Source organism: Suncus etruscus, chromosome 17 (genome assembly GCF_024139225.1).
Source record: "Suncus etruscus isolate mSunEtr1 chromosome 17, mSunEtr1.pri.cur, whole genome shotgun sequence".
In the NCBI taxonomy this organism is placed as follows: domain Eukaryota; kingdom Metazoa; phylum Chordata; class Mammalia; order Eulipotyphla; family Soricidae; genus Suncus; species Suncus etruscus.
The window spans coordinates 71,072,866-71,144,954 of NC_064864.1; positions in this window are offsets into that span (position 1 = coordinate 71,072,866).

Genomic DNA, 72,089 nt, shown 5'->3' on the forward strand with positions numbered 1-72,089 from the left:
CAAAGAGTCAAGTGAAATGAGGTCTAGAAAGGTTAGTCTGGATCTAGAAAGATTTGACTCTTCTGGTCTGGTGCTCAGAGCTCAGTCAATGCGTGAATGAAATTTTCTGGCTCTCAGCAAAGTCCACACATATCGCTTGCTTCCTAAATGAGGGTCCTTATCCCCTCTGCCCAAAGGGGGTGTCAATAGCTGTTTATGTAGAGATGTCAATCTTAAATATCCTCTGGCTGAAGTGGAACTTTCATAGCAACTTCCTAGTCCACTTGAATAAGACTTGGAGTTCGGCCATTTTAGGCTGTTCTCTCAATGGGTCTACTTGTGGCACCTCAAGGGTGACAACGGAGTCCTGGGTCTACTGGTTCAGGCCATAAGAGTTGACCAGATAAGCAGGTACAAAGCCTGCTTGGGAACTTAAGAGCTTTCATTACCATCCCAGCTTAATAAAGTATCTTCATAAATGAGCCAATGGCTCCAAGTTCAAGTTGCTTAGAAAGGAAGCAATGGCTTAGGCTGCTGGCCAAGTGGTTCAAGACAAGCCCAGACTGGTTGCCAGCTTCCCCAACTATCAAAATCAAACCCAAACAAAAGAAGAAGCTCCCTCCAGAACCTGCCAGCCTGAAGTGGGCGAGAGTCTTCCTCTGAGCATACAGCCAGACCAGGAGTCCATGTGTCAAGCCAAGTGTGCTCACTGGCTTCGCTGTCCGTGCTGATTCTTCCAACGCATGCTACTTCCTCTCCTGCTGCCAGCTGCTCCCAGGGCTCCCCAGCCTGTATTCCACCGCCAAGAGTCCACAGTCAACCTCGCCATGGCGCCTGCCACTGGAAAGCAATTAGTGAGGCCCCCCAAAAAAGCCAATCACAGTGCCTACTTCAAGGGGCTGGATGTTGGGCATGGGTTGCCCCCCACACTCTGTCATGCCTGCTGCCTCTTCTGCAGCCATGAGGGCACAGATTGGGCACTATACGCAGAGCTCTCTGGCCAGGATTTCTGCAGAGACACTGGGCATGCCCCATGTCACCAGATTGTGCACTTGCAAAGGAAGCTCTGAAGGTAAATGAATTTGCACCAGGCAATCCATCAAATAGCTTGGAAAGCTCAGTGAGTTCCTTGCTCACTGAATCCTATCTTTCCTCTCTGACCATTCGCATTGGAGGCCTTCCAAGCTTTCCTCAAGAGCACTTAAAGCCACTGCACCAGGCTCCCAGACATTCAGGGCTCTCCCCAGAAAAAGAAACCAGGCTCTCGAGAGAAGTGGCCAATTCTGAGACCAGCACAAAGACAGAGGATCCAGAAGAAATGTGGGGCCAGGAAGTGAGAAAGCATGTAGGGAATGACTGACCCATGTCAAGGAGTTAGGAACATGTGGAATGTGCCCACTGGCCACATCTGGGCAAGTTGTGCCTTAGGATGACGACAAGGATGCAGTGTTTATATTTTCACAAGTTTATGATGGACTTTGAGAAGGATTTGGGGTCCTGGGATATACCTGTCTGCTTGGGCCAGCAGAGGGGGAATGGCCAATGCTGGATGCTGAAGTGGGCAGAGGTAGACCAGATGTCTCTGCTCAGTATGCTGCCATCCTTTCTAGCTGTGGCTGGGGGCAGAGTGGGGAAACTTTGAAGAGATCTGTAGTAGATCCCTTTCCAAATGGTTTCCTTGAGTGCTAGCTTCCACAAATAATCTACCTCTTGGCTCTGGGTTTAATTGGCTGCAGAGTGGAGATTGTGAAAATTGGGGATGACAGCAAGTGGCTGCTGAGTGTCCCTCAGAGTAGGAGGGTTTGGAAAGTTCATGAACAGAGAAAAGGAAATGTCATGAAGTTTCAAGCAGTGAGATGCCTTCCCCCACTTCTTAGCCTATGGGTTCCTTACCCTGGGTCTCCCTACACCCATGTAAGTCACGAAGGGCCATGGTGGTTCCCAGCTCACAGTTTGTTCCATTAGGGACCTCTGTGGGGAAAATGACATGTTTGTGATTACTCTGGGGGGTAGGAGCTAATAAGGGGAATCATGATGGGGAGAGAGAGACTCCACCAACTCTAGAATGTGTGCCCTAACTCAGCACATCCTCTGATTACTGTGGAAAGCAGAGCCCCAGGCCCACAGGGCTCCAAGAAAACATTCAAGAGATCCAAAGCCAGAGATGGTCATTCCTGAAGGAAAGGCCCAGCCAAGCCTCCGTGTCAATTCCACATCCACAGAACCAGCCACTTCAGGCCTGGACACACAGCCAATCACTGCCACATCAGGACAACAGTTTGAACTGAAGGATACCAGAATGTTCCAGTTTCTTGCTGAAGGCACAGTGTGAGAGCCCGCGGCCAGCTGGCATGCCTGGGTCTGCTCTGTATGTGGACATCAGGCTGGAAAAGTCTTAGCAGAAAGGATGAGCCACCTTTTTGAATCTTGGAATCTGCTTCTAAGATGACACTCAAGAGCTCTCTCTCTCTCTCTCTCTCTCTCTCTCTCTCTCTCTCTCTCTCTCTCTCTCTCTCTCTCTCTCTCTCTCTCTCTCTCTAGTTCCTGTTGTTATTTGAGATGAGACCGACACATGAAACCCAGAGATAAAACTCAGTAAAAACAACTTCTTTGTGGCATATTGGATTTTTCAAACTGCTAATCCCCGGGTCAAGAGTGGCACAGGGAGGCCAATGGCCTTGCATGCAGTCAACTCAAGTTTGAATCCCGGCATCCCATAGGGTCCCCCAAGTACCACCAGTAATGATTGCTGACAGAGCCAGGGGTAAGCCCTGAGCACTGCTGGATATGGGACAAAACCTAAATAAATACATAATACTTTAAAAAAATTACAAATCTACCAACCGCCATTATTGAAAAAAATTGCAGATCTAAGTCCAATTGTTGACAGTGATGGGGGTGATGGCGGCTGACGTGCTCTCGACAACACACTGTGTATTGTACTCGATCCCCAGTCGGGTGGGTCCTGCTCTAAGATGCTGCCCTGGGCCCCACCAGGATCAACTTCAGAACCTTCCAGAAATGAGCCCTGATTTCATGGTACTGTCAGCCGTGCCTGCCTTCCAGTTCTTCCAAACCAGCTGGAGAAATATGGGTTACTTGTAACCCAAAGCTTAAACCATATTATAACCATTGACCACAGTTTGGTCATATCATCTGTCCCCTCCTCCTTCCTGTCTTCCCAAGTCATCTGTTAGGTTGTCATTGGGATTCCCAGGGGAGACAGGCCCTGCTTCCCTCCGATTCTTTATCTTCCCACTAACCCTGAGCACTACAACACCTATCTCCAGCCTGCGCTCCCTTATCTCTCTCCCTGACAATCTCCCACTCGTAGTATTTCACCCCCTCAGCCCACTCAGGCTGACCCAAACGCACTCAGGACCGACGGTCCTGAAACTTTCCGAGGCTGCTAGAATTGTTTATCCTCTCCCTCTGTCTGCCTATACATTAAGAGCTGCTACTTCTTTTCTTTGCAGACTTTGGAAGCCTTGATCAACGTAGCTTGATCAGATGAAGCTTTTTCTGCTCTACTTAGAAATCCAGGTGCCCTGGAGAGATAGCACAGCGGCGTTTGCCTTGCAAGCAGCCAGTCCAGGACCAAAGGTGGTTGGTTCGAATCCCAGTGTCCCATATGGTTCCACGTGCCTGCCAGGAGCTATTTCTGAGCAGACAGCCAGGAGTATCCCCTGAGCACCGCCGGGTGTGGCCCAAAAACTAAAAAACAAACAAACAAACAAACAAAAAAAGAAATCCAGGTGCTAGGGAGGAGGTGAAGAACGCCCACACCCACCCCCCAATCCCAGCATACACTGAGTCCTGCCCACAAGCCAAGAGGCAGAAGCAGGTAAGTAAAAGGTAAATTGGACTGTATTCAAAAGGAGATGCAGGAATAAAGTAAGAGAGGAAAGAAAAGCCTGAAGTTATCATGGAGTAGGCTGCTTTGTAGGGGTTGATTCTTAATAAAATTACAACCCTTCAGTGGTAGGATTGGAAAAGGCTTCCAGACACCCCAGAGAGGGCCAGAATCTTTCACATGCCTGGAAAGGCCCGTCGTCCTGGTCTAGTCCGAGAGTTCTCCAAAATCACCAGGGAAATCAACGACTTCATACCTTGACAAGGAGATTCTAAAATACACAAAGATACACGAAGGTCACAACTGAAAATTAGCATGAATGACAGGCTCCGTGGCAGCACCTGTACAAAATCGGCATAAAATGTGAAGAGTTGAAGCAGTTAAGAAAAAGAAAGAGCAAAGGGCAGAGCCGGGAGTGAGGCCTAAACAAAGAGTTGGGTGTCATCCCTGAGCATAATCCAGGAGTGAGGCCTGAGCACAGAGCCAGGAGTGAGCCTTGAGCAGAGCCAGGAGTGAGCCCTGAGCACAGAACCAGGAGTGATCCCTGAGCACAGAGCCTGAAGTAAGCCCTGAGCACAGTCAGGGGTAATCCCTGAACTCTGCCAGAGTACATACTGGGATGGTGCTATGACAGTACAGAGGCCCTTAGGGGGCTCCTCCAATCACCACCCCTCCATCCTAATCCTCTAGCCTTGGTTTCATCTCTTAGTCAAAGATGCATAAGAAAAAAAGTCCTGGCAGTTTCCAAAATCCAGGGGGACACTATTGTTCTCGGATTCTGACAAAGAACATTCTCTGGAGGGGCCAGACCAGCTCCTGAAGCAGAACCCCAGAATCGCCGGAGTAAGGAAGGGCTGAAAATAGGAGGAGGATGGGCGGAGACACGCTGGATGGAAGAAAGGAGCAGGGACTGTGAGACAAAGGGCCTGACACAGAAAGGATCCCAAATGCAGCAAGAGGTTCCAAACTATGTCATCAACAGGACAACTAGAAATGGGGACCCTTGAAAGGGCATCAGATTGGAGCATTCCCTTTGGCATAGAAGACCCAGACAAAGAAATTCAAACGCCAGTGAAAAGAAACATTAGAAAGCAAACATATTCTCTGCACAAAAAGGAAAACAAGGGGCCGGGCGGTGGCGCTAAAGGTAAGGTGCCTGCCTTGCCTGCACTAGCCTCGGACGGACCGAGGTTCGATCCCCCGGCGTCCCATATGGTCCCCCAAGCCAGGAGCGACTTCTGAGCGCATAGCCAGGAGTAACCCCTGAGCGTCACCGGGTGTGGCCCAAAAACCAAAAAAAAAAAAAAAAAAAAAAAAAAAAAAAAAAAAAAAAAAAAAAAAGGAAAACAAAAAAAAATAGGCTGGCAGAGTAAAAGGCATCGACTGCCCCCCACCCCATCCCCCAGAACAGAAGCAATTATCCAACATCTTCCTCTCCGCACGCAAAGCAGCCACCAGCACGACCTGCATTTGCTGATGGAGAAAGTTCACAGCTTTTCGTGTGAAGACCAGGGGTGAAAGATGTATTTATATATTCTCTGGCAAGTGATGAAACATTGCCAGGGAGTGTAAGAAAGCTGCCCTCCTGCTGGCGAGCTAGCCCAGAGTTTATCTGCACAAGAGAATAATGAAAGATGACCTTGAACCCGGGCCTGGAACACGAAAGGTCAGACCAGGAGCACTGCCAGGAGTGGGCTTGGGGGAAAGAGTCAAAACATGAGTGGGCACGTGCACGTCTATCTATGAAGTGATTCCAAGAGCAATTCACAGCCTGATAATGTAGTGATCAAGCACATTTGAAATGCAACGTGTGGAAGTGTTTAGTTTAGAAATGCGAAAAAATAGGAGCAAATACTTGGAGCATTTGTCACACGAGAGACCACGACTTAAAGTCCATAAAAGTGAGCTGATGATTTCAAACTCCAGCTCTTTCTTAAGATTTCAAAATCTACCTGGAGGCAGCTGCAATGTGGTTGTAGGGGCTGGAGCGATAACATAGAGGGGAGAGTGTTTGCCTTGGACATGGCCAACGAGTTTGATCTCTGGCATCCCATAGGGCTCTCCCACCCGGAGTCTGCCAGGAGTGATTCCTGGTGCAGAACCAGGAGGCATCCCTGAGCACTGCCAGGTGTGGCCCCCAACTAAACAAAAAATAAAAGAAATATGGATGCAACTATGAGGTGAGTAGGTGAATCTGTTTTGTTTCCTTCATAACGGATGGGTGGATACATGCAGTCAGTGTTACGCTCACATGGAAGATGATATTTGTAGACCGTGAGGTTGGAAAATTTGCCCAACAAAGCCACAAATCCAGCCACAAAGAAGAGAAGGGGAATAATTGCACCAGTACATATTTGCTAGTCATCTTCCCTATAATAAGCAAAAGAGATGAACCAGAGGCTTAACTCTCAAACCACTTATCTGAGTGATGGTAGTGACCTTCCCAGTGTCCTGAGCACTGCTAAGTCATAGGCAGAGGAGCAAAGAGCCTGCTGAGAAATGGGCTTACCATGAGTAGAGGAGAAACATGTGTGAGCCAGAACCTAGGCCAATTGCAGGCAATTGAAGCAATGAAGATGGGCTTCAGTTCGCATCTCCCCACTGAGTACACCAGGGAGGACAGAACATGAGCAGGGCCAGGCTCTGGGTTAAGGGCATCCTGCCAGCCCACTGAAGGAAGGAGTGCCACAAACTTGGTGGCAGAAACAAGTTGGCAGTATCCACAAAATGTTGGTGCTTTCTCTAAACAGCTGTTTTTACCTAAAAATAAATATTCCAGACTGTTTTATTTCCACCACCTATGTATTTGTGCAGATTTGTGTTTAAAAACAAAACAAAAAAAAGTAATTTATCCTGCAGCAAAACATAAGCTACTAAAGGAGTATTTGGAAAAAGCAGTTCTGTGTTGCTTATTAACCTGGTCCCTATTACCGGAGGCATGGTGAGCTTGCAAGCATTAGGTTACAGCAGAATCACATTTTCAACTACAAAACAAAATCAATATGAATGAAGCTGTATCAGTTTGAGGAGGCACCTAATGATAATAACTTGGATGCTCCACATTAAATGAACAATATATACTTGTTTGGGTGACCAAATAGGAATTATTCAAGGCAAGCAAGATGGTTTGATTCCTGAAAAACCTGATAATTGATCAAGTTGTTAGACCAACAATAAAGCATTTAGTTCACTAAGTAGCTATAAAATGCTAAGGAAAAGAAAACTCAAACTAATGATGCTTAAACATGGGCATTACTTATGGAGAAATGGGACATGTATACCTGGAGCACCAAGATCATTTCTATCTCTTCTTTCCTCCTATAAAGTGCTACCTTTCAGACTTGGAATGTTATGGACGAGTTTGGATGAGTTGAAAACATGTAAAATTAAAATAATGGGAGTATTCTCGGTACCTGTGTCCAATAATACTCCGTGTGATGAATATTATTATATTCAATGTCATTGTTTATAAGTTTTCCATTGTATAAAGAGAAAACGTACCTCTTCTCGTTTGATGGGTTATGTTTCCTTTTCTGTTTTTGGCTATATTGAGTAGATTAGTAGTGAGTACTTTATGAATATAGCTTTTGAGGTACATTTCTATTAAAGATATATTTCTACTGGTAGTGGAGTATCTGAGTCCCCAAATATATGATTTCTGATCCCAAGACAGATTTTGTGTTTAATAGACTTTGCCAAGTATTTTTTTCTAAGTAGCTGTATTGTAGACATGTACTGGAAAATATAAGTTTTAATCGAACCATATTTTTATCTATAGTTGGTACTGAGCATCTTTGTACTTTTTATAATTTTAGCAGTTTCATTAGAAATATTGCTCTGTGGTTTTTCTGCCTGATGATTCATGAAGGTGAGTTTCTTTTCTTATGCTACTGAGCATTTGTTAATAACCAAGTTTTAGTCTTGTGCCCAATTTTTTGTTCCATTGCATTTTTCTTCTTTATTTGTGAAAGTACTTCATGCATTATGGATAAAAGTATTTTAGATTTTTAGAAAAGCAAAGAAAAAAACAAAAATAAATACATTTCCATGACATAATAAATATATACATTAACATCCTTTGCTATAAACTAGAACTTAAATTTATTTCTAGTCAATTCAATAACTCTAGAGAAAATAGAAATAAATTTTTAGGTCGTGGCATGAAAATATAATTATTCCTAGAGTTTTTTAAAAAAAATAATATACTTCATATCTATTACACTAGAAAGATAAAAAAAAAGATAGTGAGAGAATTGAAAGAAATTTTGAAAGCTAATATATTTTCCTACCTGGAGGGAGTAAAAGTTATAATAAATATAAGTTTATTTATCATAGAAATTTAAAATGTAGGATCCCAAAGAATTATTTTAACAAATCATCCATTTAAAATCACCCACCCAAAAAATCTATTAAGGGTTAAACAATATTAAATGTATACATATTCAGAACCTTGTGCATGAATTAAAAAAATAGTCAGAAGTATGAGAATGTGTCCAATCTTCCCCAAGTAATTCATCAAATTTATTTGATCTTATTTGTAGTCCAAATGGAATTTCCATGCAAGAGCGGAGGAAGTCCTGGGAAATATTTGGGATGGAATGAGTGGGATTAATAAAAAGAATTATGAAACTATAACAGTAGAAGAGTGGGGCACTGATAGAAAGAAGACCAGGCCCGTGGGTGAATATTCAAACCTCAGCCTGGTAAGGAAGTGATTAGAATAAAAGCAGGATATGGTCCAATCCAATATATGTATATATGAGTTAAGCTCAAATGACCCATTAGGAGAGCAGCAATGGAATTTCTCCCTCAGAAAACATTAATATTAATTCCCAACGGATTTTTTAAAAGTAAAATATAAAGAAAAAAGAAAGAAAGAAATCAACCACAAAAGCAGCAGAAACTGTGTTGAGCATCTAAAGTTGTGAGGGAAGAAGGCAAGTGTTTATGAACATGGGAGCGAAGGGACACCGTAAAATAGTGATCACTTTAAACACGACAGATAAACAGAGTCATAAACCAGGAGCCAGCGCCCGCAAGATATATGGTGAGAAAACGTTGATCATCTATAAAAGTCTCTTCCACGTAAATAATAAAAACTAAATACCCGCTAAACAAAGGGGACCAGGGTCAGGATGGAGTCATTCTCAGGCCCCATAGACAGTCGCAGAGATTGGGGACTTGGGCCATTTCACAGTTCAGGATCCCAGAAATGCCTTTTGCCTCCTAGAAACAACCAGAAATTCCCACCCTCTCAGAAACAGCCATTCTAAGACCATTTCTGAGACCCTAAAGTGCCTGTGGGTGAAACAGCCACACACCATTTCTGAGACACTGAAATGCAAAAATGAACGAGTCCAGAACATTCCGCAGCAGGCTGGATAGGGCCGCAGGCACCCCCAGACATGCCTTTGGAGACATATCTGCTCTACCATCTTCCTGGATGCAATTTTATGAAATATTTTAAATTGGGCACAACCTTTGGCCAGGGAATTCTGCCTCTCAGAACCCTTCCTAAGGGAGCAGGAAGGCCAGGCAAGTAATTATGTGTCTTGTTGGCCACCACCACGATGTTTATCACAGCAAAAAACGTGCAGAGGGTTCGGCTGCCCGAAGGGGGCTGTGAGATGAATTTTGTCTCTCTCCGACACACCTGCCTCTCTTCTGTTCCAACATTCAGGTGGAAATAGAGAATATTTGCTTTCAGAGGAAATGGCTGCTTGATTATCAAGTGGGGCGTGGTTTGGGCAAAAGAGCAAATGCCTGGAGGGCAGAGGCCTGCTTGGCACCAGAGCACAGATGAGAATTCGAGGCAGACACACAGGGGTCTGTGTGTCCAGTCCTTGGGCTGGCAGAGCTTGGGGTGGCCTCAAGGCTGAAAGTGAGCAGGATTGAGTGGATCTACTTCTGCAGGAAGCCCAGGAAACATCTCATTTTTTTAATTGTCTCTGTTTTGTGTTGCTGTTGTTGTTGTTGCTTCTGGTTGGGGGGGGGCAGAGTTGGGTCCCAGCCAGAGGTACTCAGAGTTTACCTCTGGCTTTGTGCCTCTGTCGGGCTCAAGAGACCAGATGGAGCAATGGGGACCAGGCCTGAACTGTAGGCATGCAAGGCAAGCACCCTGTCTTGTGACTATTTCATTTTTGCCCCATAGAAATAAATTCCACGACACATGCAAATACATATTCCTGCCTGAAGAGAATCAGGAAACAGGAGTATCTGAAATGCACCAGTGTGGGCCATGTCTGTGATCAGGGAGAAGGAGTGATGCACAACTGTAGCCTTGAAGGCTCCCAGCAGGTTTTCTCTACTCCCAGCATGCAGAAAATGCTGGACCTGCACCTACATGTCACTTCTCTTCTCTGCACGACCTAGTACTCGGGCTTGTGTCTTCCAGGGGAACATAGTTGGAAGAGCTGAGTTTCCAGCCTCATGGCCTCACTGTGTGTGATTGCAGGGCCCCTCACCTCTCATCTCTGGGGCCCAGCAGCCTATGGTATATACAGGGCAAGGGCAGCCAAGCTGCTTTCCATGTGATGGGGCCAGGACTGAGTAGGGGGCAGAGGACACCAGTTTCACAGCTGTCATCCCTGCTGGGATCACAGCCCACCCCTGGAGCCTGCCTGGACTCCATATTCGGGGCACACTGTCAGTGGGACCCTGGACCACACGCCAAGGGCCCTGAGCTCTTGCCAGGACATAGCAGGGTTGGAGAGACCAGATCGAGTGTAAATAAATCCCAGATCATTTGACTCTAAACGAAGGCCACTGAGTTATAGCCCCTGTGGAACTTTTCAGAATCTGGTTTGCTCATTTCCTGCAGTTTCACAATAGGACACCCCCCCCCCTTGTACCCCCAGACCTGACAGACAGTAAGAAAGTAAAAAAAAAAAAAGCCATCTCCCATGGATCATTTTTTTATCTGATAGAATTTCAGGGGGAAAAATCAAATTAAAACATTCATCCAATTATCACAATACATGGGTGGAAATGATAGAACGTTTTTGGATTTTTCTTGGCTTCTGCCTCCCTTCGGGATTCAATTCATCATCTTTGCCAACGTCAAATCTATCTGCTCAGACCCCTGTGCCTAAGTGAATAATATTTCAACTGGAGAATTTGCAGGAATTGTGAAATTCATAAAAGAGATATTTGAAACTCTTCGTAATTATGCCAGGGACTTCGGATTTATCAGAATCCCCTCTATCTGGGAACAAGAAAATGTAGCCTTGCCCAGATAAGTTAATTAGTCTGCTTGTTTGAGTGTTGGCCAGGGAGGCTGAGTTCTGACATGTTGAGTGTTCCTGTGTCGTGGTCCATGTGCGTCCAGACTGAGTTCTGCATTGTTCATTTTCCCCAAGTCTGACATGTTGAGTGTGGCCATGTCAGAGTTCATCCATACCTACACTGAGTTCTGTCTCATTCATCCTTCTCAAGACTAACAAGTTGTGTGTGGCTCTGCTGGGGTCCATGTGTGGTCAGGTTAAGTTTTGCCTAGTTTATCCTCCCAAATATGGCATTTTGAGTGTAGTATTGATGGGGTCTATGCATGCCCAGACTCAGAGCATGACTCAATGAACAGGCCATGGTGCCTCACAAGAATGGAATGTTGGGCCGGTGTGATAGTATAGAAGGGAGGACACTTAACTTGCGTTCAGCCACCTTGATTCAATTCCTGGCATCCTGAGCCCACCAGGAGTAATTTATGAGCCTGGAGTTACCCCTAATCACTGCCAGGTATGGACCCAGTACAAACAAACAAAGAAGAATGCTAAATTTTAGGGGCGGGAAAGAAAGCAGAAGAGACAGGACACTTACCTTACACATAGTCCCCTAGAGTTGATGATCCCCAGCGTCCTATAGGGTTCCCATAGTACTACCAGGAGTGATCTCTGAGCAGAGAACCAGGACCAGCCCAATAATGAAAAGGAAGAGAGAAGAAAGAAAGAAAGAAAGAAAGAAAGAAAGAAAGAAAGAAAGAAAGAAAGAAAGAAAGAAAGAAAGAAAGAAAGAAAGAAAGAAAGAAAGAAAGAAAGAAAGAAAGAAAGAAAGAAGAAAGAAAGAAAGAAGAAAGAAAAGAAAGAAGAAAGAAAGAAGAAAGAAAGAAGAAAGAAAGAAAGAAAGAAGGAAGGAAGGAAAGGAAAGGAGGAAGGAAGGAAGGAAGGAAGGAAGGAAGGAAGGAAGGAAGGAAGGAAGGAAGGAAGGAAGGAAGGAAGGAAGGAAGGAAGGAAGGAAGGAAGGAGGAAGAAGAAGAAAGAAAGAAAAGAAAGAAAGAAGAAAGAAAAAAGAAAGAAAGAAAGAAAGAAAGAAGAAAGAAAGAAAGAAAGAAAGAAAAGAAAGAAAGAAAAAGAAAGAAAAGAAAGAAAGAAGAAAGAAGAAAGAGAGAGAGAGAGAGAGAAGAAAGAAAGGAGAGAGAGAAAGAGAGAAAGAGAGAAAGAGAAGAGGAAGAAAGAAAGAAGAAAGAGAGAGGAAGGAAGGAAGGAAGGAAGGAAGGAAGGAAGGAAGGAAGGAAGGAAGGAAGGAAGGAAGGAAGGAAGGAAGGAAGGAAGGAAGGAAGGAAGGAAGGAAGGAGGAAGGAAGGAAATATAAACTCCTCTTTCTTGGTTTATTCAATATGGGTTATGTCATACCAATTCTGAGACAGCTGACCCACCTGTGTTCAGAAATAGAAACATTTTTTTTGCTGCTGCTGCTGCTGCTTTTTTCACTCATATTTCTACAATCTTTCCAACTTTTTGTATTTAAAGAGTTATCCATCAATCCCAAATCTGTTTTCTTTTCTTTCTCATCTTACTTAAATTCCTGGGGTCTCTGATGACAGCAGACTTTAGGGTTAATATTCCTAATTAATATCCCTTTGCCTGTCTCTGCACCATCACGGAGAAAGCACTTTTACAGGAGTCATTTGTATTTAACTTTTATTCAGGTGCACAAATGCAAATGAAAGACATTAACTCATCAGGCCTGAGAATAATTCATAAAGAAAAAAGAAAGGGCCATGTCTTCTCTGACATAAAGAACCGAGAATTGCTACGGAAATGACCCAACGGATCCCTCCTGGTTTATTCAATAAGGCCTCTCTCCCGTTCCATCTGTGAACAGTTGGTCAGTCCTTTGATGGGGAAAAGACATTTCTCCAGGTTCATATTAATTTTTGCGCACATCTGTGCTTCTACCTCACCCTACCCACACACCACTTCAATTAAAATGAACGGAAGTCAAGTCCTTGAGAGCTTTTAATTGCGAGTGTAGATTATAAACGGCGCCCATCTCCAACCACATGCACACCAATGTTTCCCCTTAGTTTTTCTCTCAGGAATCATATTTTTAAGGGGTCGGTTATCGTGAATGAATTTTCATGGATGGTGTTATGATTCCAAGGGACACTGAAGCCTCACGGATGGGCAACAGGCCAATCAAAATTATGCAAAAGTACAATTAAGGAGCATTTTCAAGAAATGCCTTTGCGCTCAATTCAAGGGCATCCAGTGATCCACGTTGCCAGAAAGAGGGTCATGCTGGGCACGCTCTAATGAGGCCAGCGGAATTATACAGCAGCTCCAGAAAGAATGCAGTACCGGGCCTTTTCTTTTAAGCAGGTTAAATATTGTCCTTCCAGCTGCTTCCCAATTGTCACTTTGTTCGCCCCTCATGAGTGCTTAAAGATATCCTGGGAGCCAGAATGTCTCCAAGTTATCTTCCCTGAAACTGGTGTCACCTCATTTCTACTCTCCTCATTTCACTGGCTCAAGAACCCTCTACCGAGTCTGCTGATGAGACATTTTCAGGCTCCCAAAAACTGCCCCCCCAACCCTCCTCTATGAACCTGCTTATTTATTTGCTGGCATGAAAGTGGTGTTGGAAGCTCCTGTTTGCTCCTCCCCAAGACTCAGGCACACCCATCTACCCGGCCTCTGTGTACAAGCAACAAGTCCATGGACTCCACATCTTTTAAGACCCAAAACTGCAGCTCTCCCCGTGATCAGCATGCTTTATCTCATAGAAGCATGTGTGGTGTCTCAAGTAGTCAACTGAGATGAATAGAACTGGCCGCTGAAACAGAAAAGACGACGAAAGGAGAAGTGGGAGTTGATGCTCCGAAGTGGCATTTGGGTTCACAAAATTGATCGAAAAATGGGGACTATGGCTTTAAGAAGGCGGCTTGGCAGAGTTGGGGCTGCCAATTTTATTTTACTACTTTATGGCCCCTGCTTCACAACTACTTGGACAAATACAAAACAAGAATTACAGTGCACCATAAGTTATTTTAATACCCTGTAGTGGTGCATACTTCCAGTGAAATCCCCAGACTATTATTACAGTTCTCTGTTTGCGTGAAAATGTCAAGTTGTTTCGAGTGACTACGTACTCTAAATTATATATAACTGTTCCTTTATAGCTAATAGGCACTAAAATTACTTTAAAACAGAAATGTAAAGTTATATTTTCATCCTTTTTGACAGATAATAAAGCTTATTTATGAGATACAATTTTTCAAGCATTAAAACATCTCATGTTTACAAAAGCGTTCAACCATATTATGACATGATATTTAAAGGAATGAGGAAAAAAAAAGGTAAAACCAATATGAAAATGCTTGCCCTGGTTGGTGACTTCTTTGCACCAACTGTCTTCACAGCGTTTGGGAAAGTGACAAGTTTAAATACGTTTGCATTGAAATTGGGTTTGAGTTCAGAGAAGGCCAAGGGTACTAGACCCACCTGGTTCTGCTCATGGGGGCCCAGAATGCAGGTGTGTAGGGTATTTAAGGGAGACACTGAGAAGATCACAGGAGTGAAGTGAGGAGGTAATGGGACTCAGTTCACCCTGAACCCAAGTTTATCTGCTATCATGGGGCACCTGAGAACCAGTGACTCCAACTTCCACTCCTCCCTGCCCTCCTCAGCCCTCAGAAGTGGGCACAGGGATCACAGACACCAGAATCCAGGGACAGACTTCTTGATCAGGGAGTCTGCAAAGACAAGGATTCTCCCAAAGCACCTGGCTCTGCAGTCCTGTTGCATGAGAGCAAGCAACTCCTGCCAACTCTAGAAGGTTCTAGCCATGAGGAGGGAGGGATTCTGGAGAGGTGGTGGCTGATGCGGAGCAGCTGTGGCTTATAGGATCCCAGACACAAGAGGCATTGGGGTGCAGGGTTTCCCCCATAAGATCCCAGCTCACAGCATTAAGTCTGTGTCTGTGTTTCTCAAACTTGGTGTCACAGGCCACTCGCTGTGACCTGGCTGTAGACTGGACATGTCCAGGCACCCTCCTCACTGTGAATTTGTGGGCAATAGCTCATCAGAGCACCCAGAAAATGCCTGCTACCGAGGTGCCCTTGAGAAGAGCAGGTTAAAGGGGAGCTCTCACAGTCATGGCCATCTCTCTCTCTCTCTCTCTCTCTCTCTCTCTCTCTCTCTCTCTCTCTCTCTCTCTCTCGTGCTGTCCTGGAAATCTGGAAATGGGGTCCCCCAGCCCTGGGATGTTAGGGCCTCTGTGCACTAACACAGAGTTTCCCTGAGTAAGGGGTGAGGGAGACAAGGGAGGGGCTGTAAAAGAGAAGCAGAGCCATCCTTCCTGTCAGTTTAGCCCCGGGATCCCCACAGCCCCCTACTCCTGTCTGGGTTCTGCTCTTTCTAGCCATTGGCTTTGCCTGGCTTGGCACCAAATGCTTCTGCGCATTATCAAAGCTTTGCCTCTGATCAGACCCCCCAGACTCTCCTTCCCCCCAAGGCCTCATTAACTATTGATCCCACTCTCGGGCAGAGAAGGAAGACAGTCTTGTGGGAGGGAGAGAGGGGGTGAACGTGTGGGCCTTGGGAGCTGGAAACAGACCATATTGGGGAGACGGAGTCACCATCAGGACCACACACATGTCCAGGGCACAGAGGGGTGTGCATGTATGGTCGTTGCACATATGTGTGTGAATCCATGGTCACAATACAGGCTCCTGAATCAGATGACCCGCAGAAGCTGCTACTATTCACACCTTGGTCTGTAATCACGCTAAAAACAGGTGTTTGTGGCATATGAGGGGATTTATTGGGGTTCTGGTCAAGCTATGGCGGTAAGTGTGACAATTCTGTGCCCCCAGATTCTCCAGCAAGAAGCACAGCTGCATCAGGGGAAGAAAGCACGTTCTGTTATTTATCTGCCAGATTCAGTGGGGCCTGAGTAGCGATGAGTCGCACTGAGGCAGTGGCAGGGTGAGACTTGCGGTCTTCAGGGTGCTGACCGCAGGCCCCACATAGCCGTGTTCCAGGCATGAGAGAATGGGATACAGCCCTGTGCCTGTGTCCGCCCACACTCCACCCATCTCTACTACAGGGGCGGAAAGGCCAATGAAGGTCTGACGGGAGCTTCAAACTGCGTAGCTCGTGTTATTCTCACACATGGCTGCACTCATCAGCCTTGGTGGGCAGAGTCTGGGGTGGCGTGGTACAGAGTGGGAGGAGACAAGCTACATGATGATTATGAGACTCCGGCAAAGCCTCCAAAGTGTAGGAAAGAAGGTGACTGGCTGAGTCAAGGGTTGGAGATGGACACAGTTTCCCAGGGATTGGCCCATCCAGGTGGCATCTGAGAATTTCCTTGAGAAATCAGCTACTCAGTGTCAAGCCAGGGCAGCTAGCTCTGCTCCTTCCAGGCCTCTGGAATAGCCCAAATGCCTAAATGGGTAGGAGAAGCCCTTCCTGGGGCTTGGGAGGAGGTTGTAGCTGAGGCCATGTGTTGAGTTTACCACAGGCAGGGCCATGTGTGCTGGTCCTCCCCACTGGAGTCTGACACATCCTGGGCCAATGCCCACGCACCTGGCTCTGACCCATTCTTGGAGACTCCACCTGACCTTTCCTGCTCCACTTCTGCTTCTGATCCCCAGCTCTGCATGTGAACTAAACACAGATTCATGATGCCAGGAGATGCATGCCAGTGCCCGGGGAATGGGTAGTCTCCGCAGTGTGGAAACAGGTATGGTATCTCCATAGTCTCAGGTGCACCATCATCACATGGAACATTTTTTTTTTTTCATTTTTGGGCCACACCCATTGATGCTCAGGGGTTCCTCCTGGCTATATGCTCAGAAATCACCCCCAGCTTGGGGGACCATATGGGACGCCGGGGGATTGAACCGCTGTCCGTCCTAGGCTAATGCGTGCAAGGCAGATGCCTTATGCCCTGCACCACCACTCTGGCCCCCACATGAAACGTTTTTAAAACGAAATTACGAAGAGCTTAAGGTGAGAAAATGAAGTTGACTCATTCCAAACACAGAATTTGCGGCCTTTGAAGCTTACCCAAATATCCAACAAAATAGCCCTTTGCCAGTGAGCCCCAGCCAGCCAGGTCAAGGCAGATCTGCTCTTCCCAGCTTCCTGGGACCATGTGAGGCCAAAAATGTCTGGTTTGTTCAGATAATCCAGTGGATACTCCAGTGTGTGTGTGTGTGTGTGTGTGTGTGTGTGTGTGTGTGTGTGTGTGTGCAGAGTCCCCCCTCTCTCCCTCTCTTCCTCTCTCCTTCATTCTCACTCTTCCCATTGCTCTCTCTCTTTTATCTCCCTCCCCTCCCCTTCCCTCCTTTTCTCTTCCCTCCTCTTCTCTCTCTCTTTCTCTTTCTCTCTCTTGGTTTCTTCCATATGTCCATTTACCAAACAACCCAGGTGCTGTCTCGCCAAGGCATCCTGTACCTCCAAGATGGGACTTTGCCCGCAGACACAGTGAGCTTCTCAGCCAATAACAGAGAAATCACCCACCTCAAGTCCTGGGTCCTTGGTAGCTATTAGCTGTGCAGTGACAAGTGATAATGGGCAGTTAACACTTGGCTGGAATCTGCTCTTCTGTGGGAACTGGGAGACTTGGGGCCCTGCATGCCAGCAGAACAGACCAAGGCCAAAGCAGTGACAAGAGGAGATGTAGCCATACACAATTTGCATCCGCACTCAGAGTGCCCTTCCTTGAAGTCATGGGGTGTCCAGGACAGGCTGTCCAGGTCCTGGTCCCACCCAGCACTTCACTCACAGGACTCTGGGTTCTGAAGTAAATGGGAAGAAATACAAGCTCCCTCAGGCCAATCCCACCACAGGAAAGGGAGCTAGAGCATTTTCCATAGACACAGTCCCAATTCGTGCCTGGAAGTGTCACCAAATGGGGATCCAGTGAGAAATGAACCCCCCTGACTCTTCTCACTGTACCCAGAGACCCAGAACAGAGGCAGGTGTTGGTGAGCCAGAGGGAGAGCTGGGGATCCATGACCCTGGCCACAAGACACATTCAGCCTGATATTGGAACTTCACAAGAGCCAGGTTGGATACCACTCATTTGTTCTTTATGTTTGGTTTTATTTGGAGGTCACACCTGGTAGTGCTCAGGGGTTATTCCTAGCTTTATGCTCAGAGGTCCTTCCTAGCAGTGCTTGGGTGAACCCTATTGGATGCCGGAGATCAAACCTGGACAGGCTGCATGTAAAGCAAACACCCTCCCTATTGTGCTACCGTTCAGGCCACCACTTGCTTATTTTGATCAAATTAATGGGAGTGGATCCAGATCTGGTCCCCTCATTGATGCTTGAGCTGATGTCCTAAGCCACCCCGAGGGTGGCCCTCAGGGACCATTGAGGTCTGCCCAGTTCATCCCATCTCAAGCAATAGGACAATGGACATGCCCCAAAGTACCTGATTTCCCCAGACACTGGTTTCTTCAGCTTTCATTCTCTCCTCCCAGGACCATGAATTCTTCTCAGGATGCCACCAGGTGAGAACAGTGCTAACTATCCACAGGCAAGGGTCACACAAGTCATGCCACCAGCACCGTTGGGGAGAGCCACAGAACAGGGCACTTTGGGTGAGGCCCCCACGCCCCTGGCAGGGCTAGCCAGCCTACAGGGAAAGTGCTCCCACTGGAGCTGGGCAGGAGCTGGGGCCCCAGGTTGGCCCCAGCCTAGCCCAAGGGTAAATAAGGCGGGTAAATTGGGTAAAGTGGGAGCCCTTCACTGCTTCTTTCCACCCTCATGCCCTCATCCCGACCCCTCATGCAAATATTTAGAAGCCAGAAAACTCCCAGCTTTGTTTGTCTAGGATATAAACACTAATTGCTTCCCTAGCTGCACTAAACTACTTTTTTTTTTGGAGATGGGGGAGGGATTATTTTTCTTTAACCAAAAAAAATCCTTGTTACAAACCCTGTGTAGAATTTGTTTCCCAATGAATGCCTAATCAGGCCACCTCTTAAGTCTCGATATATAAGAAATTGCCCTTTTCACAGCTGATAAAATACAAATTAATCCTTAGAGGATTCCATGTATGCCTATTTATTACGTTCAAATCTGTACATACCAGAGCAATTAATATGCCTTCCATTAGCCTGGAAGAAAAGCAGGAACGTTGCCTTTGAAGACAGAAGCATTTGCCAGGTCGAGCCTGTGCCCAGTCCGCTCACTGCTTGCCAGCGAGTGGCCCCAAACATGCCCACTCTGCTGCCCACCACCCTCTCCAACAGCCAGAAACGCCAACATGCCTCTGCAGCTTCCAAAGTTCATTTGGGATCCAAGAACTTTGAATAAAGCATCTGCATAATATTGTTTGTAGGCAACTACAAGTTTGGTTTATTAGGAGAAAGGAAAACATTTAAAAATTTTAAGAAACCTTTGTGTTGTGTTCACAGTTCATGATGTTAACTTAACCTTCATGCATAACCTCCACTGCTCCACTGGTAAACTTGCCTTTCGTTTATTTTTGTGCACAAACTTAACCCTCTGTTACTCCGCTATTTATTTTATTTTTGCAAAGGAAAGCTTGTGAGAGCAAAGGGTCATCTGCCCCTTCTTCTGGCTAGTTCACTGTATTGGCAAGCAATTGAGTTGTTTCACTTCCTCCCCTTCTTCGAAGCGAATGCTGCCCTCTCTCCCCTTCACAGACTGCCCATGTTTCCCTCACTTGCCCAATCTGGATGTTAAACATTGGCAACCTGTTGCAATACTGCCCTTGATGGGGTTGACTGATGTAGGGATGGAGGATGAGGCCTTTCTCCTCCAGCTTGGACCACGTGTCTGTCACCCTCTTCAGCGGGTGGTTTTGAATGCGGCGGGAAGAAAGCTAACAGGCAGTCAGGCTTCTGAAGAAAACAGCCTTTATTCTGTGGAAGAGGCTGAAGCCAAAAGACCCCAGAATCAGCCCCAGGAAAAAAGCCCCTCACCTTCCACAGACCCTTGATTTTATACCCCAGAATCAGGTACCACCCAATGGTGAGAGCAGAATCAGGTACCACCCTAGGGTGGGAGCAGAATGCCAGGTCACACCCTAGGGCAGGGCACAATCACCGATCAGGCTAGGGTCAGTAACATAATAATCCCATTGAAATGTTTACATACACAATAGCGGCCTGAATGACTTTATCCTCAAAGTCCTGGCTAAGTTTCATCTCATCGCATCACACGTCATAGGTGAGACCATTCCTTTCAGATACACTGCATTTCTGTCTGCCCCACCACCACTCCCCTTTACCCAAGAGACCCAAACAACCAAGGGACCCTCTACGGTGCTCTTTCCAAGTGAAGAGTCCCAGGAAGTCTGCCCTGAAATGCTCTTCAGCTGATATTCCTGGTTTCCTGCTTAAAATCTGTTCGTTTATTGGGTCCCATGGCTGAGCGGCTGTAGGGAAAAGCCAGCCCACCTGCCAGCCTGCCCAGGTGGCATTCTGAGGGACCCTTGCTCAGCGCTGAGATCCCTGTCCCATGTGCTTTTGACAGACAGCGTGCGCCCATCTGCATAAGGCCACATAAGAGACAGGTGGGGGTCAGACTCTCTCTGTGCAATGACACCTCCAGCCCCAAGTCCCGGATTGTTTAAATGTGAGTCTCCCTCGTCCACATCATCATTGAGCCTCTTCCACTTCTCTTAGCCAACAGCCGGGAACCTGACACGTAATTACACACTTGCTGATGGCATCGCCTGCGTGATAATTAAAACTGCCACCCCGACCACTGCGCGATGCTCCAGCTGGGATGCTGTCAGGAGCTGGGCGCCCCGCGGCGTGGAGCGCGTCTCTGTACAGGTGGACCCGAGGTCCCCAGCGCTGGGGGAACCGGCTGGCCCCGCGCACTTCATTTGCGGCGTCTGGCACAAATGAAGAGAATCTATTAACAATCGGATGAAATGCAGTGCGGGCCCACGACCTCAGGTTAAACTGTGTGGCGAGGCGCTGGGGGTGGCACCCCCCCGAAGTATTGTTCTTTTCCCACCCGTCCTGCTTTGGGCTGGATCTGCCAGAAAGACCAGCAAACAGGCACTTGCCTCCAAGTACAACATCCCAGAGCCCCAGGATGAGACTGTGGGCCCCGCTACTGAAATCTGAGCTTGGGGCCAGGTTAAAGAAAAGACTCAGAAGGGCCATGCTGGGTCTCCCTAAGGTATCAGCTGAAAGTGGGTCCAATTCCTTAGCAAATTGTGGCGCTGCCAGGGTGACCCTCACCCCACCACACACACACACACACACACACACACACACACACACACACACACACACACCCCTCATCCCTGCCCTACAACTGCACAAGTATGCATGGAGAGGACAGAGGTGTGAAGAGCCAAGTGGCCATGGGTTTCGGAGAGACTGGCCATGAGGAAGGGCTGGAACAGAGTCTTCGAGTGACCAGAAAAAAGGGTAAGTGGAATCAGAGCTTCCTGAGACAAGTGAAGCTCAGGTAGGTATAAGCAGGCACAGATATGAGGTTGGAGGCTCCAAGGAAAACAGAAATTCTGTACTGGGGGTTCAGAGGTTGAAGGTGCAAAAGCTCTGGGGACTCAACAGGTGCAGTTGAGCACCTCATAAGAGTCACAAAAGGTGGTCAGCACCGGAAGGGGAGCCTTGTTAATCTTCTGGCAGAGTCATGATGCTGAAAGAGCAATGCCAGCAGCCTCAGTGCTCATCAGATCTCCTTGGGTCAAGACCGGCAGATCAGATGAAGCGAATTAATCTAGCCCAGTCCCAGCTTTCTATCCAAGAAGAGAGCGTGTTACCCAGAGTTGGGGGAGACAGAGTGTGACTGAGTGTTATATGCCAACCAACTCCTTGGTTGTCAGAAACCTGAACTCACACACAGGAGCCCACAGCTGGACATGCCTCTGCTCTCCCAGGATTTACTCAGAAATCAGAGTTGAGCTTAAGTGTGAGGGGGAAACACAGGAGACATTTCCCCCAGGAAACCAGGAAAGTGATTGAAGAAATGAGGGTGTATAACTGAAAGTAAAGAGTCTGGTTTTTAAATTAAAATGTATTATCATTGTAAAATAACTAGCAACCATCCAGAGACAGGGAGGAGGGAGGAAAGGAATAAAACCACATATTCCCCCATCTTCTTCAAAACACAGTCTTTGAAGTCCATTCGTCAAGAAATAGAAATGTGAGCAATTTTGTTGAAGTTACAAAAGTGACCACTAGAATAACTAAAGTGAAATTCAATCTTTCTAAATACTACAAGGCTTCTCTCTCTCTTTCTCTCTCTCTCTCTACACACATATACACACTTTCTCTCAGTATATTTCTATATTTTGTGAGCCCAAACAAAGAAATGCATGGCATAAAATCAAATGTAACATCTAAAAACATCTGTCATAATATATAAATTCACCTACTACAAAGCAATTTACGGTAAGTGAAAATCCAACTACATGATGTGTGTATGAAACACCTTAAAAAGCTTCTGAGAAATATTGAAAGTAAGAAGATACCAACAAGAATAGGACTGAAATGTGCAGGATTTCAAAGACCAAAAATCATTTGTTTAAGAACACTCAGAATGATGTTTAATGAAAGGAAGGAAAGGAAGGAAAGGAGGGAAGGAAGGAAGGAAGGAAGGAAGGAAGGAAGGAAGGAAGGAAGGAAGGAAGGAAGGAAGGAAGGAAGGAAGGAAGGAAGGAAGGAAGGAAGGAAGGAAGGAAGAAGGAAAGAAGAAGAAAGAAAGAAAGAAAGAAAGAAAGAAAGAAAGAAAGAAAGAAAGAAAGAAAGAAAGAAAGAGAAAGAAAGAAAGAAAGAAAGAAAGAAAGAAAGAAAGAAAGAGAAGAAAGAAAGAAAGAGAAAAGAAGAAAGAAAGAAAGAAAAGAAGGAAGGGAGGGAGGAGGGAGAGAGAGAAAAGAAAGAAAGAGAAAGAAAGAAAGAAAGAAGAAAGAAAGAAAGAAAGAAAGAAAGAAAGAAAGAAAGAAAGAAAGAAAGAAAGAAAGAAAGAAAGAAAGAAGAAAGAAAGAAAGAAAGAAAAAAAGAAAGAAAGAAGAAGAAGGAAGGAAGGAAGGAAGGAAGGAAGGAAGGAAGGAAGGAAGGAAGGAAGGAAGGAAGGAAGGAAGGAAGGAAAGGAGGGAAGGAAGGAAAGAAAGAAAGGAGGGAAGGAAAGGAGGAAGGGAGGAAGGGAGGAAGGAAGGAGGGAGTAAGATGGGAGGGAGAGAAGGAAGGAGGCAAGAAAGAAAGGAGGGAAGGAAGGAGGGAAAGAAGGGAAGGAATGAAGAAAAAGAGGAAGGGAGAAGGAAGGGTGAAGTAAGGAAGTGGAAGGAGGGAGGGAAGGAAGAAGGGAAGGAAGGCGGGAAGAAAGAAGGGAAGGAAGGAAAAGAGGAAGGTAGGAGAGAAGGAAGGGTGAAGGAAGAAAGGTAGGAAGGGGGAAGGAAGGAAGGAGGGAGAGAAGGAAGGAGAGAGGGAAGGAAGGGAAGGAGGGGGGAGGGAAGAAAGGAGGGAAGGAGGGCGGGAAGGAGGAGGGAAGGAAGAAAGGAGGGAGGAAGAGAGGGAGAAATGGAGGAGGGAAGGAAGGGAGAAAAGGCTGAAGGAAGAGTAGGAAGGGATGAAGAAAGAAAGGAGAAAGGTAGGGATGGAAGGAAGGAAAGAGGAAAGGAGAGAAGAAAAGAGAAAAGGAGGGAAGAAAGAAAGGAGGGAAGAAAGAAAAGAAAGGAGGGAGGGAGGAAGGGAGGAATGAAGGAAGAAGTGAGGGAGAGAAGGAAGGAGGAAAGGAGGGAGGAAAGGAAGGAGGAAGGGAAGGAAGGAAGAAGGAAAGGAAGGAAGGAAGGAAGGAAGGAAGGAAGGAAGGAAGGAAGGAAGGGACCAGGGAGGGAACAAGGAAAGAAAAGGAAAGAGAGGGAAGGAAGGAAGGAAGGAAGGAAGGAAGGAAGGAAGGAAGGAAGGAAGGAAGGAAGGAAGGAAGGAGGCAAGAAAGGAAGGAAGGAAGGAAGGGAGGGACCAGGGAGGGAACAAGGAAAGAAAAGGAAAGAGAGGGAAGGAAGGAAGGAAGGAAGGAAGGAAGGAAGGAAGGAAGGAAGGAAGGAAGGAAGGAAGGAAGGAAGGAAGGAAGGAAGGAAGGAAGGAAGGAAGGAAGGAAGGAAGGAAGGAAGGAAGGAAAAGAATGCTTTGCTAAGCTGGCACCCCTCTGAAAGAGCCCTGGAGAGAGGTCAGATTGTCCATTCCCATCTCCCTTTCAGTAGGTTTGCTCAATTGAACTACTTTGTCATCTGCCTTTTCTGCTCCAGGGTTCTTGCCTGCTCACACCCACAAAAGCAGCATGGCGAGGGCTGATGTTTTCCTTCTGTTCCTGCACCCACAGCACCTGGGTGGGGCTCAGGACATTTCTTTTGCAAGATTGACTGAGAACAGCTTCGATTTCATCCCTATTTCATTGATGATTTGACAAGGAAACCTATAAATGCAGCTCATGTGTCAATAGATCAAAGAAAAATGTGGTGAGCAGATGTCAAAAAGGAGGGTTAAACAATTTGAAGTTATTTTTTGTTTAAAATTGTTTTAAGAAATGAACTAGAGTCTTTCTTAAATGAGCCCATACACAAACTCATGCCCAAAGGCAACTGCCAATGGTGTCATTTCGGAAGCATCACTAATAAAATAAAGACACAGGCTTCTGTCTCCAGGACCTTTTGTAAGAACACTAACCAAGCTTCATCGTCGATGGGAGAAACACAAGGTCCTTTTCTTTCTCTAGAGGAAAATAAAAATATTTTGTCCATTTTTATTTAATTATGAAAATCACAGCAATGCCATGTTTATCAAACGTGGGATGCTTTCAAGCCAAAGACAGGCAAGAAATGAGGATTAAAAAAGCCAATAAAATTACAAGTATTTTTAGTTTAATTGACTGTTACAATTCACTATCAATTATTGAAAATACTACTTACAAGTGAGTCATAATAACACAAGGGTGGAGAGATAGTCCAGAGGGTAAGGCACAAGTGTGCATACATTGGACCCTAGATCTACTCCTGGCATTCATGGGTACTCCCAGCCCCTTGTCCAGAACCAGCCATATGCACCCAGGTGGGGCTCTGGTAGCTTCCCAACCCTGGGGCCTAAGTTTCACTGCATCCTCAAGTCTCAGCACCCAACCCTATAGCCCAGTTAGCCAAGAATCACCAGGAGTTTTTCCCAAACCACTGAGCAATGAGTGTCAAGTCCCCAAAAACCACAAAAGAAATTAAAATGATGCAGTCTTTCCTGGAACACAAAAGGAGGGCTGCTGAGAACATGGTGGTGTGTGTATGGGGAGGTGGGATCAGCTGCCCTGCCTCTGCTGAAGGTGTGGGGTCAGATCCCTGTCGTGAACAGTGTAACCCCTCCCCCAACTTCCACCTATCTTACCTCAATGGGAGGGGTCTGTGTTTGCTAATAAAGAGTTTGCCTCAGGTGTATAAAAGAGATTCAGCAAGAAGCCTCAGGAAGAGGCAGGATGGAGAGAGGAGAAATGGTTGGGTGCAGAGAGGCTGATTAGCTTAGAAGCCACACATGGTGGTCAGAGCCTTATGATAAAGCTTCATGTCTCCTGACTTCTACTGACTGCCATGGATCATTTCCTCGCCGTTATCCTGAACCCTCAGACCTGCCATGCCGAAGAAGGTGCAGGCACCTGGCCAGGTCGAGAAAGGCTTCACCATCCATCCATCTACCATCATCCAACTTTCAAGGACTCTTATTCATTTAATTCTACAAACAGGACTGTAAATCAAGAGGAAAAAATACAATGTTAAAATATATCTTTGGCTTCTAAAAACCACAGTATCAGTGTTATGCTTTGAATTGCTGAACAACTTAATTTGTTGGATGCTGTCTTCTCTATAAAAGGATCCCAATTTAACAAAACAGACAACTCACAAGGGCCTTCTGCCATTCTGTAGATACAATAATTTTCACAAATGTGCTTGTTACATTTTTCTTTTTTTTGATTTTTGGGCCACACCCGGCATTGCTCAGGGGTTACTCCTGGCTGTCTGCTCAGAAATAGCTCCTGGCAGGCACGGGGGACCATATGGGACACCAGGATTCGAACCTACCACTTTTGGTCCTGGATCGGCTGCTTGCAAGGCAAATGCCACTGTGCTATCTCTCCAAGCCCTTCTTTTTTTTTTTTTCTAACTTTCTTTTTTTCTTTTTTCTTTTTTCTATTTCTTTCTTAAATAACTTTGCTCTCACTTATCTGGAAACAAATGTAGTATCATCGACTACGTGATGTATTTTCTTTAATTAAAGTTAAAAAAAATGTATGTTTGAAGAAAAGTGTTCCTCACTGCATTTAGAAGAAAAAATGGAAAATCATGAGCAGTGTCTATAGTTCTAAGAGTTGAATAAGAACAGAAGAGTGTGGGCAAGAGGCAGAAAGGACATAAACTTAGTATCGATCCAAATAAGCACAACAGAAAACATACTCCTCTACAAATAAGGAAACTCGGAAAGCCATCTAGACATAAGAGATAATTAGAAAGTGTTTTGGCCATGGAAATGTTCTCCCAATACCAATAAATTCTCTGACTCTAGACAAAAATGCTCAAAAGCTCTGCAAAGTGATGTCCAACCTCGACTGCAAATCAGGAGACATATGTGGACTCCTCCATCAGACACGGACATCACTTGCTCTGCAAGCCCAAGACCTCTTCCCTGAGACACATTCCTTGCTCCTATGTCTCTCTGTTTCTTGACCCCACATAACTCCACTTAGTTGAACCATTGACCTTGTTGGCCCAGAAACAAGGGCAGTAGACTGAGCTGTTGGGAGGCCCCTCACAGAAAAAAAAAGAGTTTGATTTAGAAATCAACTCCAAGGAAAAGACAACATGATACATGTATATATAGGTAAGTACAGTGACAGAAAAGTCTCAGTACTTTAAGAAATTGCATGTGGAAATGTTCCACGATGATGTTGCTATTTGTCCCTGATGGAAACTTCCAGGGAAGAGAAAAAGGAATCACTTCTTCTGCTTCTTAAGCCAAACTGATTTTGTTTGGACCAAATATTTAGTGTGTGTGTGTGTGTGTGTGTGTGTGTGTGTGTGTGTGTGTGTGTGTGTGTGTGTGTTTGTGTTTCGTGACCAAACAATGGGCATGTTGGATATTTACAACTCAGTGAAAGAGAAGCAATGTCCACCTTGATAAACCAGGATTTATTCAGGAAAGCAAGCCCATCCTGTAAAGAAACTCATGCCTGTTGAGGTTCCTATTAGCTGTGCCATGTCCTTGTTTGGGGGATAAGATGAGACCCCCATATCTGGCTATTGTTAAATAGCTTTGTAATGAACATAGGAATACAAAGGGCATTTTTGTATTGTGTGTTTTGTGTGTGTGTGTGTGTGTGTGTTCCTAAGATATATCTAGAAGCAATCCAGACGCTTGACAACAGATGAGCGGTTAAAGAATAAAGAAACTGTTTGGTCTTGGTACCTCTCTTATTTCCCCCTCTAACTGGGAGGCGGGACTAGATAGCTCAAGTTATGTGGTTTTGTTTGAAGAAGAGAAAAGTAATAAACTGGGGTAAAACTCAAATATGCCGAAAATGGGCGGGGTCCTTCTAGAGGCTCTCATCATCGGTTTGAGAAACGAAGGGGAAAAAGAGGTGAAACACCCCAACAGTACAAAAAGAAGTGTCAAATAAAATATCCAATAAGCACTCCAACAATAAAGATAAGCACCACATAAAAGCCATGGTCTTGAGATAAAAAGAAAAAAAAAACATGGCAGAGCACATAAAGAAAGAAAAGAAGAAAATAAATAAATAAATATAAATGGAGACAACAACTTCAATAACCTCACCAAAACAAAGAAATCGACAAAAGCTAGATAGATAAATAAAAAAATTGTTTTGTTATTTTTTGCTTTTTTTTTTCCATCCTGCACAGGCACAGTAAATATTGGGGTCATTTGAAAAGGAATTCCCTTGGCCTAAGAGATACAAGGTTTCTCCACCCTTGAAATATATTGTCATGGGATTAACTATAGACTCCGTTCAGGTTCATTTACTCTCCCCTTGGTGCTTTCGTGGTGTTTGGAAGACTTCTGCTCCATCCTGGGTGATAAAATCAGACCTCTGTATCTAGAGATCTCAGTCTCTGCACAGGTCAAGGAGTGGAGCTTATGATGAAGTCTTTCTTTATGGTTCTAGAAGTTCTGTTCCCTCAGTGTCATTTTAATCTGTCTTCTGGTGGACTTGGTCTTTGTGCTGATCTTAGGATGGAGCCTAGGATAGTGTCTTTCTTTATGTTTCCAGAAGGTCCAAACAGGTGTAAGACCACTAAGTAGTAAGCTAGGCACAGAGGGGACCACGTATTCTAGCAGCCCCAGGGGTGAGGGAGGAGGATATGGGAGGTAGGACGGGATTGGAGGACAAATCGTTAATGGGAAACCCCCTGATTTTATGTTAATATGTACCTAAAATATCATTGTCAACAATATGTAAGCCACTATGATCAAAATAAAAATTATATTTAAAAAAAAAGAATAAAGCCCTTCCTGGAGCAGGATTTTTAGCCGGCACGGGTGGGCAGCTGGCAGGCCTCCGCATGTGCCAGCGGCCTCTTGGCCCGGCCTAGGGTAGGGGGGCTCGGACATGGGTCACCCGACCCCCCTCTCCCCCTTTCCTCCGGATCTCCAGGTGGGTTTCTGGAAGGAGCTGGTGGGGCACCCTGGGTTTTCCCCACTCCCAGGCTGGCTACAGAGGTTGGCTAAGGGGGTGGAGTTTGATCTGGGGGGTGGCAGATAGCTGCTCAGCTATACTCAGGCTGTCACTGGCAATTTCATACCAGTCTACATTTTGGAAACCGCGCGGGGGAACATATGCTCCTCCCAACCATTAGTACCCCAGATTTACTCTTCTTAACTTCAGTAACACACAGTTCTATTCTCTGACCAAAGACGTACAGTAGATCTAACAAATCCCAGAACTACTTAGAAGGACAGAAATTGAACACATATTGAACACATATATCTTTTGAATATTTTATGGGTATTTTCTTTAACTGATGTAACTCTCTATATATTCTTCTACTATGATGTTTCTATCCACTTTTCATCTTGTCTTTTCTTTGTAAGCTGTTCAGTAAGGATTGTTGGTGGAACTGTCCCTCAGTTTGATGCATATGATTGAACTATGTCATGGAAATTGCTTGTCTTGTTCCTATTGCCTCCAGATGCACCAATAATGCTTCATGGCATTGATCCTTGTTTGCATAGACACATTAAAATGGGAAAATACCATACATACAGATAAGTTCTTATCTAATAAATCTCAGTACAATGTACCTTACACCCTGAACATTGATAGAATGACCTGGCACAGGCCTCAGAAGAATGGGCATCCTCCATTCACGCCGGAACCAGGCAAGCTATCTACGAAACATCCAAGGTCTTTTATAGCAACAGCTGGAAGCAGTCCTCTACCAGGAAAGACTCTACCAAGGGTCTGACATCGACCTCCTAAAAAGAGACTTCCGTTTACACTGAGAAGACTTGACAACAACAATGACCTGCTCTACAGGACATGGTTCTCTCTATTGCCCCTTAAGTGAGGTGAAACGAGAGGATGCTCTGCACCATCCTGACTACAATATGGGATATGCAGACTCCAGGATCTTTAATACAGAAGCATGATACCAACAACAACAGAGACTAAGTGAGGAATGGAGGTGTATTGCCACTACAGAGGATGACTTGAATTGGACAAACTAGTGTGCCTGGAGCCTAGAGTCAGTCCTGTGCCAGGAAACTTCAGGGGTAGGGTCTCCTTGTATTTAGACCATAATTTGCCTTTCCAGATCCCTTATGTTTTGGTGGGCCTATGCAAACAAATGCCACTTTAATACCGTTTTTTACTATGTTCCCTTGACTCCAATCCTTAAGAAAAACAACCCACTAAAACTTTTGAGGCTAACTTGAACCAGTAAGCATGTGCATGGAACTAGAGAAATGTACTTTGCCCTCAATGTTTAAGGAGTTACATAAGTCTAATGTCTTTAGATTATATTGTGTGCTGCTAAGAAATAGTATGTACTACAACTGGGGATTTGAGGGACAAAGTAATTGTATTGTACATGGGTTCAGTTTTGTTTTTCTTAATGTTGTTTGGCTGAAAGTTCAAGGCTGGGATATCATTGATGGGACTACCGAGAATTCTGTTTATGGGTGATTGGGCTTCCACTGTAACTTTACCCTGTCCTCTTTCTTTGCATCTTTGTTGTCATAATTAAAATAAAAAAAAAGAATAAAGAAACTGGTATATCTATACAATGGAATACTATACAGCTGTAGTAAAAACAATTAAGCCATGAAATTTGCCTATAGGTGGATGGCCTATTATGCTGAGTGAAATAAGTCAGAGGGAGAGAGATAGACACAGAAAGTCTCACTCATCTGTGGTGTTGATTTAAAATAAAATATAAGGTCTAATGTCTGTGTGTCTGGGTGAGGCCTTTCTCAGCACTGCACAGCACCTTCGGCCCCTTCAGCAGACAGGTCTGAAGATGCAGGATAGTAGCAGAGAAGAAATAATTGACAGTAAGTTAAAGTTTCATTGAAGTCAGCCAGCTATATTCCAAGGCCCTATCGGTCACATGCTTTTCCTCACCTGGCTTCTATGCTAAGTTTATTCCAAGCAGTTTTCTCTCTGCTGCTTTTCCTCTGTCTTTCTCCCTTTTTCTCTTTCTCCCTTACCCCAGCCAGACTCTTTTTCTTTTCTTTTTTGTTTTTTTTGGGGGCCACACCCGGTGATACTCAGGAGTTACTCCTGGATATGTGCTCAGAAATCGCTCCTGGCTTGGAAGACCATATGGAATGCTGGGGATCCTGGATCAGCCACATGCAAGGCAAATACCCTACCACTACTGCTCTATAGCTCTGGCCCCAGACTCTCTTCTTTATTCTCTAGATAACCACCCACCAGGGAAAGGGGGACCTATAATCCAGGTGTGATTAAGATTTTAACAGAAAGTTTAGGGCTTTGAGGAAAGGATACACCACACTATGGGATTTAAGAAAAAGAAAAGATAGCATGGAAATAATACAGGCAATAGAGATGAAGGCTGGAAGGACCAGCCCACTACACGAAGCTTGCCACAAAGAGTGGTGAATGCAGTTAGAGAAATAACTACACTAACAAATATCATGACAATGGTAGTGAATGAGAGAACTATTATGCATCTTGAAGACAGTCAGGGGGTAGGGGAGGAGGGAGATGGGAGCATTGGTGGTGGGAAGGTTGCACTGGTGAAGGGGGGGTATACATTTTATAACTGAAACCCAACTACGAACATTTTTGTAACCGAGTTACTTAAGTAAAGATATTATTTAAAAAAAAAAGATGAGACCCCCCACAATAAGAACTTTTTGCCCTAATCAACTTGCTTATCGAGGAATGCTGGGGTTCACCAGAGACCAGCGGGGAGAGAGGGAGAGTGTGGCCTTTACACTGGATTCTAGACTTTCGACTCAACCCAACTCCAGGCCTACAGATCTGCAAGACTGTGCAAGACTGTGTTTCAGTTCTCAGTTCCTGACTGGAGTACTCATCTACAAGCCCCAGACTGGGCTTTACCCCTCGCTCCCATGTGGTTCCAAGAGTGATGATCCCTGAGCACTGCTGGGAGTGGCCCCAAATTAAAACAAGCAATAAAGACTTCCTGCTTTAATGATGCTCCAAGGCTCTAGATACGTGTGGATTTTCTTGACCAACAGGACCATGATGCTGAAGTTTTCTCGGGAGGCCCCGATTTCCACTCAAGTCCAAGACAATGGCAGCTGAGCCCAAGCCAGAAATAATTTGCAAAAGTCAGAGAAGCGCCAATTCCACAAATGAAACTGGAAAGGCAGCAAAGGAAGTCACAGGCAGAAGAGGGTGTGGAGCAAGGGTTCTGGAGTGGAGGCATACTCACCTCTTAGTGTTTTATCAGAGAGTCTGGTGAAGTTGGGTTAGCTGTAGCTCTGAAAACTTAGTGAAGAAGCCAGCTGCAGAGAGAATAAACACCAGAAAGTGGGGGGAGAGAACCACCTGGGAAGTGGAGGTAGACACTAGGTAAGTGGGGAGAAAAAACTTGGAAAATGGGGGATCACCTGGAAAGTGGGAAGAGACCCCAAGAAAGTGGGGAGAGCAGAGGAAAGTATTGGAGCAGGGCTCAGCAGACCTGAGGATCCCCAAAATTCTGATTATTTGCGGGTGCAGTAAGTGGTCCCCAGAACTGGAAGTGCTGTTGCAGGTCCCCCTGTCATGCTCCGGTTCTCTCTGCCACGTTTCCTTTGGAGTGTCAAGTTGCTCCCAACACTGAGCCTTCACATGCATGTGACTTGTGTTTTATAGCACAGCGATCCCCCCCACTGAGTCCTCCCCAAGCGAGTCCTGCGTGGGCCCCGCTCTCCTCCCTGCCAGTTTCTTGGTGAAGCTGAGGTGTGGCCTGAGACCCTCCACACACACACACACACACACACACACACACACACACACACACACACACACGTCTCTCTCGCCTCCTTTTTTTTTTTTTGAAATAACAGAAAACTAAATACAGCACCAACATCTTTGGGAAGACAAAAGCCACATTCAGAGACTATATTTCTGCTTCTGAGACGAACGACTTTCCACCAGGAGAGAAACAAAGTGTCTCAGAAACAACCCCGTGAGCCCCCAGGGTGACTCGACCAGCTATGCCCACTGGTGCCAGGACAAGGTCTGGGGAGAAGGGCAACAGGCCGGGGCAGCACGGGGAAGGGCACCTGGTCTTGGCTGCCTTCAGAAAGGACTTGTCTTTCTTCTTCATCTGAAAGGAAAACACGACGACGCTAATTTTGAAATCCCGAATAAACATTTCCTGGACACTTCCCCAGGATGCGAGTGTCCCACACCCAAGACAGGAGCACGCAGGGGCTGACAATGGCCTTTCTAGAAAGAGGAAAGCGCGACTTCAAGATGGGACATTTCCTGATAAACAAGGGGCAGTTGGAGCAGGCCCGCTCTGACACGTGAGCGTCCCCAGGGCTGCGTTTTTCTGGCTTGTATAAATCATGGGCCCGATTGCCATCCTGCCGATGGGGGCTCTGGCTGGAAATCGGGCCCATTTTCACACATGTCCCCAGAATACCATCCCAACACTGTGCCCCTTACTCCCCTCTGACATGAATGAGCTGCTGCAGTGCCAGGGACAGGGTCAAGGTCACATTCCTACACAAGGCACATGTCTCTGCGTTTTCCTGCTCAGGACACGCCCTGCCCCTGGGAGAGATCGCAGAGCAAAAACCCAGATCTGGTTAGCCCCTGGAATGAGGCTCCCAGAAACTTCAAAGGACAAGAGTGAAGTGACAACAGCAATATCACCTTCCCACCCTCTCTCCGGTGATCTACAGGGAGGACTCCTGGAGGTGAGGGGCAGAGTCGCAGATCCCTCTACAAGGGCTTTTTCACAAAAGGCATTGCATTGCATCAGCCAGTTGCAGCGAAGCCAGCCTGATTTCAACGTTGTGTGGCCATTGGCCTGTTTGTGGGTTTCCATTAGGGATAATTAGAGAACAAAACCCACTTGGGCTGGGGAAGATCTACAACCTGTATTGAAGAGCTGTAGGTGTTCTTCTTAGCAGAGCACAGACACGGAGATTAAATTTCAGAGGAAGATTTATTTGGTGCTAGTGTCCCGTGGCTCACCAGAGAATTGTGCAATGCAAGTAATCTGATCAGAATAATGCATGGGGCATATTTCAGAAAACCAATAATTGTGGCCACAGCGAGCTCCGCTAGATGCCAAAATCAAGGCCGGACCCCCCCCCTCTCTTTTTCTCTCTCTCTCTTCCTCTCTCTCTTTCTCTCAACCCAGACTACTTCTCTCTCTGTTCTCTCTCTCTCTCTTTCTCTCTCTGTCTCTCTTTCTCTCACCCTTTCCCCCAATTTGTACTTTCTCTCTCCCTGTCTATCTGTCTGTCCGTTTGTCTCTGTCTCTCAGTCTCTGTTTCTCTGTCTCTCTCAGTCTCCTTCGCTTTCTCTCTCTCCCTTTACCCCAATTCCTTAATCATAGCTTTCTAGGATGTTGCAATTGGCCCATCAGAGGCCAACATTGGTGAAAATCACTGTTGGCTCCCTCTTAAAGATTTATTGGAATTAGAGATCTATAGCCCTTCACCTAGATCCAACATCAAAATAGTATTTTATAGACAAGCCCTAGCAAGATGTTACAGCTTTTCTACGTTGAGGATTTTTTTTTCTGTGTACAGCGAGGTACTGCTGGCCTTTATATTGTGTTGGAGAGCAGCGAGGCCTGACCAGAGAGAAGCCACTCAAAGTGGCTGTGCAAAATGCTTCTCCAGCTCAGCTTTGCCTCACCTACATCAAAGGGGTAGCAAGAGGCACCCAGGCCTCTCTCTGCTGTTCTGGAATCCTGGCGGGTCAACAGGCTCCCTAACAAGCTCCCTCTGGCCGATTTTCTTCTGCTCTGATTCACTAAAAGATCCACCTCCCCTCCTTCCCTCCCTTTCTTCCAGTACCCCTATCACTAGGTCCTGGGATTCAAGACCATTAGGACCCACCCAAGTCCTAGACCAACTCCCTCCCACATTTCTCATGGCTTCTCTTCTCCTGACTGGCTTCCCTGGCTCAGCCAGAAGCTGGGGGGGGGGGGGAGAGGGGCACCTTTGGAACCAGAAGAGACACCCCCAGAGCAGCAGTGGGAGGGGGAAGGGGCTGCAGTGAGGTTTACCACCCCCATTTCTCCAGGAAATGGCACTGCTCTCCAGAGACACTCCAGAGACACTTCTGGGGAATAGTTTCTTGGCAAACATGGGCCAATGTCTAAATTGCTCAGGACTAAAGAGATTGAGTTACTGGGAAATGTGACAGGAAGTGAAGTTTAGAGGCCATGGAGAGAAATCTGACACTCAGGCTGGGGGTGACCTGGCTGGGGCTTCAGGGTCTTTCATTGGAGTTCCTGTGGCTGGATTCTGGAGTGAGGGTCATGGGCATTTCTGGGGGGCTGGACCAAGAGTCCCCACTGGAAAAGAGAAACAGACAACTAAGTTCTGTCTACATTGGTTGGCACAATTGTGACTGAACAGAGGGATGGACCCAGTTTGACCAGGACCTGCCTCCTGGTTTGATGCTTCAAACTGGCCCTGAAGAAACCAAGAACCGGGCCCGGAGAGATAGCACAGCGGCGTTTGCCTTGCAAGCAGCCAATCCAGGACCAAAGGTGGTTGGTTTGAATCCCGGTGTCCCATATGGTCCCCCGTGCCTGCCAGGAGCTATTTCTGAGCAGACAGCCAGGAGTAACCCCTGAGCAATGCCGGGTGTGGCCCAAAAACCAAAAACCAAAAAAAAAAAAAAAAGAAAGAAACATGAAGAAACCAAGAACCACAGAGGGGACTGGAACAGGCACTGCACCAATCCCCCATAGAACCTGCACCCCAAGACCAGGGGAATGGGAGCCCTAGAGCTGGGATGTAGCCAGGAGGCCAGAGTCAGCCACAGCAGCTGCTCAAATACTCTGTATCCAAGTCAGAGAGTGACAGGAGTGTCCTGGGGTCAGGTTGCTCCAGTTCATGCATGAAAGAGGGGGTTGGTGGTTTTAGGGGTGGACACCCTATAACCCTCATGTTGTAAAGAGCATTCATCTATTTTGGTAGCAATTGGCATGACCACCTCTTAATAGCAAAGGGTCTTGGGATTCATTCACTATTTATTACGTATGAAAGCTATACAGATATTACAATTATCTTTTTTGTTTTGTTTTGTTTTTTGGGGCCACATCTGGTGACACTTGGGCTTATTCTTGGCTATGCGCTCAGAAACCACTCCTGACTTGGGGGACCATATGGGATGCAGGGGATCGAACCATGGTCCATCCTAGGTTAGTGCGTACAAGGCAAATGCCCTACTGTTTGCACCACTGCTCCGGCTCCTACAATTATCTTTTTGTTTGTTTGTTTGTTTGTTTGTTTTTGGGGGGTCACACCCAGCAGTGCTCAGGGGTTACTCCTGGCTCTATACTCAGAAATCGCTCCTGGCACGCTCAGGGGACCATATGAAATGCCGGGATTCGAACCACGGACCTTCTGCATGAAAGGCAAGTGCCTTATCTCCATGTTATCTCTCCGGCCCCTATAATTATCTTTTTAATTGATTTTTTTTAACTTTTTGGGCCACACCTAGCAGAGCTCATGTCTTACTCCTGATTCAGTGCTCAGAGGATTATATGAAGTGCTGAGAATTAAATCCCAGTCAGCCATTTGCAAAGAAAATACCTTACCCTCAATCCCAATGCAGCACCGTGGAGGCTAAAATGGAAACTGTGTGAAAACATTGGCTTTACTGCCATTATGATCAGACACGAGGCTGCATGTTCCTTCCCCCAGTTGCAGATAGGCGCTGTGGTGGAAACTGCTTGTTTCCAGGCACCCCAAATATCTAAAAATGAGTTTTTATAAATGACACAGTCTCCTTAGCAGGTAACACCCACAGACGCAGAAACCCTTAGGATTAATTTGAGTATTAAGTAGCCAGAAACAAGTTAAATCTGGAAAAACTAATTCCTGACTCATTAGAAAATAGATAGGTAGAAAATTGCCTTCACAAAGCCAACAGAAACCTGAAGCAAGGATTCTCCTTAGGAGAATGATCCCTAACACAGGCCCAACAGGAAATAATCACAGCCCGGACAGGGGTGGGCAGTCAAGAGGCCAAATACACCCTTGATCTCAGCTCAGTTCATCTCAGCTGCAGAGAGACACACAGAATCAATTGTTGGTGCTACCTCTGGGATGCCTTGCAGAACCTTTTGGAACACCAACCAGGAACAAATGCCTACGGTGGATAGCTAATGTGGGGGGAGTGAGCTCCCACACTGTTCTACCCTCTTGCCTAAGCACCCACGTTTTAATCTGTTAGGTCAACTCACCAGAGTCTCATTCCGAGTCAATAGCAGGAAAAGTGTAAGGACCAGCCCTGTGGACAAACTCAGAGAAGATTCAGAAGGAAAAGAAATGTCACCCATAAATTTGACCAAATAAACATGCACATGGGTTCAAATGGAGCTAGTTTCTGCCTTGAGTGAGAGCAGAGCCACGACTGCATTTTGGAATGGATGAGTACAAGGAAGAGTTGCAAATAGCAACTAAAAAGGGAGGCACAGGTAAAATTGGGATGCTGGGGTGAGCCCCCTAGTCTTTTAAAAAGAAGCACAGAAGAGAGAAGATGGCAGATGACGCGACAACAAATTCACCTGTCGATGTCCAGGGATCATTCTTGTCAAAGAGGAAGAGACACATGGAGGACATGGATTTGTCATGGGGCTGACATATGTCCTGTGACCTGGGACATAAATTCCTGCTCACCCCAGCTGCAAAGCTGGGGTTTCTCCAGCAGCCCAGGCTTGACTCTGAAAACACATGTCCAGAGAGTCAGCATTGTTACCTGGAGTTAGTGTGTACAAGCCTCCTAAATTAATGCATACTCTCAACCCTTCTGCTCAGCCAAGACTGATAAAATCATTTGGAAACAAAAACCAGAATCTCATACAACTTAGTTGGCAAAAATGAAAATGTCACATTGCTTTTCAGTAATATTTGCTTGAACATTTTGTTGAAAAATCATTGTACATTAGTGATAAAAAATGTTATGGCATTGGGGTGGAGCATTGGTTAGCACAGTGAAAAGGATGTTTGCTTTGCATGTGGCCAACCTGAGTTCTATCCCAGCATCCTCTGAGCACTGCCAGAATGATCTTTGAGTTCAGCTCCAGGAGTAAACCCTGAGCACCGCCAGGTATGGCCCCCAAACCAAAAAATTTTTATGATATTGCCAACAATTTTGTGGCTAAGGTGCCCAGAAAAATGTTTCCTATCTCAAAGGTTTCCAAAGACATGTGCTTATATGCTATGCATAAGCCGTGAAGGATTCCAGACACCCCCATCTGGCTACCCAGACCTTCATGCCTGCCTTATGAATGTCCATTGTCTTTGGCATGGAGCACAAGGAAGGAAACTGACGCCAACCAAGGGTTAAAGGAAATGTTTGTTTGAAGTGAAAAGAAAACAATCATGATTTAAATGGTCTAATTTGCTGGCTGAACTGAAGGAAAATAAAAAGCCTGGAGGAAGAGGTGAGAATGCAAGGACTCAACGAGTTTCCTTTGAAAAGATGAACAATGTAATGACAAGTGTAAAATTTACAATGACATTATAAAATGTGTGGAGTCTGTGTGACCGTGGAGGGAAGAGAGGCTCTTTTCTGGAAGCATTAGAGCAGAGGTCAGTCTCGCTGATGGCCTGAAGCGCCTTCGCCTTGGCCCATCCACTCTTGGAAGTGGTGAAGGGAAAGCTCGAGATGATGCCTTTAGTGTTGAGAGGGAAATAGTTACCCGTGCACAAAGGAAATGAAACGGAGGGGAAATTTCTGGAAAATCCCGAGATATGGAAATTGGCTGGCAAAATCTCAGTGAGTGAAAGGAATGGATATGTGAGAAGAGGGGAAAGGACCTTCATAGAAATGAGCTCAGAGGAGCATCCAGCACGTCCAGAAAAAAAGCAGCTTCTGGACAATGAACGCAGAAATGATTAAAGGCATTTCCATAGTGCCTAACCACAGGTGCACTTCAGACAGATACGTCCCTCACCTCCTCGACTCCTCACACACTCACTTCCTCATTTCCTCACACTCATTTCCTCACCCCTTATCTCCTCACACTATCACTTCCTCACTCTCACCTCAACTCTTCACTTCCTCACACACTCACCACCTCACACTATCACTTTTTCACTCTCTCACCTCAACTCTTCACTTCCTCACACACTCAACTTCTCAAACACGTAACACCCCACACCCTCTCACCCTTACATTCTCAACAATTACCTCCTCACACCCTCACCTCCTCAACTTTCTCACCCCCTCACATCCTCATCTCTTCGCCTTCTCATCTCCTCACCGCCAATGGCATGTGACCTGCAGACTATCCTCTACCCAGAATTCCCCAAGGAGACATTGTCAACTCCAGGACAGCTGCTGAGAAATGTTAAGGAACTCTCACCTGCCTCCTACCTTGAAGTTCAAATCCAGAAGAGGCATCTAAGAAAGGGGATAAGTTAAATAATGATAAGGAAAATCATAAAAATTGTACAGCTATAAAAAAAAATAAAGTTTTATTTTGTAAGATAGCCAAGGCCTGGTGACTAAAACCAAAGGCATATAAAGCTGGCACTCAGATATGCCCTTCACTGTCCACAGGATGATCCAAGCTCAGGGCACAGATGGGAGATGGGACTAGAGGTGGAGCCGAAGAAAACACTGGGGCACAGCTGAGATTAGGGGTTGGAAAGTGGGGTGCATCTGGGTCTCAGTGTTAGCCCAACTCCTACACTGAGAAATGAAAATCAAAAAAATACAAAACAGAACAGATATAGAACCTATAAAATAAACCCTCAGAAATGAGTCTGAAAGAATACAGGAAACAAAAACAGAATGATTCTAAAAAGCTTCATAAAAGTGACCGAGAAAATGAAAAGAAGTAAGAAGATTTAAGCATCAACTTGAAAACATGGTTGAGAAGGTGTAACAGAGAGTTCCGTAACCAGGGTATTTAATTTTGAAATATGCTCGTGGTTTAGTGCAAGAAAATACAATCAATTTTTATAAATAGAGGAATGAAGAGAACAAAGGGATAAAAATAACAACCAATAACCCAGAGATACTCTCCATTGTCAGCCTCAAAGACATGGACCAGAACTCTGGAATCACTCACAAAGGCAAGAAAGAGGAAAGTACAACTGAAATTAAAAATGCTTAATAATGAGAGTCACCCATTCCTGGGACCCGTGGGCCTGGGCAAAGCAGCCCTTGGAGACAAATTTGGAGATTTAATGCATTTTTAGAAAATAAGAAAGACTTGAAGTAAATTAACTGAGCACTCAATCCAAGAAGTCAGAAAAATAACAAATCTTAAGGAAAATGAGGAGCAAGAAACAGAGCTCGCAGTTCTACAATCACATTGCCAGGTCATTCGTATCCTGCACTGAAAACCAGAAAACAAGGGGGGGCTTTAATCCTCCTTCAAGGTGCGGGTATGCTGTGGATTCTGTGGGGAAATATGGTCAGTGGCCAGGGAGAGAGATCTCTGAGCACAACTAGAGACAAAAGTCCAAGGAAGGGCCCAGAAGCACATCCCCATGGCCAGCGCTCTGGACACTGCACTTGTGACTTCACACTATCAATTCCAAATGTTAATCTGCTGAAGGGGATTTTATGAAGTTCTTAATGGACCACAATGGACTGGAGAGAAATGAGATTTAAGTGTCTGCAAAATAAGTGGGGAAAGACCCCAGTAGATATGCTTGATGCTCCCTGAACTGGATTCTGCCTGGCCGCCTGGCCCTAGGCTCTTTACCCCAGCTGCTGTGTGCTATGCGCTTACTTCACCTCTTCAATCCTTCATCCCTTAACCCCTTCACTCTTTTCTGCCTCTATGTTTTAGAGCTCATGATCATGCTGGGTCTATCTAGGGAGAGAGAGAGAGGCCTTTAGAGGGCCCCTGCTGAGCTTTCCAGCCTCTTATCTACCCCCTCGCCATCTCCTCCCACTGTGACTTTATTCCAGAAGCTCCTGGACCCTGCCTGGGTCCTCTGGAATGGACTCATGACATCTCCCTGAGTGACCCTGCGTGAGACAGGAGACTGTCCCATGGCACTATCCTGAGTTCTGGAATATCTGTGATGGTCAGTGACCAAGAAAGGGCCTATGAGAATCTCCCTGGACCCTGATGCCAGCTAATCTTCAGCTGGGAATTTTGGGAGCCAGTTGTGTGCCTTGGGTCCACTCAAGAGGCAGAGTTGAGCTGCATCTCTTATACTGTCCAACTGTCCCTCTCTCTCTCCCCATGTCTCTCTCCTTTCCCTATCCTCTCTCCTCATCCCTTTCATTCTCCTCATCATTGGGCATGGTTGTGACCTCAGCCTGAAGAAGCAGTTCCAGTGACAAGGTGTGAGCCCAGGTCTCTGTGGGATTTGCTCCTACAAAGACCAGCTCCAGATGGGCATTGGCACAGCTCCTCTCCTGCCAGGTTGAGACCAGGGTAGGGGGAGTCCTTCTTCAGACCTGGGGCTGCCCATTGCATCAGGTTTTCCCAGAAGTGTCCAAGGGGTGCCCTCGGCCATCTTGCTTTTCTATCATTTACACACAGGCCTTTCCTTTATCTACACAGCAATTTCTACATTAGCCTTTCCATCTGGAACCTACAGGACAACCCTTGTTAAACTTTATTCTTTAAAAAAAAAACTTTATTGATTGACTGATTGATTGGCTTTGGGGCCATACCTGGTAGTACTCAGGGGTGGTGCTCAAGGGTAACTCCTAACTCTGCACTCAGAAATTGCCCCTGGGCTGGGGACCATATGGGTTGCTGGGAATCAAACCGGGTTCAATCCCTACTCCTATGCTATCTCTCTGACCCTTAAACTTTGTCCTTAGTAAAAATATGTAGTTATGGGGACCAGAACAGTGGCGCAAGCGGTAGGGCATTTGCCTAGCATGCACTAACCTGACCGCAGTTTGATCACCTGGCATACCATATAGTCCCCCAAGCCAGAAGTAATTTCTGAGCACATAGCCAGGAATAATCCCTGAGCATCATGAGGTGTGGTCCAAAAAACAACATATAAATATATATATATATATATATATATATATAGAGAGAGAGAGAGAGAGAGAGAGAGAGAGAGAGAGAGAGAGAGAGAGAGAGAGAGAGAGAGAGAGAGAGAGAGAGAATGTTATGTTTTGGCCTTTTGTGTTATTTTTCTTAGGCACTTTTCCTTCTAGGTTGTTTTGGAGATTAAGAATTTCCTTGCCACTGATTTATTATTGACAATGGCTAATGCTAATAGGTAATATTGCTGTTGCTTTATATAGCTGTGTTGTGTGTGTTTTTTTTTTTGTTAGAGGCCTGGTTTTTGGATATTTACTTCATAGCTACACACATTTCTGTTGCCTTGACTGCACAAGATAAAAAGATAAAATAGGATTTTCTCACAAAGACCAAGATCAAATATGTTTATTTGTCGAAATGCAGCACCAATGGGGAATTTAGAGAATATGCTTTTTCGAGAGAAATGTTTAATTCAAAGGATATTTTTAATTTTGTGCTTCCTGTTCATGATCTTCAGATAAATCAGGACTGACCTAACCAGTGGAATTTGATCCAAAGAAACAAACACGTGAAATCTGGTTCCCCCCACACCCCTCACACCCCCCACCCTGCTCTGGTTCTGCTTTGAGAATGACATAATTCTCTGTGATAACAACTTCTCTTTGAGCAGAATCTTGTAAATGTTTGGAGGTGAACATCCCTTTGGAGGTGCTCAGAGAAGTCGTATCTGTTTGTAGTCTGGTGCTGGAATATGAACAGAGCTTGTGTGTTCTCTAAAGAGGCTCTTTGGAAAACTCTCCTCTCTGTCTCTCTCTCGAAAACTCTCTCTCTCTGCATAGTTTTGCCTTTAACAATGTAGTAGACCAAATAATGAAAACATGAGACAACTCAGCATGCACCATCTGTTCCAACAGGAAGACCCAGAGAAGGTGGAAGCTCCTCTCTGTCTCTCTGTCTTTATCTCTTTCTCTGTTTATCTCTGTCTCTGTCTCTCTTTCTCCAACCTGCCAGAGAGGTGCTAGGAATACAGACAGCTTGGTGGGTCTTCAACAGGGAGGACTATGCCCCCGGAGACTGCCTCCCTATAGGCCTGAGGGAAGCTGGTTCTGAATCAGCGGAAAGAAACATGATGAAGAGCAGAGCGTGGCCAGCAGACACAAAGGCCTTCGTGAACTCTTAATTCCTGCACAAAACCTGCGTGAGCAGATGCTGAATGGCCCAGAGCCCACAGTCTCGGGAGGAGGTGCCTGGCGTGGTAATGAAGTGGCCCATATGGACCCTGAAAAGCACAGGTGGAGCCACCGAGCAGCATTGGGCTGTCAGGGCTTGACTTGGCCCCACAGCAAGAATCTCTGTGCGGCCTGTGTGGCCTTGGGGCTCCACCAACCCTCTCACCTCAAATTCCAGATCTGTAGGATACCCTATGGTCAGTGAGGTAGATTCCCAGGGATGCTACTATCCCTGGTGGGCCCTGCATATGTTCACATAAGCAACATTTTGCTCCCCAAAAATGCTGACCCTCTAGTGCCAGCAGTGTGGGTGCAGGGGAGAAAGGGGACAAGAAAGTTCTAGAAGGGGCCAAAGCCATAGCAGTTTTGGGAGAGTATGTGCTTTGCACATGACTGACTCAGGTTCTATCCTGGTATCTCACAGGGTCCCCCAAGCCTGCTAGGAGAGAACCAGGAGTAACCTCTGAGCACTGCTATGTATGGCCCAAAAATAGGAACGGAAGGGAGGGACAGAGGAAGGAAGGAAGGAAGGAAGGAAGGAAGGAAGGAAGGAAGGAAGGAAGGAAGGAAGGAAGGAAGGAACGGAAGGAGGAAGGGAGGGAGGTGAGGGAGGGAGGGAGGGAGGGAGGCAGGGAGGGAGGGAGGGAGGAAGGAAAGGAAGGAAGGAAGGAAAGGAAGGGAAGGAAGGAAGGAAGGAAGGAAGGAAGGGAGAGGAAGGAAGGGAGGGAGGGAGGGAGGGAGGAGGAAGGAAGAAGGGAGGGAGGGAAGGAAGGAAGAAAAGAAGAAAGGAAGGAGGGAGGGAGGAGAGAAGGAGGGAAGGAAGAAAAGAAGAAAGGAAGGAGGGAGGGAGGAGAGAAGGAGGGAAGGAAGGAAGGAAGGAAGGAAGGAAGGAAGGAAGGAAGGAAGGAAGGAAGGAAGGAAGGAAGGAAGGAAGGAAGGGAGGGAGGGAGGGAGGGAGGAAGAAGGGAGGGTGGGAATGGAGGAAGAAAAGAAGAAAGGAAGGAGGGAGGGAGGAGAGAAGGAGGGAAGGAAGAAAAGAAGAAAGGAAGGAGGGAGGGAGGAGAGAAGGAGGGAAGGAGGGAAGGAAGGAAGGAAGGAAAGAAGGAAGGAAGGAAGGAAGGAAGGAAGGGAAGGAAGGAAGGAAGGAAGGAAGGAAGGAAGGAAGGAAGGAAGGAAGGAAGGAAGGAAGGAAGGAAGGAAGGAAGGAAGGAAGGAAGGAAGGAAGGATCTAAACTGACAACTAGCCTCTCCCAATGGGTGGCTGGCGTGGTTCAATGATGCCTCAGTGTTGCAAGTCAGCCCTTGATGGGGTTGACTGATGGTGGGATGGAGGATGAGGCCTTTCTCCTCCAGCTCGGACCATGTGTCTGTTACCCTGTTCAGCAGGCGGTTCTGAGGTGAATGCGTTGGGAAGAAAGCCAACAGCAGTCAGGCTTCTGAAGAAAACAGCTCTTTATTCCGTGAAGAGGCCGAAACCAAAAGGCCCCAGAATAGGACCCAGGAAAAAAGCCCTTTGCCTTTCACAGACCCTTGTTTTATACCCCAGAATCAGGTACTACCCAACGGTGGGAGCAGAATCAGGTGCCACCCTAGGGTGGGAGCAGAATGCCAGGTCACACCCTAGGGTAGGGCACAATCACGGATCAGGGTAGGGTCAGTAACATAATACTCTCATTGAAATGTTTACATACACAACACCTCAGAGGAGCCCCTGAGAAGGGACATGAAACAGCGGGTCATGCTTGAACTGCTGCTGCAGGTCAGCCAGACCAACCAGTGCTGGGGTGGGGGGCACTGCAGTCACTCGGGGGACCCATTGGGAAGGCCCCAGTGTGTCAACTTAGAAGTGCCAGCAGCCCCATTCCCACAGAGCAGCCTTGAAATTTCCCCATTTTCCTCTATCTCAGACCATGTTCTCCTCTTCTCTGGCAGCACCAATACTGCCACCTGGGCCTGAAACAGAAGCCAAAAGTCTATACCACCTCTGACAGGTGCCCCTATCTGGTTGGCACCCTGCCAGCCCATGGCCCAAAGTGACTCTTCTCCACACCCCCAAAAGCCCCCCAGAAACTGGCAGGAAGTAACCATCCCCTTGAAGCTTGTCCCTGCCCACCCAACCAAGTTCCTGAATGAGACTCACCCTTGAGCTTGTAATTCTTTCGAATTTTGATTTTCCTAATGACTCTTCATGGCTGTGTTGACCAGGGGGAACTCAGATTCCCAAATGTACCCATGTCAAATTTGCCATTATCTTCCAGGACAGCAACAGCCCAAATGAAAAGGCTTTTAAAGAGAGATAAAGTTTACTCATTGGAAATTAGAAATGAATATTTATTGTCAGATCTCGGTCTCGATTAAACTCTGTTATTTAACACCAGTTGAAAGTGTAAATTATTCACATGTTTACACTGCGGCCGCCGAGCTACAGCCGCCGAGCTACACTCCTGATTCCCTTGTCCAGAGAGTATTGGTGGTGAGATAATGAAATGCCTCCTCCATTTAGAGTATTTGAGCAAACAACAAAGTTCCACTTTCTCCACAAAGAATCAAACACGAGTGCTCTCCGCCGAGCTCTGCGGTCAATGCCACGCAGAAGCCAGCCAAGTCCCCCAACCCAGCCACAAAGGAAGTGCTGGCAAGGCCAGGCGAGTAGCGTTCCAATCTGAGAACAAACACTGGGCTCTCACACCAATCACTGTTTTTGGCAAGAGCCGTGGTTGCCAGAAGTGAGAACAATTAGCAAAACAGAGTATGCAGCACAGTTCATTCCTTTTGCAGTGGCCAAGAGAAGCTGGTGGCCGAGAATTCTCCTCTGCTGTTATTGCTTAATGCTCAAACACTGTGGTTGGAACACAGGGCCCCTGGTCTGTTCATTGTGCCTCGTTTTTGCAGAACCCCCTGTGGGCGGTGCTCTAACCCTGCCCTTCTGGATTCAGGGGCGGTGGGGGGGGGGGGGCAGGAATCCATGCTTGTCTGCAAACAATGAGCCACGGAGGGTACTGCAACCTAAGAATTTCAGAAAACAAATCTGTTATCTAGAACTTTTCATGAAGATGTTTTTATAAAGCTTTGCCTCCCAGCATATTGTTTGGATGATTTCTGAGCTGATCATCTTTGGCATTTGATACAGATCTTGCTGAAGAAAATCTCTCTCTTCTCAGGAGTTTTGGTGATTAATGGTTGGCCCAGTGACTGATCTGGGGTGAATCTGAACAATGCTTTTTCTAGAATTATTAGCACCAGTGTTGTGTTTGAAGAAGTGGGACAGCCACCAGTCTTGAGAATACCTACAACCTCATAAACACAATGGGGTATTATTACATCACTGGAAGGGATGATTTATTCCATCACGCAATTTGTTGCAACATGGATGGAACTGGAAGATATTATGGTATGGGCCCGGTGAGATAGCACAGCTGCGTTTGCCTTGCAAGCAGCCGATCCAGGACCAAAGGTGGTTGGTTCAAATCCCGGTGTCCCATATGGTCCCCCGTGCCTGCCAGGAGCTATTTCTGAGCAGACAGCCAGGAGTAACCCCTGAGCACCGCCGGGTGTGGCCCAAAAACCAAAAAAAAGAAAAAAAAAAGATATTATGGTAAATGAAGTAAGCCAGAAGAAGAAGAAATATAGAATGATGTCACTTCTATGTGGTATTTAGAATAAATGTGTGAAGAAATGCAACTGTTTAAATGGGAGTTGTCTCATACACTCTAGGCCCCAGAGTATAGCAAGAAGAAGGAAAGATAATGAGTGGAAGAGAAGAAACACAAATATGAAAGGATGGGGCCAGAAAGATATCATGGAGGTAGGGCATTTGCCTTGCAATCAAAAGGACGGTGATTCGAATCCCGGCATTCCATATGGTCTTCCGAGCCTGCCAGGAGTAATTTCTGAGCACAGAGCCAGGAGTAACCCCTGAGTGCTGCCAGGTGTGACTCAAAAAACAAATATGAAAGGATGAGGGCTAGAGGTCAAGAGGCCTCAGGTACACTGGTGGTGGTAAGAAAGGACAGAAAACTAAATATCCAAGCTAGAGTCTACAACAAGGAAATCATGAGACCCAAACTTAAACAATTCAAACTTAAAATAGGCCTGTGATGCTGGCCAGCTAGGGCTGGGGTTGGTGGCATGGGAAGGACTCTGAGAACATGGTGGAAGGAGGTCAACACTGGTGGTGGGATTGAGCCTGAAACATTGGATGTCTGAAACCCAATGATGAAGGACTTTATAATTCACAATGATTTCAATAAAAAAAAATTTTTAACTCAAAATAAAAAAAAAACCTACAACCTCAAAGGAAAAGGCAAAAATGGTCCTAAAATGGATGCTTAGAAATATTGCAGGGGCTGGGTGGGGCAGAGAGACCAAAGGACAAGAGGCACATCCTGACTTCTGGGGGACAGATTGATTCCTGACACTGCCCTTTCCTTAAGCACCACTAGGCTACCATGCTAGTTCTCAGAACTGTCTCTGTGTATGTGTGTGCTTCCCACTTATTTCTTTTGGCAGTGCCAGAAATTATTAACCCACACATGCCAAGAAAGAGTTCTCCCACTTACCAAAATCCTATCCTGGCCATATTTTGTTTGTTCATTTGGTTTTGACGTTTGGGTCATTCCTGGCATTAGGTGGGAGACTGATGCTGGGATCAAGCCTCAGCTCCTGTATGTGAAGCATACATACATGTGTTCTAGCCTATCTTTCCAGCTTGTGAGTCATCGGTGGGAGTGACCAGCTAGTACTGCCATGGGAAGCTGCCAGCATCCACAATAGCAGTTTTGAGGGGGTGAAAAAAGACAGGACCATGAGGAAGGGATGATGGGGAAAAGGGACCCTGAGGAGCTCGGGCCTCTACACTAGATTTCCTGGGGGCTGAGTGAGCATCTCCCCAACCAGGCTGCATGGGGAGGTGACAGGTTTTACCTGGGCAGATAAATTTCTAGCTACAGGACACTTGGTGGTAGGCAAAGGGCCATTGGACAGGGCTTTGCTGCAGAGTCTTTTTCTGATAGCACCAGTCACTGAGAACTATCAGGGCCTGGCCCATGTCACCATGGAGTGTCCCTATGCTCTCGGTACATGCATCCCATTCCCAGAAGGGCCCCTGATTCCTGTTTGCAGGATCTGTCTTCTACACACTGTAGTTGCTGGGGCCACACTGCATTGAGAAGTCCCGTTTCCCCAAGGAGGGATCCAGCTGTACTGAGGTGACAGGACTGAGTAAAGAAAGCCCTCGAGCCAGTCCAGCCCCTATGCACTCCTGGTTTTGGAGGCCAGGGAGCAGTTTATGATTCTGGGGGTATGTGAAGGTTCAGCCCACATGCTGTGTAAACATAAAAAGAAAGCATTATTTTTGGACCAGGGTGATCTCCAAACAAACAGTTGTGCCTCTGGAGCTGCCTTCCACACCCTACCCTGACCCCCAAGTTTGACCTGAGGTCACCCAGACTGTGCTTGTGAAAGAGACCTAGTTCGGTCCCACCAGCTCCTGCACTGCTATCAGTTTCCTTATCCATGCACCTCCACGATATCCCCAAACACAAGCTCATTCCTTCAACGGGGCCCTGGTGAACCCGAGTCCTGATTCCCTGAGAGCTCTCTGCTAGGCTAGAAGACCATGGGGTCTTCTTGTCACTTTCACCAATAACTTGTTTGGGTGATAAATTCTAAGATTCCTCTTTATAGTTTATGAGACCCAAACTGTGTTGAAGGGGCTTAGCCAAAAAGGCTCCTAGTGGGTATTTCTTTCCTAGGTCAGGCCAGTACCCCTCCCATGCCCCACTTCCCAGGAAAGCTTGGGAAACAAACATGAGCACCTTGTGGCTCAAGGCAGCTAACTCCCTTCCTAGGCTCAGAGCAGGTCACTGCTCCAGAAGTAATTCCTTAAATCCTCATGGTGGCCACGAGGCCTCCATTGTTTGCTCCCTCTGCCATCTCCATAACCCGGGTTGCTGCTTTGCTCATGACTTTCGCTGGGCTCTTGAGACACACAGGCCTGGCCTCTTTGCTGCTCAATTTGCTGCCTCTACTTCAAACCACTTCTGGTGTTTCCTCAGGATGGGTTTCAATCAAGAGAGAATTTGCTTAAGAGTGGGGGTGTTCATTTGGCAAAATTTTGCTCTGCTCCTAATGAACTTTGGCAATGGCACCAAAGCTGAGATGGGAACCATCGTCTCACAGAATGACACTAGAAGGGGATTGAGTTTCAGTGAATAAGAGCTTTTACAGGAGAAACAAGACAAGCTCTATGAAGAAAAAAGAAATTGTATGAGGTGAGTCCTGCCCAGACAGTGGGCAGAGGAGGAGAAAAAGGAGGAGGAGGAGGAAGAGGAAGAAGGAGGAGGAGGAGGAAGAGGAGCTGGAGGAGGAAGAGCAACTGGAGGAGAAGAGGAGGAGCTGGAGTGAAAGGAGGAGGAAGAGGAAGAGGAGGAGGAGGAAGAGGAGAAAAGAAAAGGAGAAAGCGGAGGAGCTACAGAGGAGATGGTGTTGGGCCACTCTGGAGCCTGCAAACTCCAGTGGCTAATGGAGAATTTGGGGCCCTGCCTGGGCTCATCACTCTGGAGTGGGGGCTGCCAAGATGTGCTGCTAGGAGCCACACCCACCCAGGACAATTGTGGGATGGTCAGTTTTCAGTTTTCAGAGGAGTGTCAGCACCAGGACCAGGGCGGATGAGACTCGGACAGAAGCAGGAAAGAGGACCCCAAAGTCAATGTGATGCTCAGGGACAGGCTGGAAGGAACATCCCAGGGTTCTGACCAGATTGAGGGGTAAGATATCAGATTGGGGTGCCCACGACTGCACATCCAGCATCTGTCACTCATCCTGGGCCTCCTGGATCAGTGGTCCTCTGTTGCCTGTCACCTGAGTGTGCCCTACTGGCTGAGAGGACCATGACCCCTCAGAAAGTGGTATCTGAGTGTGGGAACATAGATGGGACAGTGGCAGGGGCACCTATGAGGGTCATTTCCCCAATCCCGGCTTCAGAATTCACATCAGAATCCACAGAAATCAGAATTCACAACCTGCAGATTTCACATCAGTTCTGCACTGACCAGGCCAGGATTGATTGGGACCCGGTTTGGGCCTCTTTGGAAGATGTGTTTCACTCCTCCTGGAGGCCCGCACAGAAAATTGAGTCATTGTGGTCACTCCATGCCTTGGAAATGATTCAGCCCTCACTCCTACGTGGCATGTATGCACGAGCACCTGGAGACTAAGAAACACCAGGCTGGAGGTGGCAAACCAAAGAAGGTCCCTTCCATGCCCACCAAGCTGGAGGCAAAAGCTCATATTCAAGCCAGCCCATCCGCCAAGGATCTGTCACTGTGTTGGAGGGAGTGAACCAAAGTCATGCTTTTTCTTCCAGGTCTGCACTTTAGAAAACCATTCAGAACATGTTTTTCAAGAGCCAAAAGAATTTGACTAGAGCAATTTGAATACTTAATGGGAATCTAAATCCCCTTGGAATGGGAAACAGGGCATAAAGATGTATATATTGTGCTTTATTTGTGTATAACTCTCTTTTCTTAATGGAGCAAAGATCTCAAGATAAAAGGCATCCGGGGGCCTCAGTGTGTTTTTAACAGGTCTGAGCAAACACTGACTCTGTATCTGCAGAGTACCTAGAACTTTCTTAAAAGAATCAGCCATCGGGGCCAGAGAGATAGCATGGAGGTAAGGCATTTGCCTTGCATGCAGAAGGACAATGGTTCCAATTCCGACATCCCATATGGTCCCCCGAGCCTGCCAGGAGTGATTTCTGAGCATAGAGCCAGGCGTAACCCCTGAGTGCTGCCGGGTGTGACCCAAAAAACAAAAAAACAAACAAATAAAAAAGAATCAGCCATTTCCCTTGTTGTTATTTCAGGGTTTTGTTTGAAGGTGAGTTGGGTGTCCGAGGCAGTCCTAAATCAGCTGTGAAACTCAGCACGTATGCAGTGGAAGGGGCCAGGCTGACCCATGGGTAGGCACGTGGTAGCTGTGACTTTGCAGGAGCAGAACAAGGTCTTCAGCTGGCCTGTCCCTCTGCAAGTCCTCCCTGAACCCTCCTTTCCTGGAAACAGGCACATTACATTCTCTGTGCACAACGAAACCAGCGTTTCACCCACACGCACACTCTCTTTTTCATTTTGTCCAGTCTCAGAAAGTATGGCCCGGCAGGACTTTGGCAGGCTCTTCCAGAAACACAGAAATAAATCTATTCCAGCAGCCTCCAAGGATTTCAGGCCAAACTTGGCGAATGCCAGAACTTAAAGCTAAAAACAATTTTGGGTTTGTTTGCTGAGCCAAAGAAGTAGACATCATGTCCAAAGGACAACTTAAAGCGTTATTTTTTTTTTTGTCTTCAAGAATTGAGTCACGTATGTCTCCAACTCAAGAATTCATCTATAGTTTCTGCAGCATGAACCCCAGTTTTGCGGTTCACTCTTCTGGAGACAGTCAAGCCTCAGGTCCCCAAAGACTGAGGGCTCTTGGCTCTGGGACTTCGAGCAGCTCATGGGTACAAACAGAGGGGCACAGATTTCTCTCAGATGTGACTATAGAGCCCCTCCATTTCTTTCTCCCCCCACTCTCATGACCTATCTCACCCTGCTATCAGAAAAGGGCCACCCTCCTCAGAGAGGCACCATCCAAAGTGCCTGTTAACAGACATTTCTTTCTCTATTTTTTTGTTTTTGATTTGTTTGTTTTGGGGCCACACCCAGTGACGCTCAGGGATTACTCCTGACTAGGCACTTAGAAATCACTCCTGGCTTGGGGGACCATATGGGATGCCAGGGGATCGAACTGCAGTTCGTTCTAGGTTAGCACGTGCAAGGCAGATGCCCTACCACTTGCGCCACCACTCTGGCCCCTTACAGACATTTCTTTCTTTGCTTGATTGAGCCACATTCATGTAGACTCAGCTGACTCCTGGCTCTGCGCTCAGGGGTCATTCCTGGCAGATCTGGTGATCATGCATAGTGCCTCGGATTATGCCTCAGTCATCAGCGTGCAAGGTAAGCCCCCAGTAGTTGTCCTATTATTCCAGCCCCCAGTAGACATTTGCAGAACCAAAATAATAAATAAAACCAGAGGTGGGTGCCGGAGAGATAGCATGGAGGTAAGGCGATTGCCCTGCATGCAGAAGGACAGTGGTTCAAATCCCGACATTCCATTTGATCCCCCGAGCCTGCCAGGAGTGATTTCTGAGCACAGAGCCAGGAGTAACCCCTGAGCACCCGCTGGGTGTGACCCAAAAAATAAATAAAATAAAACCATAGGTAACAAAATGGGCTTGTTCAGGTGCTGTTTTCCTCTCAGGGTTAATGGGTCCTGAGCTGTCGGCCTTGGGGACAGTGACACTGTTCTGGGGAACCAGGATGAGGTGGGGATGAAGATTAGCTCCTTTCCTTTTCTGAGAAAGTCAGAGGCATTGTCAAATGGTTTTTGATTGGTTGGTTGGTTTTGGTATGCGACCACCCCCAGTCATACTGAGGGGGACTCCTGGCTCCACGTTTGTGAATCACTCCTGGCAGGTTTGGGGACCCTATGAGGTGCAGGGTCGAATCTGGGTCGGCCATGTGCAAGGCAAACACCCTCCCCACTGTACTATTGCTCCTGCTTCTGCCAATGGGTTTTTAACTTAGAAAGGAAAAACCACAGGTACAGGATTCATGAGTTCACGCACACCTGAGAAATACTTTTCTCCCTGCCTACGGGGCCCTCACCTCTCGCCTAGCCCCTGCTTTCTAGCCAGTTACTCTGGCAATCCAACACACAGGGAGATTCTGGGTCCTCGTCTCCACATCCTTCCCTGCTAAGCACAAGGTATCCCAGACCACAGCTGCACCCAGAGGCTCTCAGCAAATGAGACTTCCCGTCTTCTCCTTTTCCATCAAACTGTCCAGCACTGGGACAGACAAGCCCACCGAGTTCATGGAAAGTCCTGGAAGAAAGGAGGCATTCATCAGCGCCTTCCCAGCCCCCGCTGCTGCCCTAAGTGCCGTGAAAGATTCGCAGAGCACCATTGTGCAGCGAACATCATCCTTATTTGTCCACTTAGGCCCTGATTTGAACATCTGGTTTTCCACTGTGAGCCTCCCCGAGGCTGGCAGGAGCCACTTTGAAGGCAGGGAGCAAGCCCTGATGGTGTCTAATTACCTGTTTTTCCTCAAATAGAAACAAAATCGCCCGTAAGAAATCCTGGCAGCGACCCACAGGGTGCCGACTCTGGCCATTTCTTTTAGCCCTTTTTCTGCCATTCTAGTCAATATGAATCCAAGGAAGAGCCAATGATCGCCGAGGCGCATCCCAAGGGTTAATGCTCTCATTGCCAGTTCATCCTGTTAACTAGAGTCTCTGTCAAATTTGTTGAGTGCCAACAGTGTTTGGCACCCAACTGCCTCTTCTTCCCGCTCCCCATTACTGCCCAGCTCCTGGGTTCTGGCTACAGGGCGCGTAATCCCCACTTCTTCTGCACCAGGGGTCTCCGTGCTCAAAGGTGGACACTTGTCACTCCTCTGTGCTTCTCACCTCTTTCAATTTCACATCTCAGCTCCAGGCTGCAGAGCCCAGCAGCGTCCACTCTCAGTCCAGACCATCTTTCCTTCCTGCCTTTCTGTAGAGCTCAGCCTCACTGTCACACCAGGCCTGGCGTATATCAGGGCAAAGAGTCACTGTCTCTATCAGACACCAGCTCCCTTGTTGCAAGAACAAACCTCAGTGCCTCACCCAGTGTATGATGGAGCTATTCAAATAGCAGCTGGATTGATGGGCAAAACCGTCCCGGAATCACTTGGTGTTCTGGAAGGGGCATTTCTCCCTCACTCCCTGGAGCCCCACATGTTCTCTGAGCATCTCCCACCCCAAACTCCCTATTTCCATGGATGAACTTCCCACAAGCATCCTGGGGAAATCAGGGGCTAGAGAGACCCACATTCCTACCACCATGCTTGCTCCTGAGCCAACATGTGCTCTCAAGATAGGGCACAGGCAGAGGGAAACGGGCCAGCTTCAGGCACAAACCCAGCTGCGTAAAAGTCACAGCAAATACAAATGGAAAACTACTGAAAATTGAGTGCTGATAAGGAAAATGGGAAAAGGCCAAGATGAAGCCTGTGGTGTCTAGAATAAATGCATGAGTATGTCAGAGGACACTACCCTAAAGATGCTGAATGTGGATCCGGGAGAACATCAACCTGAACAGAAGATGAGTCAGAGGGCTAGAGCAATAGGACAGTGGGGAGGGCTCTTGTCTTGCACATAGCCAACCCAGCTTCAATCTCTGGCATCCCATAGGATCCCCCAAGCTTGTCAGAAATGGTTCCTGAGTAGAGAGCCAGAGGTAACCCTTGAGTACCACCAAGTATGGCCAACAAACAGACAAGAAACAACAGATGACTGACAGGCCTGAGTGATTAGGACAGCCAATGGGGTGCGTGTTTTGCATAGACTGACCTGAATTCAATCCCTGGCACCATAAAAGCCCACCAGAATTTCTCCCAGAGCAGGGTCAGGAGTAAGCCCTGAGCACTGTGCATGTGTGGTCCCCCAAACAAAATCAAACAAAAAAGATAAGCCAACCATTTTGGGATAAATACCTTTTCACAGCCACCCCCTCTTTAACAGCAGGCAAACGGACTTGAAGAAAAGTCACATTCCAGAGACTCAGGATGGCGTTTCCTAAGGGACTAAAGCACACTTATCAAATAGCTGTAGCAATCAGAGCTGAGAGCATTCTCATAATTGTACTTCAAAATCATAAGACCAAAGCTGACAAGAAGAGAAATGAGCAGGTCATAGTCACAGATGTCAACAACTCCTGTCGGTGACCCAGAAAATGGCTAAATATCAGTAAACTGATCTGCCACACACAGAATTTAGTTTGTTACTTCTGAACATTAAGTACCATAGCTAAAGAATTTTTTAACGACATGTAGAATATTCAGCAAGCTAGACTGAATATATATCATTAAATATATTATATACTTTTGATACATCTATTTTATACTTTTATTATATATTTCATATACTTATATATCCATATACTTTTATATACATATATTGTATAATATATTCATATACTTTTAATGCATATATTATGTATACTGAATATATGCCTGAATACACACAAATATTCTTAAATATGAAAATGCCAAAGTCATCTATGTTTTCTAGCAAATGGAATAATTTTTTTTTTTTTTGGTTTTTGGTTTTTGGGTTACACCCGGTGGCGCTCAGGGGATACGCCTGGCTCTGAGCTCAGAAGTCATTCCTATCCTGGCAGGCATGGGGTACCATGTGGGATGCTGGAATTCTAACTAGGGTCCATCCTGTGTTGGCCACGTGCAAGGCAAAGGCCTTACCACTGTGCTATTGCTTTGGCCCCTGGAATTAAATTTGAAATCTATGATAGTAGAACAACTTTAGGTTCTATCCCAAATATTTGAAAGTTGGAGAATATACTTCTGTATACTCAATGAATTTAGAAACTATTTTGATGAAATGAAAATAAAAATAACTGACATCAAATTTATGGTTTGTAGCAGAAGCAATCATAAGTGTGAAGTCTATAACTAAGTACTGGGAAAAAAATTGATGGAAAACTGAGGTACTAGGAAAAGTTTAAATGGGTTTTACTACAGGAATCTGTTTCTGTATCATAAATCTATAATGACTAACTTCATAGCATGATACTCTCTCCAGAACTGTCCAGATAACAGTAAAGACCCTCTCTCTCTCCTCTCCCTCTCCCCTCCCTCTCCCCCTCCCTCTCCCCCCTCTCCCCCTCCCTCTCCCCCTCCCTCTTCCCCTCCCTCTCCCCTCCTTCTTCCCCTCCCTCTCCCTCTCCCCTCCCTCTCCTCTCCCCTCTCTTCCTCCCTCCCTCTCCCTCTCCCTCTCCCCCTCCCTCTCCCTCTCCCTCTCCTCTTCCCTACCCCTCCCTCTCCCCCAACCCTCCCCTTCTCCCTCTCCCCCTCCCTCTCCCTCTCCCTCTCCTCTTCCCTACCCCTCCCTCTCCCCAACCCTCCCCTTCTCCCTCTCCCCCTCCCTCTCCCCCTACCCCTCCCCTCTCCCTCCCTCTCCCTCTCCCCCTACCCCTACCCCTCCCTCTCCCTCTCCCCCTCCCTCTCCTCTTCCCTACAGCTCCCTCTCCCCCTACCCCTCCCCTCTCCCCCTCCTCCTCCCCTGCCTCTCCCTCTACCCCTCCCCCTTCCTCTCCCTCTATCCCTCCCCCTCCCTCTCCCTCTACCCCACCCCTCCCTCTCCCTCTACCCCTACCCCTCCCTCTCCCTCTACCCCTCCCTCTCCCTCTTCCTCTCCCCTACCCCTCCCTCTACCTTTACCCCTACCCCTCCTTCTCCCCTCCCCTCCCTCTTCCCTCCCCCTCCCTCTCCCCCTCCCCCTCCCTCTCCTCCCTCTCCCTCTCCCTCTCCCCCTCCCTGTCCTCCTCTCTGTCCCTCTCCCTCTCCCTCTCTCCCTCCCTCGCTCTCCCTCTCCCTCTCTCCCTCCCTCTCTCTTTCCCTCTCTCTCTCTCTCTCTCTCTCTCTCTCTCTCTCTCTGTTTTTGATCCATACCTGGCAGTGCTCAGGAATCACTCCTGGCTCTGCTCTCAGAATTCACTTCTGGCAGGCTCAGGGGTCTATATGGGTAACCAGGGATTGAACCCGGGTCTGTCCCGGGTTGTCTGTGTGCAAGGCAAACTCCCTACCACTGTGTTATCACTCTTGCCTAGAACTTTATCTCTTTGTACAGCTGAGTAGTATTCCATTGGGTCTGCATACCATAGTCTCTTTTATCGTCATCGGTTTGGACACTTGGGTTGTTCTCATGTTCTCATGTTTTGACTATTACATGCTCCTGTGTGAAGTGCAAAGAAACGCATATGGGGAATAACAAATACCAGATGGTAATCGAAAGAAGGACCCTGTGAACTAGCTAATTTACGGTAGGAGTTTCCACCTGGGTGAAGAGTGGGGGGGAAAGGGAAGGAGAGGAGAGGAGTCACCTGAGGAGGATCCTGTGCTGAAGGAAATAAAGAAAGATACACGATATTCTGTCAGCGACGGAGCTATACACCATGGTGTTTAAAATGGGGGGGGGGGGGGGCAGAGTGATAGCTGCACACTTCCAACCCTGAACAGACCCCAAGTTCAATTCCCGGCATCCTCCTATATGGTCCTCCAAGTCTGACATGAATGATTTCTGAATGCAGAGCTAGGAAAAAAAAAAAAAACCTGAACATTGCTGGGTGGAGTGTGGCCCAAAAACAAACCAAAGAAAGTAGAGAGAGAGGATAAAAGACCCTCCTGTAGAGGCAGTCTAAGGGTTAAGGTCATTGACAGACTGGGCGCCATGGAGGTATGAGTGTTAGAACACCATTCACCTGAATTCAATCATGAATAACCTCATAACTTTGTAATTCATGATGATTCAGTACAAATAACTAAAATAAATCATTTATATAAACAGCAAAAACAAAAAATCTGTTATGAGTAGGGTAACCTAAAATTATAGTAAATTAAAAAGAAGAAAATTATGAGAAAACAAAAAAAATTGAGAAAATGAAATCAGGAGAAAAGACAGTAGAATTAACATTAAAACTTGATTCTTTTGTAAAGCTTGATGGAATGGATACAATTATTGTAAGTTAAGGGGAAAAAGAGAGAAAGAAAATATCCCTAATCAGAAATAAAAGAGACAGCATGATAAAAAGAAAAGTCTACAAGCACTAAAGGGACATTAAGAAAATGGAACTTTTTTTTTGCCAATACCTAACCTGATACTAAATGAAAGAGAAATTGTGACACTACTAATTGAAATAAATTTAATTATTATGAATAAAGCGACAGGTATTACATAATCAATTAGGAACCAATATACCATATTACTAAAGATGAAAATTTCTTAACAAAATTTAGCAAATTAAGGGCAATATTCCATAAATTCATGACAGATGTGACCTAATGGGGTTTTGTCACAAGAAAGAAAGATTGGCTTAACATTTGGAAATGAATACAATATACTTAACCATATTAAAAGACTAAAGAAAAATTCTACCCATTCAAGAAAGCAGAACATTTAATAACAACTAACGTATATTATTAAAACTCTAATAAACAAGTAGAAATCTAAAATATAATAATATAATCTAAAAAGTAGCATCTATAAAAATACCTTATATTTAAAGTCATATCCAATAGAAGATTGAGTATATTCCTATCAAGATAGAATAAAAGGAACATTATCTCTTATTAATTCTTGTAAATGTTTTATGGGATTTTTTTTAACCAATGACATCAAGCAAAAAATAAACTAAAAACATAAATAATAAAACTATGTTCAGCTCAGAGACAAAGTTTGATCTAGACTGACCAAGAATAAAACAGGGTACAAAGAGAGATCCAGATGTAAAAGGGGAGATAACAACTGATGGGAGAGAAACTTGAAAATATCCAAAGAATATGAGATAGTAATAAATACAAGCAAACAAATTGGATAAACTACAACAGTGGGAAAACCCTAGCTACATGTAACTACAATAACTGAATCATGAAGAAAGAGAAATCCAAAGAATAATGAGTAAAGAGATTGAATTAGTAATTTCCCCAAAAATAAAAACCCAGTAAAGCAAAAAACAGGACCTGATGAATTGAACCAAATGATTAAAATTCCCAACAAAACACAAGCAAATTGAATTCAGCATATAATAAAAAGGGAGATTTATTCTGGAGATGCAAGAATGATTCAACATGTGTAAGTATGATAAGGCATACTAATAGAATAAAAGACAAAATCATATCATCATCACAATAGATACAGAAAATGAATTTGACAAAATTCAACATCATTTTATGATTAAAAAACTCTCAACCAACTGGTTGTGGAAAGAACATTAGCTCGTCATGCTAAAGCCACATATGACAAGCTTGCAGTAACAAGCTCACAGTCAAAGCTGACAAGTTTCCCTCAAATGAAGAAGGCAAAGACAATGCCCACTCTCCAGCTAACAATATATTGGAAGTCTTAGCTAGAACATTTAGACAATATAAAGCAATAAAAATATATTTAATACAAATTGTATTAATGTTTATTGAGGTCCATTCCATAATTTTATATATAAAAAGTTTAAGAGCCATCCGCCAAAATCCTAAGGAAGCACTTAAAACACTGCAAACATGAATAAGCAAATTCAATAAAGTTAGAGAAAAGATTTACATATTAAATCGGTTGCAGCAAAAGAGATGGCACAGAGGTTAAGGCATTGACTTTGCATGCCATTCATTGGCGTCCAACCCTGGTACTACATATGGTCCCCTAATTCCCACTGAAAGGGATCCCTGAGCCCAGAGTCAGGAGTAAGCCCTGAATAGTCCTGGGTGTGGGCCCATAATAAATAATTAACTTGCATTTCTACACATTAACAATGACCTTCCTACAAGTAACAAGAAAACTATACCATTCACAACACCATCTTAAGAAATAAGTAAAGAGGACTGGGGTGATAGCACCACGGGGAGGTAACTTGCCTTATATGCAGCTGATCTGGGTTTGATACCTTTTACTCAATAGGGTCCCCCAAGTCCTCCAGAAGTGGACCCTGAGCAAGAGCTAGGAGTGATCCCTGAGCACCAATAGAAGTGGCCTCCAAAAAATCCAAATAAATAAAACAATAGTTTAAAAAAAAACTCAGAAAGTTAAGAGATGTAAACACAGAAAAGCATGATGTTGAAGAAGATACATATGGGAAATATTCCCTGTTCACGGTTCAGAAAAATACCGTTTAAAATGTTGATTTTTACTCAAAGACACGTATCAATTTAATGTTATACTCCAATAACATTTTCACAAAGAGAGGAAAATAATACTAAAATTCATATGAACAAACAAACAAAAATACCAAATACAAAAATAAAGGAACATTAAAGAACATTAAGCTGAGAGATAGTACTTCAGGAAAGGTACTTGCCTAACATTCTGACTTCAATCCCAGGTACCCTCATATAATCCCCCAAGCCCTGCTAAAAGTGATCTCTGAGCAGAGTGATGAGTAAGCTCTGAAACAACTGGGTGTGGTCCTCAAACAACAATAATGAGGAATAATAAAAAAGAAACATCACAGCTCCTATTTTTATCTGGTGGGGAGGATTTGGGCCACACTGAGCAGTGCTCAGGGCTTAGTCCTGGCTCTGAGCTCAGGGCTCATTCCTGGTGGTGTTTGGAGGACCACAAAAGGGTTCTGGGGATCATATCGGAGTCAGCAGGCAAGCACCTTAACCTCTGTATGATGTCTTGGCCCAGGAAACATATTTTTAAAAGCTCTTGGACATTGGCATGACAGTTAATAGTCACTGAGGCTGAAGCAAGAGAACAGTGGGGACGATATCTGCTTTGCATGTGGCCAACCTGGATTTGATCCCCACATCCCATGTGGTCCCCTGAGCACTGCCAGGAGTAACTGAGTGCAGAGCTAGGAGTAACCCCTGAGTACCACCAGGTGTGGCCCCAAAATGAAACAAAAAAAAAGTTAATAATCACTAAGGGGAAAAACCAATAGAGAGACATCAAATTCAGACTTCTGCCCAGCAAACTGTCAACCAGAATCTGCACCAGTATGTACTGCAGCCACTGCTGGTGGCAAACCTTTCCCAGCAAACACGAACACTGAATGATTATGAGCTGCAGCTGAAACCACTTACTACCATGTATGAATGGTGTTCAATTCAAAGAAACCATCCAGGATGAGCAAAATGTATCTATGAACTAAGGGGAAATATCTGCAAAACATATCTGAGAGGAGTTAATGTGTGAAAAGATATAGAGAACTCTTAAAAATGGGGGGGAATAACTTTATTTTTTCAAATAGGCAAATGTTGTACAGAGACTTTTAGCACAGGTGTGTGTGGCCAACAGGCAGGTGAAAAGCTCCTAGCCCACGTGTATCACTTCTGCCTGTCACACCAATGAGTTAGACTTTTCTACCTGTTAAACTGTTCATCCTGCAGACCAAACAGAAATTGCAAAGGCCAGAGAAGATTCAGGAAAGGGATGCTCTACGCTCAATGGATAGGCATAAAAATTGGTGTGACCAGGATACAATCGACATGGAGCTTCCTCTGAAATTAAAAAGAAACCCTCCATCTGATCTCAGAATCTCACCGAGGATGAGTCTTCATGTTCATTGCCAGAGATGGAAACCACCCGATATGGGTCTATGCTAAATGTGGTGAGAAATACACATGCAAGGAATGACAGCTCAGCTCCAGACAAAATTAAAAAGAAAACCCTGACATTTGTAACAATAGAGATAGGGGTCTTGAGGGTGCTGCTGAGCCCAGCTAGGAGTGATCCCTGAGCACAGAATGAGAAGTCCTGAGTATGGCCTCCAAATAAACAACAACAGAAAAAATAGAAGTGAGGGGCTAAAGCAATAGCAGAGCAGGAAGGGCACTTGCCTTGCAATGTAAGTGACCTGGGTTCGATCCATGGCATCCCATAGGGTTACCCAAACATGCAGGAGTAACCACAGAACTTCCAGGGGAGGGGAGGGATGAGGGGGGAGAAAATTAAAAGAAAGGGAAGGGGAAAAAATTATATATGTGACAGAACAGTGCTCAAGCCTTTTAAATCCATTTGGGCCACCCAGAAAACCATTTTCCAGGCTTCACAGTGTGTGGCTCTGCTGGCCTCTCTCTGCTGGCCTGGAGCAGTGCTTCCATAATGGACAGAGGCAAATGGACAGAAGGACAGGACAAGGCAGTGACCTGAGTCTGAGTATCCTGTGTACCAGGAATTGGAAAGTGGGTCAAGATGACTCTGTCTTCACCTGGGGGATGGAGTGCTTATTTTGAGAACCTCCCTCAGTACATGAGAAAAGCAGGTGGTCTGTCCCATCCACTCCACTGGGAGCTGGGAGCTCAACAGGGTCATGGGGCCAGGTGAAGAGGCCATATTACCAACAGAGATGTGGAATGATTCAAAAGCTGCCCCAAAAGGGACCCTCATGGTCAGACAGTGACTCTGCGGCAAACATGGAGCTTCAGAAAAGAGAGGGGAGAAATGCCCATGTGTTCAGATGAACAAGAAATAAGGAGGGTTTCATTTGGGTTCAAGATGCTTAGGATAGAAAAATCTGTGTTTTGGAAATTCCTAACGAAAAATTAATTGTGTATCTGTAGGTGCCAATCTAGCCCCTAACAGCCATGGAAATAGGGATTATGTAGTGTAAAGACCTCTACAGACAGCTGTTGGGAGGAACCAGCTCCTCACAGAATGCATTTCTGTCACAAAACCAGTCCAGCTTCCCAGAGACTCAGGAGTGAGGCTGGGGCCCAGGTAAGAACCAGCCAGTCTTAAGTGTGATTGATTCACTGGAAGGAAATTAAACTGGACGGTGTAGTTGTTTCTGTTTGAGCACAGAAATCAAAGCATCTGTGACCTAGACTGAGACACATTGATTTGTCACCTCCCTGTGGTGTAAACAGAGGCCACCCAGTGTAGGCATTTGGGTATTGATGCTGTCTGGCACACGACCTCTGTGTGATCATCTCACAAAGCCAAGTTTGCCCACAACTGGAACTCCACAGGGTTCCAGGGCTCATCTGGAAAATTTCCTCCCCAGAATCCATCACAGCTCACGCCCTCACTGCCTACTAATTTCCAGATCCAACACTCCCCAATTAAAAAACTGAGCACCAACCATGAGGCTTCCAGGCAGCTGGACCAGACTTGTGTAGAAAGGCACATTTCCTAAGTTCTTATCCAATAGGTATAGGAACACATAAATTTTATATTGCAGTGGGGCCTTACACCCTGAACACTTGTCCTAGTGACTTGGCTTAGGCTTTAGAAGATTGAGCATTCCATCTTTGGAACTGGCACAGTTTTCTACACCAGCACTAGGAATCAGACTTTTACCAGGGAAGGCCCTAATGCTGCCCTGGCACCAACTTGCTCTAGAGTGTGTTCATATGACACCCTGGTGACTTGGTAACAGCAATAACATGCTTTCAGGGCAGGGTTCCCTGCATTGCCACCTAATGGTGAGATGGAATCAGATGATGCTCCATGTCACCCTGACTTCAACATAGGATCTGTACAAAAACCAGGATCTCTAACTACAGAAACTTGACTGCAACAACTATGACTGAGAACTTTTACTGGGAACACAAAGAAAAATTTGGGGGTTGGACAACTTAGTATGCCTGGTCTTATTGCAGGATGCTTCATGGGTAGGGTTTCCCTGTTTTTAGGCCTAAGGTTTTTCCTTTCTATTTTCCCCATCTTTTGCTGTGCCTATGCAAAAACAAAAACAAACCTGCCATGCACACACCCTTTTTTCTTTTATTGTCTTTTATTTTTTTATCTTTTAAATAGGGGCTCTGGCCTTTTTCATAGTACCTTGGGACACGGATTACTTTGTTTTACCACATATTTCTGCATTGTTCTATAAAAATAAGAAGAAAGGAATGAAAAAGGCAGGGGCCAGGGGTCAAGTGGTCTCAGATGAATTGGGGAGGAAAAATAAGGAGAGAACTAAATATCTAAGCCAAAGTCAATGACAATAGAATCAAGAAACTTAAATTTTAACAATCTAAACTTAAACAGACCTGTTATACTGGCAGGCCAGGGGGCAAAGTGTGGTGGGTCCATTGGTGGAAGGAAGTTGACACTGGTGGTGGGAATGGCCCTGACTCACTGTATATCTGAAATTCAGCTATGAAGGACTCTGTAGATCATAATTGTTTCAATAAAATAAATATTTTTTTAAAAAAATGCACACTTCCGATCTAACTTGAACAAGAAAAGAAATGTATAAATGGAGATGTCAGAGCAGCTGTAAGGACAAATGCCGAACTGAAATCCAGATTATGCCGCTGCTTTCTGAGAAGTGGTTCTAAAGACACACCAAGCCTGAGAGCAGAAAAGGGAGGAGGGGTACTGTAACTCTGAGTCATTACTGCAATTTCCAGACCCACCACTCACTCGAACGTGCCCTTGCCCGAGATGCCAAGGACTGCGCACGGCTGGACCCCTGGGGTCTCCAGCTCCCAGCCCCTGCAAGACACGCTGTGGCCTGCAGGATCAGAATCGCGTGGGAGCCGGGCATGGGTGACATGAGGCTTGATCAAAGTGCCCACAGGAAGAAACAAGCCGGCGGCCCAGGCCACGGGCCCTCCCTGGAGGCTGGTGGCACTGACGCCTCATCACTCACTAATGAGGTGCCCAGTGCCCGCGGCTTTGTGGGCCCAGACGGAGCTCCAGGCTCAGGAGTGAGGAGACTTTTCCTTTTTTGAGTGTCACCGCCAAGACCCCCAAAACCTCTTCTTCCCATGCACAGGCGAGGTCCCTAAGGCGCTGTCACTCATGGGTCAAAACCACACACTCATTGGCCAGCTGCATGAACGGAAAGTCCCCCCCCCCACACACACACACACACACACAACTGGGCCACAGCCTAACTGAACAGAATCCTTGACGCCTGTAGCCCAGACAGGCTAAAAGACACTGTGGAGGCAGCTGGGGGTGACTCCTCTTTGCCTGGTCCCCTGCCTCTTGCTTGCTCTAGCTCTTGAGTTCCTGCTAACACAGGTAGGAAGTGAAGCATGGATTACCTGCAGGCAGAACCTGGCTCACGGGACATGGTAAAGGGAGGGAGAGCTTCCACATGCTCCCCTGGCTTTGTAGCCCTTGGGCCAGCTGCTGAGGGCGCACCCAGATTAAATAAACAGCCCCCAACTCTGTTCGCATCCCCAGGAATGTTTCACCCGATGGGGGCAGGGGCTGGAACAGCTGGGAATAACTAGAACCAAGCAGGGGAAATCTAATACAAGAGAGGCACTTGGAGCGCTGCAGAAATAAAAGCTAGGGAGATGGGTTCCATCTGGACCACAGGGGACAGTGGCATGAAAGGCAGTGTATGCTGACGAAGATTAGAATGGAAGGAAGGCGGGGCATCACAGCATGAAAGCAAAGCTTGGTTGCAGGACTTGGACCTGCTGTGTGGAAGTCTGGAGTCTCCAGCCCAGTCGGGCACCCAGTTCTCTGTGACACTCTCTTTAGCTGAGGATTTTCACTCCTCAGGGTCCAACACCTTAAAACCACTTACAACAACCATGTGGATGGTGCCTCTGTCGGACAGCTGGGAAATGTGTCCTGTTCTTCACTCTGCCCTGAGTGTTGGTGCAACCCTGAAACAGAGCAAAGCCAGGTAACAGCACAGTGAGGAGGGTGTTTGCCAACCAGGGTTCGAGCACCAGCATACCATAGTGTTCCCTGAGCACTACCAGGAGTTATTCTTGAGTGCCGAGCCAGGAGTAAGCCCTCAATATTGTCAGGTAGGGCCCCCCAAAACTCCAAATTTGGGGAAGCACACCTGGTGGCGCTCAGGGGTTAATCCTAGCTCTGAGCTCAGAAATCACTCCTGGCAAGTTTAGGGGACCGACCTGGGTCAGTCACATGAAAGGTTAATGCCCTATCCACTGTGCTATCACTCCAGAGCCCCCAATATCTTTTTTAAAGAAGATCCATTTTACAAGCTACAATATGAAGAGTTGTATCTGCACATAGTTCTGAGTGTACATGTTCATGAGTGGCTCAAAGTGTATGTAAGTTCCATCCCTTAGGACAAGTGTGGGCAATTTTATTTATTTTCTCCGAGACTTTTGATATGTTACATTGGTATATGATGTTTGAGTAAGAATAAACAGGACACAGGGAAAATTTGAGGACATTTCTCAGAAAGTAACTCTTAAGGGATGTTTGGGTGAAAATAATCGATTTAAAAGAAAAGGTGGGATGTTAAAGTCAGAGAGAGAATACAGTGGAAAGGGCTCTTGCTTTGCACATGACCCATTGCGGTTTAATCCCCAGCACCCCATAGAATCCTCTGAGTATCACCAGAAGTGAACCTTGAATGCAGAATCAGAAATAGGCCTTGAGCAATGACAGTATGTCCCCAAGTCAAGAAAAAAAATAGGGGTTAGGGGACTCTGGAATATGGAAGAGAAATTTTAGACTCAAGAATGTCTACCCAGTGGGAGTTTGCAAACTCTGAAATTCCTATTGAGAAACTAACTGTGTTTCTGGTCAGATCACTGTTCATTCTCACTGTACCTAGTTTCCATGAAAACACAGAGGGGGGCCTATCTGTTCCCTATGCTCAGGCGAGTAAAGCAAGTCCAGGTACCCCTGTGGCACTGCCCATCCTGAGAGACCACTGCACAGTAGGCTCATGAGATCCAGAGCAATACTGCAGGCAGCTGAGAGGCCCATGGGGCTCAGTATTGGTAGAAACCAAACTTGGGGCAGCCAGACCAAAACCCACTTTGTAAAGGACTCAAGAACCACCTGTTCGGGGTCTACAGCCAGGAGTGGGGTAGTGCACCCACTTTGAGGGATGCACAAATAGGAATCCCTGCTGCTCCCTGCAAAGCCCTGTACTGAGGTAGCCTGGGCTGGAGGCAGCACTGACCTGGCTCTTCTGGAACTGATGGAACTATGAACACAGACGTGTATATGACCACTTGGGTTGACTCCCTCCCACAGTCTACATGCGAGACTGGAAGGGGTCCTGGATGGAGGCAGGGAACTTAGACAGGAGCTTCGTCCTCCCTTCCTGCCTGGAGAGCACTAAAGAGTGCCTCCTTCTGTCCAGGTACATATCTGAGTGATGGAACCCTTTTAGGCAATTGGTCAGCTGAATGCTGACCCTTCTCCACCATTTCAGGAGGTGCCACTTCTGATGTCACTTCTCTGAACCTCAGGACCAGGATAAGGCCCACCCTTCCTTGAGCCTCATTGAACAAATGCTTTCAGAGCATTCATTGGCCTCCCCCATGGGACATGGCCGAGAACCTGGAGCAGAGGAAAAGCAGTGGAGACTAGAGAGTGTGGCTGAGAAAGCTGCAGGGTTCTGAGAGCCCAGCTCAACCCCAGCACGACTGTGTACGCATACCCACAGAGTCACCTCAACTGCCCCAGGATAGACCACGGCAGCCACTGGCCAGGGGATCATTCTGGGATAGCTGTGGTCATGGCTTTAGGTGGGGATTTGGGGACTGAGAGTCATTCCCTCCACCCAGCAGCTGTCAGGTCTTAAGGAGCCTTCTAGAAGCCTCTGTGGTGACATATTGGTTTCTTTAGGCCAAAAAATACAGCACAATCCTCCCTCTGAGCTCCCAGATCTCCTCCCTCTGAACACCCCAATCTACCTCCCTCTAAGCCCATAATACTCCTCCCTCTGAGCCCCCAATACTCCTCCCTCTGAACCCCCAGTATTTCTCCCTCTGAAAACCCTAGTCCTCCCTCTGTGCACCCCAATCTTCCTTCTAGACCCCCAATACTCTTCCCTCTGAACCCCCAGTCATGGAGTCAATTCCCCTCCCCTCTGAATACTTCAACCCTCCTCTCTCTGAATCCCTCTCCTACCCCCTCTGAACACCCCCATCCTCCTCTCTCTGAACACGTCAATGCAGATGTGAGTTAGTGCCAAGTGAGTTAGAACAACCAGGAAAAGTTCGCCTCTGCAATGCCCTTTGTTGGAGTAAATAACACAAGTTGGCCAAACCTGTGGTTCCCTTTCACTGGTTCCTACTTCTGGAAGACTGGAAAATTAAGTAGCCCGGCAGGTCTGCAGAGACCCTCTCTGTTTGGAAACCAAATATGTCTACAAAGCTGGACTATTCTAAGGCACACTTGGGCCTCTGAGAATATTCTAGGCAATATATCATTGGCAGCTTTGGCATCTTTGAGAGTTTCCCATGATGCTGTGGATTTTCAAAAATTAGCATCTATGGTTGAGCACCCTCACTGCTAATAATATCTCTCTGAGCTGGAGAGTCTTGCTACATCGCCTGCAGCCACACATAGCAGGGGAAGTGTCTACACCTCCCAGAGACTGGAAGTGGAGGGAAACTAGAGAAAAGCCCTGCCTGGGCTTTGGAAGAAAACGCAAGATCGTGACAAGCAGGGGGACATGGAAAGGAGGCAGCTCTAAGAAAAAGACAGATTTGTGGGATGCACTTGGGGCACATTGGTGGAGGAAGTTGGACACTGGTGATGGGATTGGCCTTGAGTCATTATATGTCTGAAACCCAACTCTGAAGGACTTTGTAAATCACAATTCCATAAAATAAAATTTTAAAAATTATAGGAAAACAACAGAAAAAGACAGTTTTTGAGAACAAATCATATAACTGCCTTGCTTCAAAGTGCTCTACATGCAGTAAAGGCAGGAGGAAATGTCTCTGACTTAATCAGATATCATGTCAAATGTATAAAAGTTCCTGAGGAAGCTGAGAAAAGGGTGGAAGATAATGAGAGAAAAACAGAACTCAATGGAGAAAAGGAAAGATCTGGGTCAGGAGGAAAGTCTGAGTCAGGTTACAGGGATGGAAATCACCCAAGTGTGTCCTCTGACTATGAAGGAATTACCTAGAAATGATTAATAGACATTCTCATAAAAATCCTCAAATATTTAAAAATTCAGTTCTGTGCTTTAAATAAAAGAGAGAAAAAATATGTAAGGAAAAATTAAAATGTCTTAATTCAGGAGCATAGAAATAAAAGACAATGTGATTTGGGGGTGCAACTAAACTCATGCTGAGAGGGAAATGATTAGCTTTCAATGCTTCTAGAAGGAGCTTTTAAAAGGTGGGTTATCCAAGATCACTTAGAATCAATGTGATCCAACAGCTCATTGGAAGAGCGAACAAGCAGAGCCTCACTGAAGGTTGGGACAGGAGCACCAACCAATGGTCTACAGGGCCAAGAGAATGAGATGCTGCTTGATTTTATCAGTGCAGAAGGACATGAAGAATAGAAACATTTCTAGGAAAAAACACATCTGAGAAAACTAATGAAAGAAGCAGGAATGGGGGCCGGAGTAGTGGCGTAAGCAATCAGGCATCTGCCTTGCCTGTGCTAGCCTAGGACAGACCGTGGTTCTATCCCCATGCATCCTATATGGTCCCCCAAGCCAGGAGCAATTTCTGAACACATAGTCAGGAGTAACCCCTGAGCATCACTGGGTGTGGACCAAAAACAAAACAAAACAAAAAGCAGCAGGAATGGGAATAGCTTTATAAAGTTATGAAAAGAAACTTAATTTTAAGTAGGATCCTCCCTTCCCACCAAATACCTCAGATCCTGATGGTGTCACTAGTGAATTCTTCTCAATATTTCTGGGAAAATTATTCTGATCTTCCAGAAACTTACCCTGGGGTTAGATAAAGATTGGATCCCAAATGCAGACAAGGTCATTCATTGTGAGAAAATCACTTGATCATAGAACCAGAAACAGCATGAAGCATCCAGAGCAGCAGAGAAGGACACACAGCCATGGACATGGAGTACACCAGCAGGGAAAGACACACAGGCCAGTGTCCACATTCAAGGAATCAGTAGATTTTTCCACATTCAAAATTCATCTTAAATGCCTGAGCTTGTTCCCCCCTCCCCTGCACATTCCAGCCCACAGCTCCTAGTGGGGACCAAAAAGACATCTGGAGAAGGAGACATGGGTTCCCCCAGGAACTGGAGTGGGTGTGAGAGGCAGACAAAACCTCAGCTCAGAAGGACAGTCTGAGGTAGCTGCAGGCTCAGTAAGGTCCCTGTCCCCACGGGAAGGGAGTGGAGAAGGGAAGATGTGAGAGAGCAAGAAGTGAGCAAAGGAAGAAGTGAGTAAGGGGAATAAACTTTGAGAGAAAGCTACAAAGAAGCACAGGGAAGCAGAAAAACAGGATTGAAGAGTACCTGATGTGGATCACTAGTGTTGGCTGAAGATCAGGTAGGTGAGAAAGAATGAGGTCTTAGAGATGGAGTGAGTGTGCATGAGTGTGAGAGTGTGGGGGGGGGGGCTGGCAATAGATAAAGAAGTGGTCGATAAAGATAAAAGAGGGGTGAGGGCAAAAAAAAAAAAAAAACCCTGGGATATGGCAATGAGAAGGTATGGAGCCAGTGCTTCAAGAGTGGAGAAACCCTGAATCTCTTAGATCACGGGAATTTCCTTCCTTCCCCAATACTTACTGTGCCTATACAAAAAAAAAAAAAAAATGGTGGGGTAACACCAAGCCCTGCCACTGCATCACTTTTTCTGGTTTTGTTTTGCTTTATTTTTTGTTTGTTTTTTTGATATTTCACTTCTCTTTTTTCTTCCACTTTTTTCTTTCTTTTTCACTTTTGTGGATATTATTCAGTGATTTTTTTTCTATTTTAGTAGTTGATACCAAGTTTTTTCTTCTCTTTTCCTTAACCTTTTTATCTCCAACAGAATAGCATAACTTGAATCATTCAGCCTCATAAATTGAGGGAGGAAAAGAATGATACCAGGACCAGTCATATGAACATGTAGTGTAAATAAAAAATGACCAGACTGGATCACCAAACAATAGATACCCAACCTATAACAAGCTGTAAGGTGGAGACCAGTTACACTAGGATTCTGGGTGGGGTAAAGGAGGGATATGTGGGAGACAAGCTGGGAACAGGAGTAGAGGGAAGACAACACTGGTGGTGGGAAAGCCCTTCATTTATTGTCACTATGTACTGTAAATAATTCTGTGTAATGAACTTCAGTCACAATAAAAAAAAAGTAAAAAAAAAAAAAAAGAAAAAAAAGAAATAAAAATTCAAATATATTTTAAAAAAAAAACAGAGGTGAGGGGCCTGAGATGGATATGGATAGATGGAGGATGGTAAATAGGTAGTTGGTGAAAATAAATGCACACAGAATAGTCTCTCTCATCTATGGGCTTTAAGAAAAATTAAGAACATTATTGTAGTAATGTCCAGAGACAATAGAGATGAGAACCAGAAGACTAGCTTACAATATGAAGCTCACCACAAAGAATGGTGAGTGCAGTTAGGGAAATATCTACACTAACAACTATCATGACCATCTTGATGAGTGAGAGAAGTAAAATGCTGTCTCGAATACAGGCAAGGGTTGGGAAGGAGGGGGGGGACATTGGTGGTAGGAATGTTGCACTGGTGAAAGGGGGTGTTCTGTTTATGACTGAAACCCAACTACTATCATGCTTGTGATCATGTTACTTAAAGATTTTATTAAAAAAAGAAATTAAATGCAGATTACATACACACAGAGAGGCATGTATGTACATGCACATACATCAAGACATGCTGCCACATGTATGTACATGTATGTGTGTCCCTCAGCTCTGTAGAAGATGGCTAGGGCCAAAGGCCCCAAGAACAATCCTCATGTTGAGCAGCCAACCCATCTAAATGCTATGCCTGGGGCTAAAGCATAGCACAGTGGGGCAGTGAGGCAGAGATGGACTTATGTCACATGCAGTGGACCTGGATTCAATCCCTGGCACCACATACGGTCCCTGAACCCTGCCAACAATGATTTCTGGGTTCAGAGCCAGGATGAAATCCTGACCACCACCGGGTGTGGCTCAAACCAACCAATAAAATCAAATTAAAATAAGCAAAAGCCAATTCCAGTGTAAAAAGCATGAAACCATGGGGACAAGGAAAGCACTATGGGGCAGGGCCTCCTTGGAGGATAGAGGTCCATGCCAGAATGCCCACTGCCTCCTGGCTCCTCTTGGTTCATGGGAAGAGGTGAGCACTGGGGTGGGGTGAGGGGTAAACTTAACTTCTGTCCACTGAGAAGAGCAGGAAAATGAATCCCTTCAGAAATATAAGGAATGAAGCCCATGTTCTTTCTGAAACAATGTGCAGAAAAGGAGGTCAGACAGACAGCGCTTGAAAGGACTTCAATAGCGCTTAACCACCAAAGAGAGACCTTCAAACAGAGTGAGAAGCTTTGGGTCCCTTCATCAGGTGGCCAAAGTCACACAGTCAGCAAAGGGCCGTGGAGTCAGCAAGTCCTGTTCAGCTGCAGTGAGAAGCCCAGAGTCCCCGCTGAGGGTGCAGAACCCCTGAAACCATGGAAATGTGGGATTGGGGCCACACTAATGGATAAATGGCAAATGGTCAATACATTGTCCACTCCTGAAGGGACTTAGGAGCCCTGGCAGGAACCTCAGAGACAGAGCAAGTCAGTGACTGCAGAAAGTGGTTCTAGAAAGGTCCTTGGCCAGAAAAAAATACATCTAAAAAAAACCACTTCACAACAGCATGAAGACCCGACGCTCTGATGGGTCTCAGTGAGTAAGAATTAAACTGACATAG